At 38.5% G+C, this 60,948-nt stretch overlaps 2 protein-coding genes across 6 annotated transcripts; both read right to left on the bottom strand.

Annotated features, from left to right (window-relative positions):
- Positions 1 to 3,031: 3,031 nt before the first annotated feature.
- LOC149834714 (uncharacterized) lies at positions 3,032 to 6,157 on the bottom strand. Of its 2 annotated transcripts, XR_016432561.1 has the most exons (2): positions 4,882 to 6,157; positions 3,032 to 3,253 (listed from the first exon to the last, which is right to left on the bottom strand). XR_016432561.1 is itself a non-coding variant. In XM_090010270.1 (1 exon), exon 1 carries the CDS (start codon positions 6,124 to 6,126, stop codon positions 4,966 to 4,968), a length of 1,161 nt encoding a protein of 386 aa, XP_089866396.1. In that variant the 5' UTR covers positions 6,127 to 6,157; the 3' UTR covers positions 4,747 to 4,965. The 2 variants fall into 2 exon arrangements, 1 of the variants encoding a protein (XP_089866396.1); XM_090010270.1 differs by lacking the exon at positions 3,032 to 3,253 and having other exon boundaries at positions 4,747 to 6,157.
- A 16,839-nt stretch (positions 6,158 to 22,996) lies between these two features.
- LOC149834713 (multiple organellar RNA editing factor 9, chloroplastic-like) lies at positions 22,997 to 29,924 on the bottom strand. Of its 4 annotated transcripts, XR_016432560.1 has the most exons (6): positions 29,487 to 29,924; positions 27,990 to 28,087; positions 27,844 to 27,909; positions 27,572 to 27,751; positions 26,096 to 26,166; positions 25,284 to 25,974 (listed from the first exon to the last, which is right to left on the bottom strand). XR_016432560.1 is itself a non-coding variant. In XM_090010269.1 (5 exons), the coding sequence occupies exons 1-4, from the start codon at positions 29,879 to 29,881 to the stop codon at positions 27,573 to 27,575; spliced, it is 738 nt and encodes a 245-aa protein (XP_089866395.1). In that variant the 5' UTR covers positions 29,882 to 29,924; the 3' UTR covers positions 22,997 to 23,176; position 27,572. The 4 variants fall into 4 exon arrangements, 3 of the variants coding, with proteins under 3 accessions (XP_089866395.1, XP_089866392.1, XP_089866393.1); XM_090010269.1 differs by lacking the exons at positions 25,284 to 25,974; positions 26,096 to 26,166 and adding an exon at positions 22,997 to 23,176; XM_090010266.1 differs by lacking the exon at positions 26,096 to 26,166 and having other exon boundaries at positions 25,286 to 25,974.
- Positions 29,925 to 60,948: the final 31,024 nt, after the last annotated feature.

Below are 60,948 nucleotides of genomic sequence, written 5' to 3'. Positions count from 1 at the left end.
GCCAGGTTAAATATCAATGGTATTAGAGGAGACCGGTTCAAGCTGGGGCGGGGTTTGCGGCAAGGGTGCCCCCTATCGCCTTTGTTGTTCAATGCAGTTGATGAGGGTCTTGTGGTCTTGCTTAAGCGGGCTGTTGTCTCGTGTTTCATTGATCCTTTGCAGGTTTTGACTTTCTAGGTCATATTCTTACTTATGCTGGTGATATGATCTTTTTTTATATATGCAAATGTTCAACAAATGCTTAGGTTCAAGCTTATCATTCAGTTCTTTCTCTCCCTATCTGGGCTTTCTCTAAATAAGACCAAATGCTCTATTACCATGTTCAATGTTAATGCAATATGCTTGCAGTTGGAAAGAGAATTTTTAATTGCACTATTTCTGACTTGCCTATTATGTACCTCAGCTTGCCATTACAAGTGAAACACCTATCTTCTGCTGCTTGGGCTCCGACGCTTCAAAAAGTGAAACGCAAATTACTTTCGTGGCAGTCGTCTTATCTCTCCATCGCTGGTCGTCTAACCTTAGTCAGACATGTTCTTTCAACTATTCCAAAATTTTTCATGTCTATGTTTGTGATGCTTGTGGGAGTAGAGAAGCAGCTGACGCGCTTGCTGACAGGTTTTCTATGGTCTGGGTGTCAACTCAAGGGTAAGTGTCACTTGATTGGTTGGCGTTCAGTGGTGTTACCTCGACGTATGACTGGTTTAGGCATTTCTATGCCCATACTGCGAAGCATTGTTCTTGTCGTCAAGCAATGTTGGTTGGCCCACCAACCGGATAACCCTTAAGCTAGTTTGCTTCTTGCTAAATATGGGGCTCCAGCTCTTATCCCGGTTCGTCTGGGAACGCGGGGTTTGGCGCTCTCGCACTTGCGTAAATCGTGGTTGAGGGCTTTAGCCTGCTTTAGAGACCATTTTGAGGACTCCGAAAATTTTGGTCAGTGGTTGCAGTGGGCGTTGGCGCCAAACGGAGAGTTTCTCACAAAAAAAAAGTCTATAGATCGTTGCTCTCGCCCGAGGCTGATTGGTTGCCCGAGGATGTGCTTTGGGCGAAGGGTCCTTCTCCCCATTCTCGAGTCCTGACTTGGTTAATTCTGCACGATAGGATCTAGACCCACAATAATTTAAAGAAGTGGGGCATTCAGCTCCCGAGTTGGTACGTGCTTTGTCAAGCTGCAGAAGAATCTACGTTTCACTTGTTCTGGTCTTGCCCAATATTTGTGGAACTCTTTAGCAGGACCTGGAGGCATCCAGAAGTGTTTGTTAAGGAGGAGTCCTTTGCGCTAGATCTGATCTTGGGTCCGGTTTGTATTAGGCGCAACAAGAGGTGGAGGTTCATCTGGCGGACGTGGTTGTTTACTTCTTGGTGGTTTGTTTGGATGGCGCGAAATGATGCTCATTTTTGTCAAATTTCAGTTAACATTAATAACCTGGTGCATAAAATCTTGATAGATGTTTATGCGATCTTGCGTATGCATCTTACTGATCTTCCGCTCCCTCCTGCTAATGCTACCTCTCTTTTGCCGCAATCTGGGCAAGCGGCTCCGGCGTGAGCCCGTTTATTTGTCTGATGTTCTTTTCTCTTGTGCTTTATTTGTTTTGATTTTTGCTCTTGTTCAGTTCATGGGTTCAACATTTTGTTGATCTTCATGAGTGGTAATGTTGAATTACTTTTGGCTCTCTCTCTCTCCCCCCTCCACCATGGAATACATTCTTGGAGAGCGGGTCCAATCAGATTTTAATGTAGACGAAGAAAGCATTATGAAACCCAACCCATTAGTTATATATCCAAATCAAGGGTCCTCGAGCCCGTGACTCACCCCATAAGAGGTGGAAGTTTAACCAGGTAACACAATTATAACGTACATACAAATATTGACACTAGATTTTTTTAATGAAAAATAAATCGTTTAGGGTTTAGGGACTTAAGACATTAGACTTTTGGGTAGTGGAACACTTTTTTTTCTGCAAGAAGGGAGAATCAACTGATTGGGCATCCGACCCATCAAGGTGAACCCAAAGCCTCACGAATAACACAATCATATTTGGGTTTGGGTATGTCAGGTCCACAAAATGAAAGCCCAAATTCGACCCATATAATCTAAAGGGCATTTGAATTTTTTTTAACATAAAAATACATAAGAAAACACTCAGATCAGATCAGTCGAGTCGGCTATCCAGAAAAAATCATCATAGGTCAAACCTGATCCACATGTTACTCCGGTCAGGTTCAGATTGGCCCACATTTTAATTCTCTTACCCGGATCTCTGGGATCTCTGGATACGGGTCGGGTCAAGTGTCTGACACGAACCCCACCCATTGACAAACCTATCGTTCCGAGGGCTCATTGGAACTGCACAAGGCTGCAAATAGTATGAAGCAATATCTAACAAGAAAATAGAGGATGGTAATCACACAAATGCATAACTCAAATGTTGCTGAATATCACAGATTTCTTGGTCCCCTTACGTTTGGAATATACCTGAGATCAACACAAACGCTTGAAGTTGCAGGCAGTAGGACCACGTAACTTTTCATTAGGGGCTGTTTGTTTCACTGGAAAACTTGGGAAAACAGCCTATTTTCCTATGAAAATGTCCCGATTCCCATGATCAGCGAAACAAATGCCCATTGTGATGATTCACAGGAATCAGCATCTTTCCTTCGAAATTGCTGTCACACCTCTCTCACTCACCCCTGGAAGGGAGTGTTTTTCTATGGCCCAGCCTTCATAGGAAACTGACCATCCTCTATCCCAAATTGAGCCAGTCAGATTAAGTTGTACTAGTCCATCCATTGTATCAGCGCCTTCATCAAGTTTCAGTCAAGACCCTAACTTGACATAGGGCACCTAAACTGAAGTTAATTGACTCAAGCACCGCAGAACAGGTTAGCATAGATCAGCTTCCAACTGGGGATTCAACTGCACAAAGAAATCCTGTACAAGTCCTTTGCAGGTGTTTACAATTGATCAGAACTGCAAAACTGGCCTGACAATTTATGCAAGTGCTTCAAAGATGCTTTAGAAGATGAATACACAGGTATTAAGAAAAATGTACAAAAAAATTATTCATTACCACAAAAATAAATGCAAGCGAGATGGTTCTGACATAAGGAACCACTTTCTGTGTTCCTTACTGGACGGTTAGAAATAGAACTGTGGCTATACTGCATGATTTGCTGTCTCCCTTGCGGATCACAGAACAATCTCACAAGAAACTTTTCTTGGAGGAAATGATTCTGGTTTCTCAACCTTAAAAACAAAAATGCATTATCACATACATTTATTGTAACAGTAACAGAGTTCTAATCCAAACGCATATTAACAAAAGAACAAGTAAAAAATGGTTGAACTTAAAGAATGTACACAATGATTGTATAGTTTTTCATTGCTACCCTCTGAAGCAGAGAATAAGTTCAAACAAGGACCGTATTATCAGCACAGTGGCGATGACAACATTTGTAAGTTTTCTATATTTTCTCCGTAAGAGTATTTTGAACCACTTCCACTTATTCTCATGAACAAGGGAAGAAATATTAAAATAAAAAATATAAGTGAAAAAATAATGAAGAAACAAGCACAGAGGACTTGTGTTAGAAAAAGCAAAAAATTCAGACATGAATATATCAAAACAGCAAGATGGTCAAAACATTCTCTACTGTCACCTAAACAAAAGAAATTTATTGTGAATGGTTGTGTATTTAAAAAGTCTACAACTAGAAACAAGCTTAACATAAAGTAGAATCTAACATGGGATCTTTGTCAATGTGATAAGTCTTGAGTAAATACATTCATGAGATATGCGTTGACATATTAGAGAGAGAGAGAGAGTAACAGATTTCGCTAAGTTGAACTTCACAGGATTTTTTTTCAAGCACTATAATTCTTTCTGCCTCTTCATGAATCCAAACAAAAAACACCGAGAAGCACTCTATGCAGATAGGGCTGCATACTAACTGTAGAGATTTCATTCACTAACAAGCACAATATTGAGTAGTGGAAAAAACTATACCTTGATATATGAACCATGACAACAGCTGATCAGCAAAATAATTACGCATAAAAAAACCAGAATACTGAATGGATCCATTAAATCTATCAATTTAAGACAGAATAAGCAGCACTTTCAGAAGCAAAAATTGATGACAATCAAAATTAACCAAAACTATGTTGCTGACAGTAAAATTATGGCAGATCAAATTACAGCTTTTACAACTTTGATTCCCTACTGTGAACTAAACGGAAGAAATTTATTGTGAATGCAAATGATTGGGAATTTTTCATGAGTCTACAACTTGAAACAAACCTAACATAAAGAAGAAGCTAGCATGGGATCATGAATTTGTTAATGTGATATATACAGATATGCCTTGAGTAAGCACATGCGATATATGCTGACATTCCTTGAGTAAGCACATGCAATATATACCGATATGCCTTGACTAAGCACATTCATGAGATATGCCTTCACATACTAGCAAGAGAGAAAGGTTCACATATTTGGTTAAGTTGAACTTCAAAGGATTTTTTTTTTCAATCGCTATAATTCTCTCTGATACATAACATATCCAAATAGAAAATACTGAGGACTTTATGCAGAGGCGCTGTATACTAAATATAGAGATTTTAGTTACTATTCTCTTCTATGAAATTAGTGCCCATAAGGACAAGCACAACAATGAATAGTGAAAAAAAAACTATGCTTGCCATATGAGCCAACTAACAGCTGACCAACACATAAATTAAGCATAAAAAACCCAAAATACTGAATGGATCCATTAAACTGAAGATAATCTATGTGATGATAGTAAAATCCTGTGGCAGATCAAACAACTTTTACAACAAAAAGGAAAGCAGTTGAGGGTGGCCAAAGTTCTTACTTTCAAAAAACAAAAATTTGATTATAAATTGAAGGTAACACAAAGAGGACTAGCTGAACAACTTGGGTTTATAATGCAAGTGAATCAAGCCGGCATCTTCAAGCCTGAATCATAGTAACTCTTGGCTGACCCTAGCTCGACGAGTTTCTTGGCCTTCTTATCTTTCAAAATCCCGACCAGCCCATTAACAACGCCCTGCAAAATCTCCACATTGATGAAACAATTCATGTTCAAAGCCTCCTCACACAATTCACAAGCCATATTCAAATCTCCACCCTTGCAGAGAGCAGGAACAATTGCTTCGTATACCGATCGATTTGCAGCCAAATCACGCTTCTCCATTTCGCAAAGCATCCTCTTAGCATCTTCCATGTTACCCTTCTCACAGTACGCCTCAATCAGAACACTGAAACTAACAGTATCCGGTTTCAACCCCCTAGACTCCAAATCATCGATCACCTTCACAGCCTTCGACATCTTCCCTTCCGCGACCAATCCCCGCATCTTTAAGTTGAAGCTCTTCGTATCCGGCTCTACTCCGCACCTCCCCATCTCTGCCCAGACCTTCTCTGCCTGGGATCTTTGATCCCCACGATAGAATCCGCTAAGAAGAGTATTGAACGTGATCACATCGGGGCTGACACAATTCTTCCTCATCTCTCCGAGTAATGAAAACGCCAAATCGACGCTGCCCACCTCGCAGAAGGCGTGGATGAGTATGTTATACGAGTATTCGTCCAGCTTTACCCCCAATTTCTGCGGCAACTCGCGGAACAACGTCCCCAACTTGTCGAAATCCTTTGAATCGGCGCAGGCAGTGAGGACGGCGTTCATCGACTTCACGGTGCGGGCGCAACCGAGGCCGGGCAATTCGTCGAATACCTTGAGGGCGTGCCCGAACATCCCGGCACGGCCGTAGAGGCCGATCAGGCGGACATAGAACCCCTCGGTGGCGAGGTGGGTGTGCTTCTTCTGCTCCTCGAGGATCTCCTCGATGCCGGAGAAACGCTCCGCGGCGGCAAGGCGGCGGACGGCGTGCTCGTAGACTTTGTGCTTGCAGCGGAACCGGTACTCCCTGGAGCAATCCTTGAACTTCTCCACGAGGCGGTCGTAGTCTCGCTCTCTGAAGATGTCGCCCACGGCGTCCTTCAGGCGGAAGTTGGTGGTGGTGGAGAATGAGCGAGGGAGGAGCCGCGGAGTGGTCCGCACAAGAAGGCGAGAGAACGCCGACGCCGACGACGGCATTGTTGCGTTCGTTTTCTTTTTCTTCTCCTTCTCTTTGGGGTTTAAGGGCAAAGCGAGAGAGAGGTTAGGCCGTTAGGGTCTAATGGAATTTGCGTGGACACGGTAAGTAGGACACGGAATGCACCATTTTTGTGTATTTTTCTATCAAGAATAGTATACAAGGGGACACGAACGAGGGCAAAGTTGCAGTGAGTCCCTGGGTGAGTGCCCTAGATCGCAAAAGACAGGTATTTATTTCACCATCTTATATTAAACTTGACTCTTTGCCCCTAGTTTTTCCTCAGTCATGATTTCTACTGTAACACACCTGAAATTTTTTGTAAGAATTGTAAATTTTTAATTTCTGTATATATATATATATATATGTGTGAGGTGTTTCTGAAATTCTAAGTTTAAAATTATTTTTGGGACTTAGAGTAGGGTTGTAAATAATAGATTTTATATGGGCAAATTGGGTATGAGAAGGGCACATTGATAAAAAAAAAAATTTAAGGGCAATGCCATCTTTTGAATGGGGCAGCTCATCCCCCACGTTTCTTTTCATTTTTAACAAGCGGCTTAAAGTCACTTAATATATATATATTTTTTTATTTAATCCCTAATGACTCCCCCTTTTTATTTTTACGCATTCTCTCTCTTCCTTATTTTTCTTCTTCTCACCTTTCTTCTTCTTTCTTTACCGTGTTTCTCTTTTGCGGCAACTCAACCCTCAAGGCAGCAGCCTAAACCACCACAGTGAGAGGCCATTTTGACACTCTTTCACCCCTTTTTCACGATTGAAACCAATAAAGGGTCGAGATTTCGGGTAGTGGCCATTGTAGGAGGCATTGGATTGCAGATTTCATGGATTTCATCAAGGCTTAAGAATACTCATCAACTCTTTGGACGAAAATTTAAGGTAAGTCATTTTTCCTCCATTCCTTTTAGGTAGGTTAGGTTGTTCTTGGTGTTTTGTTTTAGATTAAGCATGTTGCTAAAAGAGAAATTTTCTTGAAACTGGTTATGGCTCTTAGGGATTTGCATTTCTTTAATTTTTATGGGTAATTATTGGTATTGTTCTTGTAAATGGAATGCTGGTGCTTCGTTTATGAGTAGGGAATCTGTCATGCTCCATTGAAATTAATTTCTTTTCATAAAACCCAACAGCTGACTTTAATTTTGATTTACAGCAGTTTGAATTATTTCTCATAAACCCAGTAGTTGATGATGATTTTGAATTCAACAGCTTGAACTATTTGCAGTTGGATTTTTTTTATTTACTTTATAAATCCTAGCATGTTAACGTTAATGTTGTTAAATTTATAGCATCTTGATTCTTAAGCAGTTGGAATTTCTTTTCATAAAACCCAACATCTTAATGCTAATGCTTTTTATATTTTACAACAGCTTCATTTTTCTTTTTTCATACAGTTTGGATTGCCTGTCATTGGTGAAAGCATAAAAAATACTAAACTGATGAATACTGACATCACTTAGGTTTATTTATATCTGAAATAAACTAAACAAAAACTAAAATTTTCTCAGTATCTGCTAAGGGGCGTAGCACTGGAGATCTAGTCTGGTCCGTAGGTGAGTGAAGCCGGAGTGTAGGTGGGCTCTTTATCTTTTGGTTTGCTCAATGAGTTTTTCATGTTATCACTCGAGGTGTTACCTGACCGCCTTCTCTAGCGTGCACCTTTAAGTTCTGAAACTTGAGGCATCCAACAATCCTGGGTTTTGAACCTACAATGTCCCATCACAAGGAGATGTGCACTGACACGAAAGATTTCGTTAAAATGGTGTGCACTAACTGCTCCAACCAAACAAGCGAAATCATACCAAAACAGTCTAAGAGCGTACACCAAACTTTGGCCTTGCGTTAAGGGATAATCAAATTCTATGGCAAAAAGTCGGTTTCAGTCAGATATGGAAAGAAAATCCAATCCATTGGCATCCTTAAATGTATACATGGCTTCCATAAATTTTTTTGTATTTTTTTCAATTTATTGGTTCCAATTAGTTACTTGGGTAGACCCTTGAGGTTTGCTTAGAATACAGAGCTGAAAATGGTTTGTGAAATTTTATACCAAAACCAGGAACACTAGAGTTGGCAATGTAAAAAACATAAAAATGGCTTATTTTATAGACAATTAAGCCTATTTGTAGAAAAATTATTTTTTAGAAACCTGCATATTTTCTAACAAAAATGACTTGCAATATCACAATACTCCAAATTACTCTCGCACTTGATCCACGTATACTATTCCGGAAGGAAAGCCTGAAGAAAAATTATGCATCCCGTGCCCTTTCAGGCATGTCTATGTCACAGGATTGTTTTTTTTTAAAGGCAAGCTGGGGTTAGTCAGACCCCCACCGGATTCATTCATATAAATAACTGTTACAGAGTTCCATACATTTCCTTTCTCAGGGAACCAGTCTGGATGATCATCCTTCCACGATTTCTGGATTTCCCCCATCTCTAATATAGCTAATAATCTAACTGTATAATTTGAGTTGAAATTCGATTTCTGTATATCCATTTTATCAAAACTATACAAAAAATGCTTCACTTCCTGAGGTATAGTATGTCCTGAATCTCTTCCTTCCATTTTTTTTTTATTCTGGCCACCTGATTCTATCTTCACCTTGTAAGACAGAGAAGATTTGCCATCAGGCCCACCGGTGACCCGCCCCCTAACATTCCGCGACATTAGTTTCATTGGTGGTATGCAAGACGTGCTTGCACAATTGTTACAATCAAAAGGAAACCTTAGCCACAGTGTGCCATGTCCAGCCTATAATAGATCGTATCCGATTGAATTAGCTTAGAGGATTTGTGGCATGCTCGTTTGGTTGGCGCATAGGGTGTAGTTAGCTGAAAATGTATTAGTGCAACAACTTGGTTTACATACACTTTTGTTTTGACTTTGTTGTATCCTTTACATTGGCACAGATTAATTATTATTTATGTGCAAAGCACAGCCAAATAGAGAACCCATATCCTCAATAACCATAAGGGCACATATTAATGCAGTTCTAAACATTAATCAAAGATCCAAAAAACTAAGAAAAAAGCTGAAAAAATAATCACAAAATATGCAACACGTGCATCATGAACAAAATCTTAGAAAACAGATGTCTACGTACCATCACCATCAAACCCCGCAAGCAAGGTTGAGGGAAACAAAGCAATACAATCATGGTCGCCATGACCTCCTATGTATAAAATAGTTGTCCACACACACACAAATACTGTCCCTAAAGCCCAAAATACATGATTGGGTTTAAAATAGAATTATAGAACCATGAATGTTCATGGGACTAGTCATGCTCTTGGATCTCTTGTTTGCCCTCACATCAACATCTATTTCTATATCTTGAATTGATTCAACACCATCATAATCATCAAAGCTTGAGAGTTTAGCATGTGAAACAGTCTTGAGTTTGATGTCTAAGGCAGTTACTGACGTCAACTCTTAATTGGAGAGAGAGAGAGGGGGGGGGGGTGTTAAAAGACCACACATAAAACACAGGATTTAACATTACAGCCCCAAAGGCAGAAAAAATCCTAGACGCATGAACAGCAACATATCTGAATCGATTAACATAAAAAATCAAAACAGAGGAAGAAAAAACCATGTCAATCACATCCTAAATGCACATCACCCCTGTGGTCAGAGGCTATAATAAAATCTCAAAAGGGAATATAAATTATCAAATTCATGTCATTTACCTTATACCTGCTCTCCTTGAGGCGCACTGCATACCCATGCATCGGAATGCAGGATCCTTCCTTCTTTAAGTAATCCTTGAATCCCTCCTTTGCAGTCTTCCATTTTTCATCGCTAGAGGCAAACTAAGGAAATTTAAAGTAGTTTCTTGAAGTTCAATGGAGAACATGGCCTCGCAATATTGTGTTGGTTGGATGAAGGTGGCTTTACAATTAAATGCGAGGGTGAAGGTGACAAAATTTACATCGTAAGTAGGCTAATAGCAGAAAAGATAACAGCAGATATGGCATAGCAGCAGCCTATGAGTTTGCTGCAAGAACATAGTGCACTGAAGAAAGGAAACCTAAGATACTGGGCATTGAAAATTGAGAACCACATATACATCTGTTCAAACTGTTGTTAAAGGTGACACGAAAATCACTGTGGGTAAAGTTGACGCCATTGTTAAGTGAAGCCAAAAAAGAACAAGAGGATGAAGTGGTCGCCTCAGTACCCTTCCTCGCCTCTTTCTTTCTTTACCTGAAACGAGAAGTTGCAGTGTGAGGATGGTTCTGTATTAGTTTGATCAAAATGACCTTTTTAATTTTCTGTTATCCATTGGAATGGCCAATAACTCCGCCTGTGTAGTTATACACTGCCGGTCCCAAGCCCGGATAAAGGAGGAGGGTTGCGGTAGGCCTGTGACAGCCAGCATAAAAACTTTGTCATATCCTATGAAAATGAACCAATATGAGAATTTCGTTGGGGCGTTCCCTACTGAGCGACGCGCTGTACTCTCTAGGCCCGGAGGCAGTGATAAATGTGCAAGGGTTGCTAGGTCGTCGCCCAGAAGCGACGCGTCACACCGGCGCCCGGGTGTGGTGTCAAATAGGCAAGGGTTCCCTCACTTTGTTGGACGGGTGGGGGTAAAGAAGTTAGTCCAAGACCATAAAATTAGGTTAGCCACTTGGAACATAGGGTCTTTAACTGGTAAGTTGGTAGAGTTAGTAGATGTTATGTGTAGGAGAAAGATTGATATTTTATGTCTTCAAGAGACCAAATGGGTAGGTGAGAAAGCTAAAGTGATAGAACCTTGGGGATATAAGATTTGGTATATAGGAATAAATAGGAATAGGAATGGAGTAGGGATTGTTATGAGTCGTCAGTTTATAGATAATGTAGTTGAGGTCCGTAGGAAGGGTGATAGAATTTTACTTATTAAATTAGTATTAGGTACGGATATTATTAATATTATTAGTGTTTATGCACCTCAAGTAGGTTTAGATGATTCCATTAAGTATCAATTTTGGGAAGATTTAGATGGAGTAGTACAAGAGACATCTTATGAAGAAAAGCTTTTCATCGGCGGTGACCTTAATGGACATGTAGGCATTAGTAGGGATGGATTTGAGAATATCCATGGAGGCTATGGTATAGGAGAAAGAAATAAAAGTGGAGAAAGGATTTTAGATTTTTGTTTGTCCTATGATATGATCTTAGCAAACACTTGGTTTAGGAAGAGGGAGTCTCACCTAGTAACATTTAAAAGTGGGGTTAATACGAGTCAGATAGATTTTTTCCTACTTAGAAAGAGAGATAGGGGTTGTTGCATCGATTGTAAGGTTATACCAGGAGAAAGTGTAGCTACACAACATAGAGTCTTAATTTTAGATCTTAGAATTAGACAATGCCGCAAAAGGGATAGACATAGGATAGATCCTAGAATTAAGTGGTGGGCACTGAAAGGAGCTAAACAAGGAATGTTTGTAGAGCAGGTAGTTAAGGAAGTTGATTGGTGTCTCGAGGAGGATTCAGAATCAATGTGGAATAAGATAGCGGGTGGTATGAGAAAAGTAGCTAAGGAGGTATTGGGTGAGTCTAAAGGCGGTGCACCACTAGGTAAGGATACATCATGGTGGAACGAGGATGTCAAATTAGCTATTAAGGTTAAAAGAGAGTGTTATAGAAATCTAAGTAAGAGTCGTGATAATGAGAATTTGGAGAAGTATATGATAGCAAAGAAGGAAGCTAAAAAAGTTGTTCGAAACGCGAGGGCTAAGGTATATAAGGAGGTTTATGACAAGTTGGATACCAAAGAAGGCGAGAAGGATATTTATAGGCTTGCAAAGATGAGAGATAGGAAATCGAAGGATTTGGGTATGGTTAGATGTATCAAAGATGAAATGCAAAGGGTTTTAGTCAAAGATGAGGAGATTAAGGAGAGATGGAAAGATTATTTTGATAAGCTATTTAATGATAGTCATGCTCAAGATCTTGGAGACTTCTCCATTCCTTTTCATGAGATAAATCGTGACTTCATGCGCAAGATTCAAAAGAAAGAAATTGCAGAGGCTTTGAAGAAAATGAAATCAAGAAGGGCAGTTGGCCCAGATGGTATACCTATCGAGGCTTGGAAATGCTTGGGAGAGAAAGGTTTAGAATGGTTGACAAATCTTTTTAACTTGATTTGGCGAACAAATAAGATGCCTAATGAGTGGAGGAAGAGTACTTTGGTGTCTTTATATAAGAATAAGGGTGATATAAAAGATTGCACAAACTATCATGGTATAAAACTCATGAGTCATACTATGAAACTTTGGGAGAGGGTGATTGAGTCTAGGTTGAGGAAGGTTGTCATGATATCGGAGAATCAATTTGGTTTTATGCCTGGAAGATCAACTATGGAAGCTATACATCTTCTTAGACAACTTATTGAAAGATATAGAGAGAGAAACAAAGATTTGCATATGGTTTTTATTGATTTAGAGAAGGCATACGATAGAGTACCTAGGGACGTTCTCTGGTGGACAATGATGAAGAAAGGTGTTTCTCTCAAGTACATTAGTATAATTAAAGATATGTATGAAGGAGTAGTAACCAATGTCCGCACTTGTGGAGGGGTGACAACCAATTTTCCGATAACGGTTGGGTTACATCAAGGATCTGCTTTAAGCCCTTTCCTATTTGCGATAGTGATGGATGAGCTTACGAGATCAATTCAAGAAAATGTACCGTGGTGTATGTTGTTTGCTGATGATATTGTTTTGATTGATGAGTCTAGAGCTGGGGTTAATGTTAAGTTAGAATTATGGAGACAGACATTGGAAGCTAGAGGTTTTAAGTTGAGTAAGAGTAAGACTGAATATATGGAATGTCGGTTTAGTAAGCAACGAAGTAGTGATGGGAGTGTAGTGAAGCTTGGTGAGCAAGATATACCGGTGAATGATTATTTCAAATATTTGGGATCCACCATTCAAAAGTATGGAGAAATTGATGGAGATGTAAATCATAGGATAAAGGTTGGGTGAATGAAATGGAAAAGTGCTACTGGAGTGCTGTGCGATCGTAGAATGCCATTGCGGTTGAAGGGAAAGTTTTATAGGACGACTATTAGACCCGCTTTACTATATGGTACGGAATGTTGGGCTGCCAAGAGACATCATATTCAAAAAATGAGTGTAGCTGAGATGCGGATGCTTAGATGGATGTGTGGAAATACAATAAAAGATAAGATTCGGAACGAAGAGATACGTAAGAAGGTAGGTGTTGCACCCATTAAAAATAAGATGCGAGAGAATCGTTTACGGTGGTTTGGACATATTCGGCGAAGGCCTAATGATGCTCCAGTTAGAAGGTTGGAGAAATGGGAAAATATATTAGTTAAAAGAGGTCGGGGTAGGCCTAGGAAGACTTGGATGGAGATGATAGGAAAAGATATGAATGCTTTGAACCTCACCGAGGACATGGCGTTGGATAGAAATGATTGGAGGAAAAGGATTCATGTGGAAGACCCAAAATGAATTTCTTTTTTGGTTCATATCGCTGACCCCAATTGTTTTGGGATGAAGGCGTAGTTGTTGTTGTTGTTGTTGTATTGGAATGGCCAATACATGAGCCCAAGGAAAGAAACCCAAGTTTCAGAAAAGAAGTTGATGTGGATAGTGGAGGGCAGACGTGTATTTCCAAACAATTACCAAGTAATTAATTTGTTTGGTGTTATATAATTATATTAGGTGTTTTAAAAAAATAAAAAAATCGATGAATACGGCAACCTTTATTTAGTCCCTCTAGTTCTCTGAATTTATGCACCATTCAGTTATGGTTGCATGAATTTTTTAGTATGTAACCAACTTGGAGGGTCGTAAAACGGTTTGGAGAGAGAGAGGGCTCAAGGAAGAACAGAACTTTTGAAAAATCAAAAAACAAAAGGGAGAATTTTAACCACCATGAGAGAGAAAGGAGTGTGAACAAGGAAGAGTGGAGAAGAGGTTAAGCAACAGTGTTTTTTTTTCTTGTTACATTTTTCTTCTTTAAAAGATGAAAGAAAAAGGCTTCACAATGTGCAACTACAAAATAGGGACGCAGGCTTGATTGCTTTTTAAAAAAACAAAAACAAAAAAAAGTTGAATTATGATTGGCTCCATCACATTACAAAAGCAAAGCACCATCACATTACTAGTCACAATCTTTGCCGATTATGAGCTTTTATTTAGTGCTGCTGAAGAAGATTCCATTCGGCAACTTAAGATTATTTTAGAAGAGTTTGAACTCTTTGCCGGCATTCAAATTAACGTGTCCTAGTGCCCATTCATCTTGATAAGCTTAAGCTATGCATTTGAGATCCATTTTGGGGTGGTCCCAAGGTGAACTTCCTTTTAAATATTTGGGTCTTCCCCTCTTTTCCTGCAAGCCTAAGAAAGTATATGGTGTGATTAGTTCCTAACCAAAGTTCACAAGCGGTAGGATGGATGGCAAACCCGACTCATTTCACATGCTGGCCAAATTTATGGTATCCAATCGGGTTCTCTCAAGCAAGCATCCCGCTGCATTGGTTACTTTCTTTCAGGCAGTCTTGAGAGACAATGGGAGACATGGTTCACTGTTCGGGCTGAGTACACAGGGGCGTGTTTGCACTTTTATGAGGGAGGGTTGTACTAAATTTTATTCATCACGGGCCGAAAGCGGTGCATGCGTGTGTGGTGCGGTGGGGCCTATAGTGATGCACACATTGCTAAGTGAAAAGTTTATGCCAGTTGTGGCACGAGACAACACTACATTACTGGTTAGCAGCTCAGCAAGTAAGCCTAAGTGTGCACAACAAATCTCAAGTACATCTGCTCAGCTCCATGCCACGGGGGTCTCTCCAGCCACTCACGGCCATCTGCCATGCTTCGGGGGTGCTACTTCACACATGGCTCGCCTCAACTTTAAGCCCGCAAACGGAAGCCTTCCATGCGGAATTCATGTGCCATGATCGAGTATTTTCCTACATAATTATACGTGAAAAACATGTCCGTGAAGTTAGAATACAAAAATGTCCGCAGAGATTCTTGAGTATTTTTATTCGGAGGTGCCATGCCAGTGCCTACGCGAGTCTGTCTGAACTTCAGGGCTGCACATCTCTTCGCATGTTGAAAATCTCTGAGGCAAGATCGAAATCTCACTGACACATTCATATGTGAAGGAGACTCCGGTGTGGTCGTTTCGATGAAATACGAAGTCTATGTTCGAGAACTCTATTGAAAACAAAAGCGATGCATTTTTAAGGGATATTAAGGTTCCTCCTGTTGGCGGAGGGTTAGCGCCAGTGTTGTGAGAGGCGTACGCCTCAATACCTGAAGCGTACGCCTCATAGGCGAAGCGCACACTCAAGGTATTGAGGCGTTGCATTGAGGCGTTTCAGGCTTGAAACACACGCTTCAGTCATGTGAAGCGCAGGCCTCAAGTCGAAATGCGCTTTGCTTCTAAAGTGTACGCATCTGTGTAGTCCCTACAAACCGCCCCTTTCCTGCCAAAATCCGCCGTCGGGGACAGTGACGAGCAGGTTGGCGCCATTGTCAATGGGCTCGGACCACTTGCGGGAGAGCCGAGGTCAAGTTCGTAGAAGGTGAGATGCTTCTGAGCATTGATGCAGCATGGCCGGAGGGGTCCTGGTTGGCTTCGAAGTAGTCGAGCTTGATGGCGACAAAGATGGAGTTGTTGCAGTCGACGACAACGATGGAGTAGACGAGGGTGTGGGACTTGTGAGCCTCGAGAGGGGTGGAGATGGGGAGGCGGGCAGCAGTGTCGCGGTTGAGGGCGTAGACGAGCTTCTGCTTCTCGCAGGCGTCGATCATGACGGCGCGGCCCTTGGGGTCGACGATGAGGAACATACTCGGGACGATTCGGCGGCAACCGAACTTGCCGAAGGTCTCCTGATGGACCTTGTCGAGGGCGTTGCGCTCCTTGTTGTACTCGAGGATGCTGTTGCAGCCGGAGTCCTTCTGAGAGCCGGTGAGGCAGAACTGGGCGAGGGAGGGGACGGTGCAGAAGACCGAGAGAGAGAGAGAGAGAGAGAGAGAGAGAGAGAGAGAGAGAGAGAGAGAGAGAGAGAGAGAGAGAGAGTTGTGTGCGGCCTGGAGTCTTCCTTCTCAGGATTGGTACTGTATCTCTGATTCTATAATTTTTTTTATGCCTGGGGTGGTGGCTTTGAAATGGATTTTGACAGGACCAGATCCCTCAGATTTGACATTGAGCTGACGCCTTGACCGTAAGGAAATTGTTCATCTGAAATGAGGTCACTAGACCGGCTACCAGCTTGTATTTTATTCTTTAAGTGATGACAATACATTAACGGAAATTAAAATAGTCTGAAGTAGGCTTTTTTTAGCTACAATTAGGAGATATCATGCATAACAAGTAAATTTTGGTATCCTTTAATTACCTTGGTGATCTATGGTTCAGTGATGTTTCACATGGATTCATTAGGTAGATCAAGATCAAGGTTTTTCCTGGAGCATCTTTTCCAAATTTGAGGGATGATAAGAGGAAATATGTCCATTTGATGGAAGTCCACTGGCATTTGTCTTTTTAGATAGTCCTGGCTTTGAGTCTTAAAGTAAAGCTCGACCTGTGATATAATATTCTATGTTTGATTACCAGCTAGGTTTTGAGATCCATTTTTTCATATCTGCACATTTAGATTTTGTTAGCAATATAATATTGTCAAATATATATATGAACCCGGGGATCATGAAGCTTACTGTCCAACGCCTTGAGGCTTACGCCTCGCTTCATAACATGCTTAACGCCTCGCTTCGCCTCAGCGCATTTAACAACCTTGGTTAGCGCCCATAACACCTATAGGGGACCTTCCTCTTGACTTACAATGGTGTATCACAATGCGGTCTGGAATAGGCAACTCCTATATCTCGTGAGTAGCACATCGGATTACATGGGGGTGCTCACGAGTATAAAAATTCTTCATGGGTATTAGCAACCATGCGCAAGGTCAGCTCTTGTCGTCCACCTTGCCACCCAACCTTGTACCCTTGCAAAGGGTTCAACGAGTACATGTCGAGCAACAATGATTTCTCTTGGCTATGAAGCTTCATTACGTTAAACTAGCATCTAACTTAGGTTGAGGGTATAAAGGTTTTTTTCATCATAATGGGGGTTACTCGTGAGGCGCACGCTATGCTCCACAAGGCTCGCAAGTCCCAAAATACAATATGCCCCCCGCTCAGTGCGATTCAAGAACTTGATGTTCACTCCAATGTTTGTGATGCTTATTCAGATGTATAGCTAGATCTATTGACCTTTGATTGCTCGTGCGCTCATCACAGGAAGGGGACTCACCCATCTCTCATTGGCTTGAACACTCGTATGCCAAAGACTTTGGCATCGCCCAACTCTATCAACCCGTTCAACTCGATCGCTTTAGATATTTTGTTGCGCTAAGTGTATATGGGATATGCACTGCCTTGAATATGCTTTTGCTAGGCTTACGTAGCTCCTTGCTTAAGGCAAGCTACATGTCACATGGCCTAGACAACCTGTTAATCTCCCTCTTTGTACGAGTTAGGAAGATGCAGAGAAAAAGGTTGTGACAATTGGTATCAGAGCATACTGCTCTGGTATAAAAACTCATCAAACTGGTCTCAGAGTTGTCCCTAGCTGTTATCGGAGTCTGTTTGTCAGTTTTGGTCATCGTTAGAGTTGCTCAAACAGATATCAAAACAAAACTGCCTTGGTTCATATATTCTCTGCTAGCTATTTGGTCTCTTCTAGTATCATTTGTGCGAATGCTTCAAGTTCTCTATATTGTCCCTTACTAGTTAGTTCGTGGTAGACTAATTGGGATACAACCTACCGCAAGTGTAAGTTGTGGTGAAGTTTACACTCAAATGTTTATCATCTTCGTTGAGGGTACTTGCAACACTGTTGGAAGCAGATCGAGTTCCTAGATCCATAAGTGACTCCTACACTTCTTCCACTCTCTATTACCTAGAGTCACATGGAAGTGACCCATGCTTGCTACTTTGCCCCTTCTTCTAATGACGGATGCTGCTACATAGTTGAGCAAGACGGTTACAGGATGCTTCGTAAGGCTTCGTAGTGTTGTTCGTTTCTACAGTTGCTCACTTTCGCACGGGATATTGCTTATCAATTAGGCACCTTTCTGTGGTGACCTTCCCTCTTCAAGCGCATTAAGGTGATATGTTATGCTTTAGTTCGATCTCTTTGGAGTAAGTCTTGTAGGTGAAGATTGCTCACTTTCGGTGCTCGTGCGACGATATGGTAAGAGAGCCGCATAGCGCAATCTGCTGATTCTATACACCTTCTCAGTTGGAAAGACTCGTCAGAATATCTTTCTTCCCCCACTCTACTTGATCAACTCACTCAGCACCTTGACTTGGTGCTGCTCACGCTTATTTACCATTGGGTTCTGCAGGCTTCACATTATCAACATCATCTGACTGGTTCATCTTCACTCGGTCGATTTCTTTGTCTACCTTGTGTCAGGTCACAAATGACATCATCAGGATTGCTAGCTTATGGCGCTTCGTCCTTGTAGCAGGACTTGATGTCATACCTCGACGGTCATCTCGGGGATATTCACTACTAGGATGATGCGAGGACCCTCACACTCTATCATTCCTCTTGTGCTCACAGAGCAAACACTCTAAACACTTTGCGCTACACCCTTCGGAGGCTAAACCTCTACTCTTTGGCTCATATGAGCAAATTGTGAAGATACTCCATGCTCAACCTCTTAGTTGTGCTTCGTTGGGAGAAGTCGACACAACCCCTCCTCGAAGGACCAACTCATCTCTATTGAAAACTGCTCCGCTCTCTTGGCCCTCTTCACTATATCGCAGGGGTCATGTTTGCTCATGGTCACGTTGCTCTGCTCAACAGACCACTCATGGGTACCAAACACTCTCTCTACTAGGAGGACCAGACCACCTCCAATATCAGAATTTCATAGCGGCTTGTCCACGTCACACATCTTTGTGGGTAACAATTCCCACACTATATAGTGATTTTGCCTTATCAGGAACTTCATGATAGTTTCAATCTCCTCTCAATTTATGAAGTATCAACGAAGACGTCAATTTGTTCTAGTGGGAGAGAATATGCCATGTCGCTGCATTTGCTTGGGTCACGTCTGCTCGTGGTGCCAAACACTCGCTCTACTCAGAAGGACTGGACCACCTCCAACTTCAGTGGTCTCACCTTGGCCACATCAAAACTCCCTAACAACTTCTCTACGTCGCGTATCTTCGTGGGTGGTGATTCCCATATCGGCACTTCATTAGTGGCTTCCAAACACTACACTCTTAGAAATAGACACTAAGCTATATCTCAGAACTCGACTGCTCTACTGCCTTGCAAACAGACTCTCGAAGGATGCTTTCTCTATACCATCTACAACGGTTCAGCTTTAGTCGCCTCCCAATTGGAGAAGTATCGATGATGATGTCGATTTGTTCTAGTAGAAGAGAATATGCCAAACTTTATTCATCACCGGCTGAAAGTTGTGCACGTATGTGTGGTGCGATAGGGCCTATGATGACACACGTGTTGCTAAGTGAAAAGTTCACATCTTGGATATGGCATGCAGCGGTGGCACGAGACAACACTACATTGTTCGTTAGCAACTCAACAAGCAAGACTAATGATGCATGACAAATCTCAAGTGCATATGCTCAATTTCATGCTCTGTAATACGGGGGTCTCTCCGACCACCCGCGGTCGTGTGCCATGCTTCGGGGGTGTTACGCCACCTGCGACTCGTCTCAACTCCAAGCCCACAAATGAAAGCATGCCATGTGGAGTTTATGTGTCACGATCGAGTATTCTCCTACACAGTCATATGTAAGGAACACATCTGTGTAGTTAGAACACAGAAAAGAGTTACTTCATCCAGAGGTACCATGCTAGTGCCCAGGCAGGCCCACCCAAATTTCAGGGTTGTGCATGTCCTTGCATGTTGAGAATCTCTAATCCATGATCAAAATCTCGTCGACACATTCATATGTGAGGAAGACCCCAGTGCGGTCATTTCGGTGAAATATGAAGTCTACGTTCGAAAACTCCATTGAGAACAAAAGTTGTAAGTTTCTAAGGGATATTAGGGTATGTTTGATAGCTCGTACCATGTGTTGCACGAGACGAAAATGAGGTTGAGAACAATATTTTTAACAAACATTGGACGCGGTGGACAGTGTTTTGCGCATCCGCCACGTTCATTAATGCATGTTATTTTCAATCCACCTCCCCCCCTGTTACAAAAAGAACATGAATGGAGGGAACAAAGTTTAAAAAAAAAAAATTTACCTTGATCGACCGATGAACGATAGGGTCAGACAAAGTTGCTCTGGCAGGCGGAGTGGCCAGTGCCGTCGGAGGTGCTGGCGGCACCACCTACATGAAGTCTCATCTCTATAGTGTGACTCGGTCGACATACCGACCACAATCCAATCAATGTCGCTCGAAGTGGCAGTGTTGTTGCCTCTGCTTCATCTGGACCTGCATCGTCGTGCTCTTCCTCCTCCCGGCCCTCACTGTCGTCGGCGCGTTCTGATCCAACCCTCAATACTTGGGAATTGGAAATTCTAATGGGAAAGAATTTGGGTGCCCCTTGCATAGCACTAGAAAAAGAGGGAGGAGGAGGATGGGGAAGGAAGGCATGGGGATATCTAAGGTGAGTGAGGGAGGGCTCCCCTTTGGTGCAGTGTATCACCAACTTTGTGTCAAATGGATTTGATGGACAACACCCTGTTGGCCACGGGGGCTTCCCCTGCCATGGTCCACACCCTCAAGGAGGTCTTCGACTTCACTCCTCATGTGGGCACCCTCTCCATCAACATCGACACCCTCACCCTGCCCTGGTTGGCCTCCATTAGAGTTGTCGTCGAGCTCGCCAACCGGCTAAGCAAGCCTTGGGTGTTCGACCCGGTCATCGTTTCCACCTTCGAGTTTCGCCTCTGATCTTGCCTCAAGTTGTTGGCCCTCTTCCTGGCGGTCGTTTGCGACAATGCTTCTGAGATCCTTGCCATGTTGAATGCTTCTACAAGATCCAACAAGGTGAATAACTTGTTCATTTTGTGCTAATTATTCCCATATGAATTTGGGATTTTTATTTGATTCTCGAAACGTTGAGAAACTTTTAGGGGGTCTTTGGATGCATTTACCCACACGGCACAACCATCCAAGTGAGTGGCAAGGAGCCCCTCCTTCTCCAATCGAACTTCTCTGTATCGGCCCTCCAGATCTCCACCCTCAATGTCACTGGCGGTTGTCTGCACATTGTCATCAAATAATAGACATTTAGACTATAGCATCTGAGTACGGTCCAAACAAACATTGGACTTAGAACAATTGTTACAGAATGAACATTACCAATGTTCTGTTCCGTTTTTTTTTGTTCATTTTGTCCAATCCTGGACAAACCATCAAACATATCCTTAGGGTTCTTCCTATTGGTGGGGGTCAACGCCCATAACACTGATTTAGAGAACATTTTTTTTTATTTGCATTGGTGCATCACTATGCGATTTGGAGTGGCTCACCCATATATCTCGTGAGTAGCACATTGGAGTGCACGATGGTGTTCACGAGTATGCAAATTCTTCATGGGCATTAACAAGCATGTGTGGGGTCCACTCTTGTCGCACGCCTTGTTGCCCAACCTCGCACCCTTGCGAGAGGTTCGACGAGTGCATGTTGAGCGACAATGATCCTTGGCTAGGGAACTTCACTACGTCAAACTAGCAATTGGCTTAGGTTGGAGGTGAAAAAATCATCTTCATCACCCCAGGATTACCCATGGGGTGTGCGCTGCGCTCTACGGGTCCTGCAAGTCCCAAAATACAATATGCCCCTCGTTTGGTGCGACTCGAGAACTTGATGCTCACTCAAATGTTTGTGATGCTTATTCAGACTTGTAGTTGACTCTATTGACCCTCGATTGCCAGTGCGCTCATCACAGAAAGGTGATGCATCCATCCTTTGTTGGCTTCAACGCTCGTACAACAAAAACTTTGGCATTGTCCTACTCTTTTGACCCATTCGACTCGATCGCTTTAGATATTTTGTTGTGCTAAACATGCATGAGATATGTGTTGCCTCGAATCCACTTTCGCTAGGCTTATGTAACTCCTCACCTAAAGCAAGCTGTGTGTCGCATGACCCAAATAACCCATCAATCTTTTTCTCCGCACAAGTTAGAAAGATGCAAAGTAAAAAGCTGTGACATAAGGGCAGTACATGAGCCAGGATCATACTTTGAGTGTGCCTGTGCACCTAGCTGCCCTCCATCTTAGGCTGACAGTCTGTCAGTTGTGAGGCCCAAAAGCAGATGGAGGGCAGTCAGGTGCAAAGGCACACTCAAAGTATGCTATGTGATGGCAAGTGATTCTGTTACAGGTGGGGCTCCCCAGGGTGACAGTCAGCAATGGGTGGTCGAACACGCCCCTAGTACGCAGCACTAGAAGGCCGATGTCATCTCGTCTGGTATCAATGTCGGTTTCAAATCCGCGTTCCCGATTTAAATATATGTAATTTGCTGAACTGTGTCTCTAATGATTTTGACAAAGTCCCGTGGAAGGACAAGCATATTGATGATAGCCACCAGTAACCGATGACTTTCTCTTGTAAATAGTGTTGTTGAAATGTGTTGTCGAGGGTTCCCAATGCAGTGTTTTGACAACACCGCTGCTCTTAAACAGTGGAGAGCAGTGGAGAAACCACACACTCTCCATTTAAAGCTCCCAAACGGAACCTTTTTTCTTTAAAGAAACATAAAGAAATATTATTAATGAGTTAAAGAACATGACGAGGGATCATCCAAATACATGAGCAAAATGTGTAAAAACGCAGGCCATTTGGATCGAGCCACGACAAGAACATTTTGAACTCCCAAACAAAGCCTTATGAATTGAGTTAGATAACATTTTTTATGATAAACAAACTTGACTTAGTCTTTAGCATAGCCAGTAATTTAATTCTAAAAGTATTGCTAAGATATATTTTACATACATACAAGTAGTGATTTGATGCAATGATTTATACCACCAAGCTAGCTGGATGGTTGGCTGCAAAAAAACAGGAAAACGTGAAGCATTTTAATAATGTTATAAAAATACATTAAACCTTTCTGCATTTTTATATCATTTCTCGGATTAAGACTGATATAAATTTGCTTTAATCTTATTTAACTTTCATGAAAAACTAGGAAAACAACTCCATGCGTGCGTGTGTGTTGCCTGTGTAGGAAATGCTAAAAACCTTAAACTCCACATACATCAGGTTGTTAGGTTATAAGCACATAAGAAATTGAGTGTAACACATTGTCCTGAAACAAGGGTCTTCTCTAAAACTACCCTACTATATGAAGAAAATGTAGTTCTTTTATTTTAGACTTAATTGGTCTTTTAGTATGAAATAAATGACACTAAATACATCCACAGAATTCGCTATTATCGACTACACTGTTTCCTGATGGTAATGTATTTATTTGGCCAACCTCCTATCATCCCTCTCATCTAGCCCAAAAGGTAAAGCAAGTGACATTTGTTTTAGTCACAAGCAGGGTTAAACAATCACATCCTTCAGGCTGCGATTGTTGTTCATAAGTAGGGATGCACAAAGAACCGAGCAGGCTCGGGCTCAGTTAGGTTAAGCTTGGCTCATGCAGTGATCGGCCTACCGAGCTCACTCGATAGGCCTGATAAGGCTCGATTTTACGAGCATTTTGGATTCTCCCTGCCCCGGCCTGCTTCTTCTAGAGCCCCGACCTGCCCCAACCCTTCTCTCTCTCTCTCTCTTCCACTCACGAGCCTCACCACCTTCTCGAGCCCCACCCTAGGATGAGATGTGACTCTCTCTCTCTCTCTCTCTCTCTCTCTCTCTTCCACTCACGAGCCTCACCACCTTCTCGAGCCCCACCCTAGGATGAGATGTGACTCGTTCCATCTCTCGCTCTCTCTTCCCCTTTCTCACCTAGGGCCTGGCAGGAGGATGAGGAAGATGAAGAACAAGGAGGAGGGGTAGAAGGCAGAAGAAGAAGAAAAGCAGCAATGCTCCGTCGATGGTGGCCGGTGGGTATGCTCTCTCTCTCTCTCTCTCTCTCTCTCCTTTCCCCTCATCGGGGAGGAGGATTTGGAAGATGAAGAACAAGAGAGGGGGGGGGGGGGGAAGGAAGAAGAAGAAAGGTGATAACACCACGGTTGTGGACCGATGGGTATGCCCTCTTTCTCTATGTGTGTGCCACAGACTGAGCCCGGGCCAGCTCGATCCATTGTGCTTAGCGTGAAACTGAGAGACGGGCTTCACATGTACAAACTCAACTCAACATGGTTCAAGCTCGAGACGAGCCTGTACATCTTTTTTTTTGGGCGAGCTGAGCTTGTACATGCCAAGCCCGGCTCGAGCCCGATTGTTTACATCCTGCTAAACACTAACTGGGATGAGCTTGAGCCGAGCCTGTATATGCACTTGCTTGAGCAAGAGCTTGCACATGTCAAGCTAGGCTAGTGTGCATCCCTACTCTCATGGTCAATCAAGGTCAATCTTGTGACCAACCTTGACAGTAGATAATCACAATCACAACTTGTACTTTCTCATTTTTTACAATCACAGTATGTAAGAAAATCCAAGAATCACATGGCATTGCAAATATGGGTGTAACTGGGTCAAGTTTGGCTCGAGTCTTATCAGACCCACTTTAGATTCAGATTTAAAAGTTAGACCCAAACCCAACATAATCTAATTTGAGTTTGGGTTCTAGTATAGCTAAAATTTGTGGACCCATATGAGTTAACAGGTTGGGTATGCACCCAGTAGGTTGTCTCTATTAGACCTTTTTTATATTTGGGTCTAAGTGTGGCAAAAAAAAGTAGACCCATATGAATATGATTGGTATTCTAGACCTAATTACCCATCAATAAAAGAATATGTAAATTAACATTACTCACTCTGAGGTGAGTGAAGTGGTAGTGTAGCTGCCCATGGCTCCGGGAAAAGGAGACTGCACTGGGCAAGCTATCCGAATAAGCTTCAAAATTATAGGGCGAAGAAAGACGTTCGATCGAAAGCGGACATGATGCTCACCAGCTAGATCCGACTGTCTCTACCTTTGTCACTGTGCCTGCCAAGCTCCAAAGTACTCACTATGAAGTAGAAAGTCAAGGGTCACACCAAAGCAATTTGCCTCATCTAAGGCACGATATTATCACAAAAAAGAGCAACTCAAGTGAGAAGTTTATTAACTCCCTGAGGGCAAGGAGTAAGCCAACGATTGTAAGTACAACAGGTAGAGCCAATGCCACTAGGTCTCTGATCCTGAGTAGGGATGGCAGTGGACCGGGGTGCGGGCTGGGGCAGGCACGAGAGAGAAGGTTTCCACTCCCGCACCGTCTCAAAATTTTGCCCTCCACTACACGGATTTTGATTTTATCCTTCATCCCCGACCCATTCTCCATTTTCATGTCATTCATCTCGAGTCCAAACGGGGTGAGGCATGGCGGGGCCTTATTTCTCCAATCCTTTCGATGCCAACAGAGGAAAGAAGGGAAATGAGAGCTTGCGCAGCTCGTTAGATGAAGGAGAGATAAGAGATTCAGAATATATATATATATATATAGGATTTTATAATATGTATGAAGGCAAAATAGTAATTTCTTTAACAAAGATCGGGGAAAGGGTAAATCAGGGGCAAGAGTAAGTCCATCCCCATCGTTATCCCCACACGAGTTTTGATTTTAACCTTCATGCCCGGTCCATTCCTGGTTTCATGTCTTCCATTGCCGGTCCAAACTGGATGAGGCAGGGCGGGGACCTGTTTCCCCCCGATCCACTGTCATCTATCATCCCTAATCTGGAGGTGGTTTCTCTGTGTAAATAAAAAAAAGATTATTAACTATTCTAAATAACCCCAAAATTTAAATGTACAAAGAATATTTCCATAACAACCAGTCATTTGAAGTTGAAATAAAAAGAAATTAATGATATACCATATTCAAATTGTATCAAATTCAATGAGCTCTCTTTAGAATTCAGCTTCACTTTAACCCGACAATTTCCGCTGGGGAAAGGCAATAGGAAGTACATACAAAAAATGAATTAAAGTTTCAATTACTAAAAGGAAATGTATAATAATTTAAAGTTTATCAGCAACTTTAAATACTTAATTGATTATATAACATAATATTAACCAATTATTCTAGTTGCTTCCTCATACTACCAATTATAAAACGGGTTTGGGTATATAATTGCTTTAGGTACGAAGCAGGTTCAGGTCAGTTCAAGAATAAAACAGGTCCGGGAACATAGTTGGGTCAGGTTCGGTTTTATAATATGGGAAAGCATTTGGTTCGGGTATAAAAAGTGGGTCAGATCCAAACAGGTTCAGGTCTTCATTTGCAATACAAGACTTTATGGGTCTATATTTGGACCCAACCCAAACCATGGGTCTACTAAAATCGGATTGGTTCGGGTATACCAACCCAGTTACACCCCTAATTGCAAACATGATTACTTGAAAAACAAAGCTCAAAGATGCCTTTGAATCTACTAAACTACAAAAAGAGGAAAGCTAACAAGAAAATTCACAAAATTTCCATTATCTTATGAAATAAAACAAAACGGATCTATAATTTATAGTATCAAATTCCTCATTAGAATAAAAACTTAGCTAGAAATGAACATTTAAATGCAGTACTTTCTCATGAAGAAACCTGCTAAAGCTAATATCTCAAAAAGAAAAGATTTCAATTAACAAAAACAATTAAAACCGAAAAACCCTTATGAAACTAGACAACTTCAACGACAAAATTTGACCCCCCAAAAGTATGGAATTTAGATTTTCTAAACATCCTAAAATTTCCTCCGAACCCTTCACAGCAGCCTTATAATGCTATAAGTAAGCCTTCCAGCAAATCTTGAACAGTTCCGATTCATTATCACCATTGAAACTTATGTCCATTTTAAAATATTAGTCCAGACTTTCTTATCTCATGCGGAGCTCAGAGCTCTCTCTCTCTCTCTCATGAAAGTTTTTAACCTTCCATAGCTTACATATCGCTCTTTTAGCAGATGAGGAAATCAACACCATATACTTAACATCTTCGATTCAAACCTTACATAGCTTACTCACAGCAGCTGGTCCAACAGACACCATGTACCAAAACAATAACAACATTTAAATGGTGTCCATTAACCTCTATTCCACCTCTAACAAGAAGGCATGACAGTCCCTATAATTAACTAAAACTCTATATCCAAGAAATTGTAAGATCCGACAATACCATCATCCTCCAGAAAAATTTGGTGTGGCATTGCCATTATAATTCAGGACAAGACATACCTGCCAGATACCAAAGCATAAGCATATCACCAGATGGTAGAACGACATAACTGACCAAGCTATAAGAAAGCTAAAATTACAACCACCTAAAACATAAACAATAACAATTAAAAGCTTGCATTACCTTATTCGGATGATGATTCTGTTTCAGGAACAGTCTGCATGGATTTTCTCTGTTCAGGAGGGGGAGAACTGTCCCTTCGCCTCACATATCTCCTGCTCTCAAATTTTGAGCTACTACGCTGCTTAGGTTGGTAAGTAGGGTACTTACAAGGAATGATTTCCCCATTAATGTATTTATCACCTAAAAAGAAAAGACAATATCAAAAGATGACACTTTTCCAACTTATCACACGATGAGATATTCAAATTGCAGTCCATGCAGCAATATATTACCTCCATAGTCCTTGTTCTTCACATCAATATATGAATCTGGCAACACCCAGAGAACTCCAGGCAAACCTACATAAAGAAAACAATTGTTTTATATGCACAATATACAATAAGAATATGAACGAACAGATCCACCTCCAAATGCTCACCTTTAAATTTCTCTGATGTTTCTTCAGAAACAGTGCATTGAAACCCAGTATATGTAGTGGTACTGAAGGCATACATGTTCTTTTTCGCCTCCTCCATGCTGCAATCAAGCACAAGTCGTTAAGGAGCAAAGAGGAATTCCATGATATAAGCAATTAAACATGTAAGAAACCTTTCTGTAATGGCTAAATTTCCAATGAACAGAGCAGATAAATGCTACCGTGGCACAATCAACATTAAACTCAATATAGAAAAGTTTTTCTGACATTGGGCCACAGTCCAAAATACAACAGATAAAACTAGTTTAATATGAATTGAAGTCCAAGCAACAAACTTTAATTTGTGAATGCAAAGTTCATACATACCAATCATCAAGTAATGATTGTTGAAAATGCCCCTGAATAAAAAAACTAATAATTTGAAAAGGCTCCCAAATACTTTATCTAAAATTCTGCATGTATACCACAATCTTAGAAATGTAGGGAGGACCTTAAACGGCTCTAGTAGACATCAACAAGTTCACCAACCTTTTTTCCCGTTCCTTTTTTTTGGGGGATAATCGGAGAAAGACTGCCTCACTCACAAGTTCATATAAATATAAATCATATAAGAACTCTCGAAAGTGTTTTTATCAGTTAATATCAGATATGTCACTATATTTTCAAAAAAGGGAATATTTTGAAAACATCATGCCTTTTTCAGTATAATTTTGACTTCTAGAAATATCACTATAGAAACACACTATTTTCAAAATAAGTCATGTTTCTGAATATGATATAAAAAACGCTTCATGAAGAATCTAAGAAATTATGTAGTTCATTTGAGCTAACACTGGTATACTTTATCCTACAATTTTAAGGGTAATAATCCCTAAAAAGTGACTGTGGGAAATCAAGCAAAACATCATATTTGTGACGGACTTCAACATGAATGTAGCAAATCTCTACACCATTTGCTGGTTTTTGAATCCCATAACACCAGACTCTATTCCTCGTATTTTTCTAGTCACCACATACCCTCCATTAGGCATCCAAAACATCCATTATGAGCTCTAGAAACTTTAACCAAACTGAACTCTTCCAATAAACAAAACAAACAAATGAACCCCATAAGTGCATAATTGTTTGTACAATTTTTTATTAATTAAAATCCCCAACACCCAGGAAGAAAAATCCGAGTTTCCAGCATTTTTACACAAAAAAAATTATCCAAAACGTCCCCCATTGTTCACGCAAGAAATTACTAATAAAATTCAAACTCCAAACATTTCAAATTAACACCTAAGAAATAGTCCAAAGCGTTTTCCATAAATCATGCAAGAAATTATCAATCTCTTCCCGGGTGTTTGGATGCACCCAAGTACACTAAATGTTGGGATAAGTTGGGATATTCCCATGTGCTTTGCCACACAATATCTCCATTTATCCCACCTTTTTGATAAGTGGGTGTATAAAAAAAAACCCTTTATGTCCGAGTATGAGAGAGAGAGAGGTAAATACCTCCCGAGGACGGTAGCCAGGGTTTCGAGATAGGTCTGTATCATCTGCTCCCTCGTGGGAGCTGGGTCCTTAGGGAACTCCATGACGATGAGCCAGTGGTTGTAATCGCACCCAGGCAGCAGAATTGTCTCCCTCGGCTCGTTGCTGCCGCCGCTCCTCCTCGACGAGTAATCTCTGCCATCGACGGCCGCGCGGAAGCCGCTCCGAAGCGCCGGAAGCCGCAAAGAAGCAGCATGGGCAAGGCGAACGGAAGGGTTGAAGCTTCTGAGAGTAAAAGGAGAGGCGAGAGGAAGGCAAGAGGCAGAGATAGGGACAGAGGAAGGCCTACGGCTCGGGATAAAAAGGGACGAGGGAACTAGGGTTTCGGAAAGAGGGATAAAGCGTAGCGATGCCATTGTTGCAGAGAGAGAGAGAGAGAGAGAGAGAGAGAGAGAGAAGATAAGGGGGCTAGGGAGAAGGTATTTATCGAAGGGAGAATGCCACCAAACAAGATATTTACCGGGTTGATTGAGGGGGTTTAGGGTTTTTGGAAAAGGCTACGTGGAAAGTTGGTGAATTTAAAAATTAAGGGAACGTTTGTTTCATGGCTTTCGAAGCTCTCTTTCAAAAGAAACAATGGATCACATACAATAGGTGAAACAAACTTGTGTATGAGATATATATGTGACCCACATAAATAAATGCACAAAAGCAGTGTCAAAATGGGTTCATAACAATGTTGTCAGTATCGGCATCGGCACTGCATCGTTTGGCCAAAGGTTCAGGTGAATCTGCCGACACCGATACTCAAGTGAATCGGCCAAAAAATAATTTTAAAAAATATTAAGTGTCAATCAGAATGTGACATGTGTTAAATATATTTAAAAAAATAGGTATTTTTATATTTAATAAAAAAATCTATTCAAGGGTGAAGCATATCGGATTGGATAGGTATCAACCGATACAGCCCGATACACACCGATACTGACAACATTGGTTGATACCTCTCTTGAAAAAGCAGTTCCCTCAAAAGAGAGCTTTCAACAGAAAGCACTTGTAACAAACACCCCCATTAAGTTTCAGCTATTTTCTGCTCCAATTCTATTCTTTAGGGAAATTTACAATTGGCAGATTGGTATGTAGGGGTGCAAACGGGTCTGATTCGGGCTGAATGCTCTGAAATTGAAATCCGAATCCTAAATGCAAATAATATATCTGAATCCCAAAAAGTTAGATTTAATCTGGATTTAAAATACATGTGGTCATATTGGATCTAGAAAAAGTAAAAGAAAATAAGCTATTTACATGTAAAAAATGCATTGATTGGGATTTTGATTTTGATTTTGATAAACCCTATATCCTACTTAAAATGCTGATCTGAATCCTACCTGAATATGAAAATGATCCCATTGAACAGATCTGAATCCACATTCAGTTTTTACTCAAAGGATCCATATTCTAAAAACATGTTATACTCAGATCAAATATCCAACCTTATCTGATCCGTTTGTAATCCTAATGGCATGGTTTTACTTTTTTTTATCGACAGAGAAAGGTGGGGTTAGGCGGACTCTACCAGTTTTTATTGGAAAAAAACAAGAAGATTTACATCTTAACAATAGGGGAATCCGGTATGGATTCAGAAGGGTCGGCAAGAGGGCATATGGGTGGAAGAGAGCTTACTTCATTCATGGTGCGAGGGGCATGTCGATGTTTCTGAAGTCGAACAGACCGACTGTTCACACCCGTGTTGCCCAGCTCCCGCAAGGGGGGTCCTGAGAGGTTGAAGGCGTCAGACTTGGGCCCCTAGTTCAGCAAGGATGAAGAGAGATCCTCAGTCGTAGGAGAGAGATTCTGATTTGATGATGTTTTCTCTGCCTTAAAGAGAAAGTCATTCAGGTCCAGGGATGTGGAAACCACGTCCGAAGCAGGTTATATGCCCCCCCCAAGGCGTAGGTGCATGTTCGGGGTCTGAATGAGCGCCATATATATAAGCACGTGGGACTCATATTCCCGTGTGTGTCGCCATCACTTAGCATTGGAGTCCAGTGTGGTTGCAAAGACTTAAGTACTCTTTCCCGCCATTCTAGCCATGAAATGATGGTACAAAAAAAGGACAAAAATGTTCTCTATCTAGAAAAGTGAAACGACGGTTTAAAAAAAAGGATAAAAATATCCTCCATCCAGAAAAAGGAGGATGATGTTAACTCTTCAAAATTCAAACGTTCTGTCTTTGCCCTAAGCAGTAAATGTTTGCACCATCTGTTGTAACAGAAGCTCCCTCTGACGACACACCATCTGCTGTAACAGGAGCTCCCTCTAACGACGCATCATTTGTCATCATTTGTTATCGTCGAAGCATCCTTTGTCATCGTCTGATGCCGTTGGAGCACCCTTTGTCGTCGTCTGCTATTGTCAGAGCAACCTTTGCCGTCGTCTGTTGCCGCCGGAGCAACCTTTGTCGTCGTCTGCTACTGTCGGAGCATCATTTGTCATCGTCTATGCAGTGGGAGCATTGTTGCCACCATCGATTGCATCTACCTTCTGGGTGTTTCTCCTCCACTGTCGGATTACCAAAACTCATATCGTTTTGGTGGGTTTTGTCTAAGGTTTCGTTATGTAAATAAATCAATTTATAAACCTAAATACTAAATCTTATATCTGGTTGTACTATTCATACTAAATAACACCTATTTTCATATTGAAACAAATCAATTTATACCTATCCACCTTTTGGGTGTCGAAAAACAGTTAGTACGATTTGTTCTTATGAAGGCCAAACATTACAACGATATGTACTTATGAAGGCTAAATTTCTAAAATGATTTGTACGTTGGAATGCAACAATGATTTATACATTTAATGCATTAGTGATTTGTACGTTCGATGCAACAACGATTTATATGTTTGAAGCAGTAGCGATGTGTATTTATGATTTATGAAGTTTTCACAATTTGTACTTAAGTTTGCTAAACCGTACAACAATGTTTACTTATGAAGCCCAAACATTACAACGATATGCACTTATGAGGGTGTGATTTCTACAAAAGGAAAATCAACGTGATAGTTTATTTTGAAAAAGATTGAACCAAAATATTGAATTTTTTGGTGATCATGATGAAGATTTTGCAGAAATTTTCAAGATTTTATGATTTTGAAAAACCCTCATAAGTAATATCATTTCTCTCATGAATGATGTCGAGATTGTCCCTGATTTTGAAAAAGAATAGGAATTTGATGCGGCTTACTAGAAGCCAATGAAGAAAATACCAATTTTTAAAAATAAATGCCCCATTGTGGCAAAGGAGAGAAGTATTTGATATCAAAAGATACGAAGACAATTGACATTTTACTTATAGGAAATATTGATAACAACGACTGAAATATTTACAAGTTTGTTGATCAAAGGTCACAAAAGACTAGAACTCATGAGTTGTCCCTATAAGGTGACTGAAAAGAGAGAAAGCACAAAAATATTGGCATGGTTCGGGGAAGCTAGGCCAGGACGGGTAGCTACTCTTCTTCTTGATCTTCCACCAGCAGCTTTTTATCAATGCAGTCTTGAACGATGTTTTTTAAAACAAAGCAGTGCTCGGTGTCATGACCCATCGCTCGATGGAATTTGCAGAACTGATCCTTGAACCTTCCCATAGTCACAGGAGGATCTGCTACCTTGGGAAGTTTAACCCTCTCCTTTGTTGTCATATACTCAAGAACTTCCTCAAGTGATTGCTCTAAAGGGGTAAACGCACGGTCATATCCCCAACCGTCGTGCTTTGGTTTCCCTTGGCGCTTTGATTCTAACTGGATGCTCGAGGGAGGGATGTTATTCTTTCTGTTGATCCCATTATCTTGACTAGAGCAATCATCTCTGCCCAATATGCTGGTGTGGTTCTTTCTGCCACCCCTTTTGTTTTTGTCGCCTTTGTTGTTGGAGGAACTGGTGGAAAAGGCAAAGTTGGTTCTCTTTTTCATATCCTGATTGCTTTATGTCAAGGTGATGCCATGGTAGGTTCTGTTCTCTAATCCCATTTCGAGTCATTCAACTCACTCTATTAACTTGATGAATGATTTAGAGGGAGAAGTGGAGATCAGACCCTTCAGAGGTTGAGAGAAATTGTTCAAAATTATTGAGAGTGCATGCCCCTCTGATATCATATCCTTCATCATGTTATAGGTAGACCTCCACCTATGAATGAAATCTTTTGCCTTCTTATTGTCATTTTGCTTCAGATTGAAAAGATGGTTGAGGGTAGGCGGAGCCTCAATATTGAAAATGAACCTTTCAATGAACAAGTTGATGACTTTGTCAAAGTCTCGCAGTTCAATCGGGTTGATATGGTCGACATACCATCTTGCTGCAACTCCCTCCAGACTGCGTGGAAAGCATAGGAATAAAGCCCTGTTGTTCTTTCTGAATCAGTTGCACTCGGCGAAAAATGTAGCCAGATGAGTCTTGGGGTTGCCGGTCCCATCAAACTTTAGGAATTTACGAGGAAGATCCTCCCAGTTGTCATCTCCTTCTAAGCCATCATAGAAGTCTGCACCAGTGTAGATCTTTTTGCCTTTGTCCTGGGCTTGTAAATCTTTGATTGCACGGGCTACTTCTCTCAGCTGTTCATGCATCGGATCGTCTGCTGGGGTCTGAAACTTGGCTTTGTTTTTCGACTCGTGCCTCTCATTGACTTTCTTGGGCTGATACAAGGGGTTGTGAAAATATGTTGGTTGTTCTCCCTTTGAGTCCTCTCCTGCTGACTCTTAAGTGTTGTCATACTAAACTTGTTTTTTGCTGACTTTTCCCTTGGTTTTGCTTTTAGAGGGTATTTTCTCAGGGTTTTCCTCAGCTTGTTCAGACATCATTTTGGCCATCACCTTCTGAAACAACTTGTATGTAGCTGAATCAATATTGCTTTATGCTTCTTGGCCCTGCTTCTTGGATGACCTGATGGAGTTCATATCCTCTCCTTCACTGTCGCTTTGCTGTGGGACTGTTTCATTTCCAGTCCTTGTCCGAACCATGATGAAATATCAATGTTCGCTCTGGAGGATAAAATGGGATATTTAGAAAAACTTTTGGAGGAAATTTTGATAAAAAAAGAATCAAATTGATAGAAGGTATCCCATTGCCAGGGATTGAGTCGTTACAGAAAAAATGGGACAATCGCATAGTTTCTTCGTGAAAAAGAATAAACAATTTAGAATATGAACAAATGCTATTTTGAAAAGGATATCCCTCGACAAAAGAGACTTTATTGTAAAAAGGAATTCTTGGGATAGAATCATAAGGTACATTGGAAAGATAGGAGGAAAAAATTTTTTGAAAATGGATGACAAGAATTTTAAAATTTTGAAAAATTGCAGGCATGATCAAAAGAATTTGAAGAAATTAGAAGAAAAAAAATTTGCACCTGGGTTTTTAAAGACAAAGGGGAAATAATATATACCCAGGGTTTTGGAAAATACAAGGAAAATATAAAATATCACACAATCACAGATGTACAAACAAGGATGTACAAACAACACTCCCTTGAGGCTGACTCTAAATGCAATATTTTGAAATGGCTGATAGGACCTTAATCCTAACTCTAAGATTTAAATAATCTGATTTCGATCAAGGTATGACGATATACTCAAGCCGAAGCTCGAAGTACGTGGCATAAATACATTTCTCTGGTTCTAATTTAATGGCTTCCCAACATCCTTGAGCACCTACCGATATACCTCTGACTATGGCCCTCAGGTACGTGGTAGGGGGACGCGAACCCAAATAAGTGGTACAGTTGTGAGGCTCTCTTCCGAACTATGGTTCAGTGAGACAGCCCGGCAACGTGAAGATCGGGACAATATAGGTAGGGATGTTTTCAAAATATGCTCAACATGCAAAAATCAGAAAGCTCTAATGCAAGTCCTAAAGAGATAGATTTAAATGAAAAGATGCATACACTTGCATACATTGTTTATACTCAATCCCTAGAATTGATGAGATTTGTATTTCAGACCTAAATCTAATGTGAACATGGAATAATCTCTTCAATATGGTCCTACCAAACCATACTTAGATCCTATATGTAATGATGTCAGCTTAGGACAGAGTCTAGGCTCCTAAGTTTTGCATGGAAATGAAGCTGACATTTGAAGGAATAAAGACTTAGATAATATTAAAACAAATCAAAAGGGCATAATTTGACCAGACGGAGACGAGTCCCATCTCGGTCGCCAAAACTGTGATCATCGCAAAAAATTTCCTCTTGTGGTGTTTCTCTCTCTTCCTTCTCTTTTTCCTTTCTAGCCTCTATTTTCTCTTTTTTGAAGGGAGAAAATAAAAGACAGAACAGAAGAGAAAAGAGAAAAGAAAAGAAGAGAGAAGATGAACTCTTTTGCGGGGTCTCACTTGACCTTGATTTGAAAATATTTAGAAAATTAGTCACCTCCGTTTTGAAAATATTTTGCGGGAAAATGGAGAGACGGGATTCGCTCGTCGGCACGAGGTTCGACCGTTCCTGGCGCCTTTACCAGGGGTAATCAAACCAAGGATCGAATTTATGCCTTTTGCTTTGCCTAAATATTATCTAAGAATTTATCTTAAGTCTAAATGCACAAAGAATCATGCTTGTGCAATGCAAGGATGTATGCTCTCTTGAAAAATGATTTAGAAAATTTCCAAGTTTTTTCTAAGATGAATTTGAATATATAATGAAGAAATGGTTGAATCTAACTTAGAACTTGAGATAGATTAGGAAGGATATTTTGAAATTCTAAGTCTTTGAAATGATCAGAGTTGGGAAAATAAATCTTTGAATTTGGAAAGAATGATTGAAAGATGAGTGAAAAGGAAATGAAGCTTCAAATTCAGAAATTTTAAACTTGGATTTAGGAGAGGAAATGAATTCAATTTCACTTTAAATATTCATTTCCTCTCCTAAATCCAAGTTTAAAATCCAAAGTCAGAATTTTAAACTTGGATTTAGGAGAGGAAATGAATATTTAAAGTGAAATTGAATTCAAGATTTAAGGTCGGAAGTCAGGATGAAATTTGGACTTGAGTAATCCAAATGGAATTTAAAAATAGAAATAGATTTAAGAGGTCCAGATGGGAGTGGAATTGGATTTTGAAATCTGAAGATCAGGATAGAATTTGAATCGACAGTCTGAATCCTAAAATGGAATTTGAATATGAAATCTGAGATCCAAGATGGAATTGGACCCGAAATTTGGAATGGAATTTGGATCTGAAATCTGAGATCCAAGATGGAATTTAATTCTGGATCCTAAAGGGAATTTGGATCTGAAGTCTGAGATCCAAGATGAAATTGGATTCTGGATCCTAGAATGGATTTGAATATGAAATCTGAGATCCAAGATGAAATTGAATTCTGGATCTAATTTAGATCTAAAGTCTGAGATCCAAGATGGAATTTGATTCTGGATCCTGAATGGATTTTTGGATCTGAGGCCTGAGATTCAAGATGAGGTTGAATTCTGGATCTAGGATACTAAATGGGGATTGGATCTGAAGTCTGAGATCCAAAAGTGGAGATTGTACTTGGAAATCTGGATCCAAGTTGGGATCAAGATCTAACTTAGGATTTAGATTCCGAAAGTCAAAATGGGACTTTTGAAGATGGATCTGGGTTTTGAAAACACAAATTGAATTTAAAATTTAAGAAGGATCAAGTTTTGAGATTCAAAATCAATCTCAAACTTCGATTTTGAATTTGAAGATGAGAAAAATAAACTTGATTTTGAATCAGAAGATGAATCAGAGATCTCAAAGTTAAATTGAATTTGGAAATGGAATTTTGAATATAAAATTGAATTTGAAATTTCAAAGTCAAATTGGATTTTGAAATTGGAATTTAAATCTTTGAAATAAGATAGAAGAATGAATAAAAATAGAGATTGAAGAAAGATATTTGAGATCACTTGGATTTTGGAAAAGAATTTTGAAAATATGATGTTGTTCTATCTTAAATGATGAATGAATTTAAAGAATCTTGAAATTGGATTTAAAAAATCTTATTTTATTCTTTAAATGAATTAAAATAAGATTGAAGATATAATACATCCTTGACTATGGTCATTGAATGTATTATATAATAATCATATTTAAATTCAAGTGAAGAATAAAACATATTTTGGTGCTTTTATAGAGTTTAAAATGAAATTAACTCTCAATATATCCTGACTATGGCCATTGATATATGTATTGAATTAATTTTAAACTAAACTCTGATAAAAGAGGAAAATATTTAGGAAAATATGATGAATTTTGAAAAGGGTCTAGTGTGGATCTAGTGTTATTTCATAAAAGATGAAAACCATAAGTTTTGCTCAGATCCTGACTATGGCCATTGATGCAAATCATCAACTTAGGATTAGTCACCTCCTATTAGAATGGTGCATGTGTCATTCATGTTTCCATTTGTGAGTCTTCAGAAACAAAGGAAAATAATGAAACAAATGTTATTTATATGCTCATCTATTCTAATCTAAGACTTGTAATGTACAATTTTCATTAAGCATCTAACTTATTACAACACTTGGATCAAAAATTCTTAATTCAAGCTTTTCTCATGTTCCTGCAAGAAAGAATTAGCATAAAAGGGGAATTAAAAAAATACACAAGATGCTTTATCCATTGTGAATGTGAAAGGCATATGACACACCTGCATTGGTTAGGAAATGTATATATATATATATATATATATATATATATATATATATATATATATATATATATATATATATATATATATATATAGACAATGCCATACTTGAATGAATATCTACATGCGATGAGTGAAGACAAAGACCAGGATGATTTAAGGTGAACCATCGTGTGATATAATGGCCATAGTAGTTCGTGATGAACTACTATATATAAAAACAAAAAATGTAACTATAGTGATTCTTGATGAGCTACTATAGCAGATACCGATCATAATGGTTTCTTGTGAACCATTAAAAGAATGATAGTTATGACGATTCTGAATGAATTATCATAACCAAGAAAAAGCCACAGTGGTTCCTTGAGAACCACTGTAAAAGAATGACCATTATGATAGTTCTAGAAGAACTATCATGACTTGAGAAAAAGTCACAGTGATTCCTTGGGAACCACTGTAAAAGAATGGCAGTCATGACAGTTCTAGATGAATTATCATAACTAAGAAGAGCCACAATGGTTCTTTGGGAACCACTGTAAAAGAATGGCAGTCATGATACTTCTATATGAACTATCACAACTAAGAAAAGCCACAGTGGTTCTTTGGGAACCACTGTAAAAGAAAGAAAGAAAAGAACCGATAAAGAAAAAGAAAAAAAAAGAAGGGGAAAAATGTGATGAAGATGTTAATACAAGTGTAAAGTGGGTGTAGCAAAAATAAAATGCAACACACACAGTGCATACCCTGGAAATGTAATGAGCAATGAAGTGGAAGTGCAAGATAAAAGCTGATCCTGCTGTAAACATGACAGTATGCAGGGATATAGCCGTGGGAATTTGTATACAGTGTACAGAGAGTAATTGATGAGGAATATTGAATGTAAAATACATAAGACAATAGATGGATCCATATTAACTATTATGCATGTTAACATTCTAATGCCTTGGCATGCATGCTAAAGATTCAAACTAATAGGTGGAGATTAATACAACACACACATGAACTTTAAACTAAGGACGACATATGCAAATGGCACATACCTTCCTGCGATTGCCTGTCCAGCAGCTTGCACCCCTGCGACCTGATTATCAATCTGCCACCGTCCTTTATTCCCAGCACACAACTCTTTAATAATGCAATAGAGTCAGGCAATGGCAGATAAAATTCAGAGAATTTTCTTTTTTATTTGAGATTCATAACGGGCCTTGAACATGGTGGGGGAAACCTTCATACAAATGAGGAACAAAATATAAGTTGTGCCACTCTGTATTTTCATTTGGAAAACCCGGGTTAATGCTGCTCTTGGATGAACCATCAGGATTTGGTTCAATGCAAAGCTGATCGTGCTGAGGCACAAAACCTTTATACCAGATGTGTGGGAACTGTGACCTAGACTTCACGACAAAACCCAAAAGAAAAAGAAACTAGTTCTCTATTTTGGAGAAATAGACCAGAATCGGGTCTGTTTTTTAGCAGACATCCATTTTTGTTCTTTCTTTTCCCTCCTAACACAATGATTATATCACGACAAGCATTGAAATTTGGATAACATTATGTTGAAACAACAACAGGCCAAGCAGAGAAGGCTTTATTCAAGGTGGATTCATGCGACCCTTACTGTAATGGTTATCCTTCAGAAAAACCAGAACCCAAGTCAAGAAAAAAAAATGAAACAAACTGGCATTACTAGGAGAATGAAACCAAAAAATCCAACATAACCTGAAATTAGAGCATCCGATAATTAGCTTACTGCCTAACTCATATGAACATTGAATAATTTCTAACCTTCAGCCATACAATTGCGCATGCAAATTAACGCAATGCACAACTAATACCCGAACTAACCTGTGCAATACTATTAATGTATGTGAACATAGGAATGTGATCAACATAAGACAGAAACTGTATTAATGCTAGAATCCCAACACTGATTTAATTACAAAGATTCTTGAGAGCATAGACATACCTTGTCTTGGCACTGATTTTAGGAACCCAGAGCCCCCATTATGCAGATAGTTTTCTGCATCTACGACCTTCTAGACTTTTGTACAGGCCAAGAATTATGATGCTTGGAAGGGAGGAAGTACAGTGAAATACATTAGATCAATCGATAAAATGATGCAGAATAATGATGAAAAAGAAAAGGAAGAAGAAAAAAAAACTATTCAGATGAAAGGAAAGGGTGCGTAACAGAGAATCAGTAACGCAAGTGGCATCCAACTGATATTTCCAAGACAACATCTGAAGCAAACGATAATATGGAAGTCCTCCATTGGATTAAGCAGGTTGCTTACAGCAGGTCATGCGTGGCTATATCAAGCCTTTAGACCACCAATCTGACGAGTTCATTGTTTGGCACGATCCACTGTGGATGATTCTACAAAACTTGCTTGGAGAGGTGGATCAACATTGAGAAACTAAACATTGACTCAGGCAAGCAATGCTATTTGCCATATTACTGACAATCGAGACCATGAAATCACGCCTAAAAAATGTAGCTGAACCAGATTTTTCTACATATAAAAAAAAACGAACTGCTAAAAGGAACTGTAATCACAATGTTATTGATGATGGGATTTATCGTTCTTGAGTAAATGGGTTGCCGAGTGGATCAGCAAAACCCCAAATCGTCATTTACAGAGATGCGATTTTGAAGAATGCCTATCGCTCAGAGCGATTTCAATCATTTCAAATCGCAAATTGCCAAGACCCACAATAGAATAATGCAAAATTTTACAAATAGGAAATGACGACAGGGGGGTTAAAAAGATAAACTAAAAAAAAGAAAAAGTGATCTATGAAGCAATCTAAACAGGAATTTACTTCTATATAGATTAAGGAAATCCTGATAAAATAAATTATGAAATTGAAAACGAAATATTGGGATGAGGAGATCCCGTTGATTTTGCACGAGATGGGTTGGAATTGCTATAAGCAATCCAACACCACCTATTGTGCGTTAATGGAATCGAAGGCAGAAAAGACTGAAGGGGTGAGGAAGTATTTTACTTGCCTATAACTCTGCGGAGATTCAGATTTCCTTCGCTCGATCAGAGAGGAAGAGAGAAGATCAGGAGAGATTCTGGGTGGAGAAGAAGGAAGAAAGAGGAAATGGGGAGGTGAAACGCAATCCGGATGAAGAAGGAAGAAGGTGCGGAGGTGATAACGGACGGGGAAGAGGGAGGAGCTGCAGTTGCTTATGAGGAATGAGAGGAAAGGTCGAGAAAGAGGGGTTCGGTTGGCAATGAAGGGCTTAGGGAGGAGGAGATGGAGGTTGTTGGTGAAGGAAGGTGATCTGAGGGTTGAAGAAGGAAGGATTGTGAAGAAGGTTCGCACATGGGGGAGTTCGGTGGAAGCTTTGTGAAGGAGAGGGGGCGATGGAAAGACTCTGCAACCCTAACTCGACCTTTTAAAACATTGAGGGTAAAATTTTCCAAAAAGAGGCCTCTTAAAGAGTTTTTTCTAGAAACGGGTTTTTAACAAACCATTTTTTGTAATTTCCTTCATTATTTTGATTTTTTTGTTCTTTTCTCGGTATTTTCTACATTTTTTTGCATTTTTGGAATAAAACTCTAAAAACTAAAGAATTTTAAGTTAATTTTGCAAAATTTCCAGAAATATTTATAAAAGAAGGATTTTTTGAAAGTTTGAGTTTATCTTTTGGAATTTTCTTTAGAAAACGGGTTTTGGATCCAGTTTTTGAGAAAATATTCAAGTGTTGAACCTTGAATCACGAAAAATAATGCAATGGATCCAAACGGATACCGGACATACTTGTCTGAGCTTTTCAAAAGGTTATTTTGGTATTTTGAGAATTTAATTTAAAATTGGATGACAAAGCTCATATTTGGATTTTAACATTGGATCCGGATCCAAAATCGAGTCAGATATGTAAAATGAATTTAATTTCAGTAAAATTTGAGAAAATAAAATGGAATTTAGATTTAAAACTGACTCAATTACCTAGAGAATGGGGGCAAAGGGCAAAAAGGGAGTATTTACAATATTTTGAAAAAATTGGGGTGTTCACAAGCCCCTGCCTGATAGAGAGGAAAGAGGCAGGAAGCAGGAGGGATTGACCCTGCTTGACCAAAGAGAAAGGCGGTAGGGGCATCGCCCCTGCCGGTGTGCTGAAAAACAATAGGCGGCAGGGGCGACGCCCCTACCGAAACAAGATGAAGAAGAGAAAAGGCGAGAAGGAGATGTTAAAGAAGAAGAAGACTGAGGGAGGGAGTTACCTGAGGGCGTGAGGGGGGCGGTCGCCGGTAGCCGGAGAGAGGGATGTGGCGGTAGCTGGAGGACGTGAGGAGGGCGGTCGCCGGTAGCCGGAGAGAGGGATAGGGCGGTAGCCGAAGGGCGTGAGGGCGGTGGTCGTCGGTAGCCGGAGAGAGGGACGGGGTGGTAGCCAGAGGGCGTGAGGGGGGCGGTCACTGGTAGCCGGAGAGAGGGACGGGGCGGTAGCCGGAGAGCGAGAGTAAAAAAAAATTTGATTTCATGCCCTAAGGGGATTTACAACGCCAATTAGCGACAGACTTTTGCGATGAAATATTTTTGTCACAGACTCTGTCGCTAACTAGCGACGGCGTTATTCCGTCGCTATATCCGTCGCTAAGTGTGTCGGGTTTTGCAACATAAAATTTCAGTCGCTAATCCGTCGCTACTTAGCAAGGGAGTTGACGATGGATGTTTGTCCGTCACTAATTTCGTAAATATTTACAAACTTAGCGACAAATGTTTTTCTCTCGCTAATCCGTCGCAACTTTGTGACAGAAAATTTTTGTTGCAAAAGTTCGTCGTTATTTGGCATTTTTCTTGTAGTGCAAAAGAGATAAAGAAAAAACAAATCGACATGATGTTTATTGGTAAAGTATAAATATAGGTAACTTGATAAATACAAATCGACTTACAACCATAATTCTTTAAGTTTTATACTATAACAATATTTGTCCTATCGTGATTTGCTTTTACGAGGTTTGTCAATGTTAACGATATGTCCTATCATGATTTACACAATGACTGATTCATAAAAGGTAAAAAAGAAAAACAATAAACAAATCGACACAATATTTAGACTTAGTAAACTACAAATCGAGGTAACTTTAACTATACAAATTGAGGTAACTTCATAAATACAAATTAACATCGTTTACAAAGACATATCATTGTTGTGGTAACTTCATAACTACAAATCGACGTGATTTACAACCACATTCATTTAAAAAAAATATAAGTATTTAGTTACAATATATCATGACCAATGTTTTGGCTTAGACACATTACATGACCATCATCATCAAAGAAAACAAACATCATCATCATCGTCCAAATAGTGATATGCTTCGAATGTAATTCAGGTGCGTATGAAATCTAGCTTGCTAGTGCAGAAAGCTTCGAAGCAGAGCTGACATAGCTGCAGAATGTATGAGATTTCATCATCATCGATATGTTTCTACAGGCAGAGAAGATGGAACCACACGACTGTAGCATATTTGTCATTATTATATTCTGCATAATTTTTGATATACTTCACGACAAATATGCCATGGTCGTGGTCTTCTCGTTTATTTTAGATTGAGCACATATAAGGCTTCACATGACCAACAGGCAACCAAGCCCTTCATTCATGTCTGTGGGCATGGATTTAGGGGTGACGTCTGTGTCATGAATATATCGATGTATACACAGAAGATAACCACCATAATCATCATCGAAGATTATCCAGATCTTTCTTAATGATTTGAAATAACTAGGTTATCAACATCAAACCCCATCTATCAAGCACAGGTATAAGGAACACAGAAGAACAAAGAAGAAGAAAAAATACAAGGAAAAAGAAGAATGAGAAGAAGAAGAAGATGTTACGCCAATGAAGCCGTACATGATACTTCAAGTACAAGGTTTTGATGATGAACAAGTAAATCAACTGCATTTCAGCTAAGGCAATGAAAAAAGATGACAAACATTGAAGAATTCAACGAAGAATCTTTGAAGACTAGTGTGCAAATGTTAAATTCATTTAAAGTCTTAGATTCTTGTAAGAGCCTTACTTAGAGTGCATATTTCGGTTGCAATTTACCTAAAATGTCTTTAGAAAAACTTTTCTAAAAGAACCCTTCATGAAAATCTTTTTAAAAAACTTTTTTCTTAAATTTTCGTGTTTATTAGTCAACCAATAGACTCACCAGTCGACTAACCCTTTCGCATCATATTTTCTAAAAAGTCATTTTTATCAAAATTAGTCGACCGAAGGTTTTATTAGTCGACCGGACAGAATGTCTGTTTTCTGGAAAAAATAGCAACAGTCGACTAATGCTTTTATCAGTCGACTGAACAGAACATGTATTTTCAGAAAAATTTTAGAAGCAGTCGATCAGACAAAACTTGTGTTTTTCAGAAAATTTCAGCAGCAGTCGACTGAAAGGTTTTTCAGTCTACTGATGATATTATCAGTCGACTAACTTTTCTCTAGTCGACTAAGTTTCAAAAGTTCAGATTTTCAAACGGCTCGATAAACAGATCAGTCAACCGACGATAATTGTCAGTCTACTAATAACTAATTATTAGTCGACTAACTACTGTTCCAGTCGACTATTTTTGTCATTTTTTCTGAAACTTTAAAAAGGCGTGTCTTTTCATTTTTTAAACATTTTGATCGTTCAAAATAAACTGTTTTGACACCCTTCCATACCCTCAACGTATGGAAACTTTCAACTGTAAATATGAGTGTATTTTACACTCAAAAGCACTGCAATTCAATTAATTTGAATCAATTACTCTTTGCTTTTCACTCATATTCATTTTTTCACTCATGTGATATTTTTCACTTCAGTTTTTCACTCAAATTTCTTTGAGAGATAGTGAATTCGTGAGTAGAGTATTTCAACAACCTCAAAAGTCAATTGCATCTTATTTGCATTCATAAGAAGGGCTCATAGGTTGTTTGTAAGTTGTTACTTATTTCTTTTTTCTGTAAAAAGGACTCCTTGGTTTAAAGGAGTTGTTTGCTTTCAGTAGGTGTGTTACTGAAAGTGAGACCGAATTTGGTCTGTATGATCTTGTAGTTACACAAGGTTGATAATGAAAATCTCAAGCGGGTTTTGCTTGGGGACTAGATGTAGGTCGGGAAAGACCGAACCAGGATAAATTACTGTGTTCTTTGTGTGTTTGCTTTTCAAATTGCAAAATCCGTCAATATTCCGCAGGCAATTTTTAAAAGCACTATTCACCCCCCCTCTAGTGATCGTTGCCTCGATCCTACTGCACTTTCATTTGGTATCAGAGCGGGTTTGCTATTATTTTGATTTGACCATCATCTAGCATGGCAACTACAATATCTTCGCACAAAGAAGGATGCTCCTCTGTTCGTCCTCCTCTCTTTGATGGAACAAACTATAGATACTGGAAAGTGAGAATGACAATATTCTTACAATCCATAGATCTCAAAATTTGGAGAGTCATTTCAGAAAAGTACCAAATGCCATCAACTGATTTCAGTCAATAGACCGATGAAGAAAAGAAGACTGCTTCACTTAATGCCAAGGCGATGAATGCATTGTATTGTGCCGTTGACAAGGTAGAGTTCAATCGCATCTCTTAATGCTCTACAGCAAATGAAATCTGGCATACTTTTCTCGTGACTCACGAAGGTACGCCAAAGGTAAAGGAATCTAAAATCGCTTATTTAGTTCATAAATTTGAATTGTTTAAAATGAAGCAAAATGAGTCTATATCGAGCATGGTAACAAGAATGATCGATATTACTAACACTCTGAAATCCCTTGAAAAAGAATATTCACAAGTGGATTTAATCAGAAAGATCCTAAGGTGTTTAACTCCTGAATGGGAGAGAAAAACCACAGCTATTGATGAAGCAAATGATTTAAACACTCTCACTCTTGAAGATTTGGTTGATAACTTAATGGCATATGAAGTTCAACTTCAAGACAGACAAGAAGAAGAACCCAAGAAAAAATCTCTTGCTTTTAAGGCTACTTCTGACTCTGAAAATTCAGAAGAAGATGAAGATGAAGATGAAGATGAAGATATTGCCCTCATCACAAGGCAACTCAAAAGATTCATAAAAAAGGAAGATTTCAAAGAAAGGTAAAGAAAGCGGATTCTTCCAATTCAAATGAAGTCAAGTGCTTTAACTGCAAAAAGGCAGGACATATCAAAAAAGATTGTCCTCTTCTCAAAATCAAGCCCAAGGACCAATTCAAGAAGAAAAAGGCATTTCAAGCATGTTGGGATGATAGTGACTCCTCTTCCGATGAAGAATCAAATGAAGAAGTCGCCAACATGTGCTTTGTAGCACAAGAAGATTCGGTAAGTCAATTTGACTATGATGATTTATTAGAAGCATTCAATGATTTATATGCTAAATTTAAGAGTCTAAGTTTTAAAAACAAAGAGTTAAAAACTGAAAAATTCAACTCTTGACTCTCAAAACAAAGTGTTACTTCAAAAGATAGAAGATCTCAAGAAGAAAAACTCTTGCCAAGATTTTGAGATAAAAGAAATTGAAATTAGAACCAATCTCTTACAAAAAGAAATAACTAGTCTAAAATAAAAATCAAATGATCTTCTTTCTATAGTGACCAAATTCATAAATGGTCAAGAGAATCTAGAAAGACTTCTTGGTTCTCAAAGATGTTCGGTTAATAAAACTGGATTGGGATATAGCTTCTTTGATACTCAAAATAGACCAAACTATGTGGTGAAGAATCAAAGACAATATTCTCAACCATTTGTTCATAGAACTAAATTTTTCAGTTCTAATAGAAATGCATCTAATCATGAAACTTATAATGCTTATAAGCCTAGACATGATTATTCTAGAAATGCTAAATCTTTTTATAAAAAGAATATTTATTATCAAAGGAAACCAAAATCCAAATGGATATGGGTTCCTAAGACTAACTCTCATGGACCCAAAAATAGAAAGGGGTCAAATGCTTTGTCTTCTAATTTTGTTGTAGGTACACAAAATAAGGAGCAAATGGATATTGGACAGCGGTTGTTCCAAACATATGACTGGAAGGCCGGAGTTATTTTCCACCCTCTAAAGTAAGGATGGAGGAACTGTCACCTTTGGTGACAATAACAAGGGAAAAGTAATAGGTATTGGTAATATTGGTAATCCAAAATTTCCCTTGATAGAAAATGTTTTTTTAGTAGATGGTTTAATGCATAATTTATTATCCATTAGTCAATTATGTGATAAAGGTTTTCTTGTTTCTTTTGAACATGATTTATGCTTAATTTATTATTTTCAATCTAAAAAGATTATTTTTAAATGTATAAGAAGGAACAATGTGTATGAACTTTATCTAGATGAGTTACCCACTTTTAATGAAAAATGACTTATTGTTTCAAATGAAATTCAATGGTTATGGCACAAGAGACTTGGACATGTTAACTTTAAAATTATTTTCAAGTTATCCAAGAATGATCTTATAAGAGGCCTACCTAGAATACCATATAAGAAAGATCACTTATGTGATGCTTGCCAAAGGGGTAAACAAATCAAGAGTTCTTTTAAAGCAAAAGATATAGTTTCAACAAAATGTCCTCTTGAACTTTTACATTTAAATCTATTTGGACCATCTAGAATTCAAAGTTTGAATGGTAGAAAGTATGCTTTTGTTATAGTAGATGATTATTCTTGATTTACATGGGTGATTTTTCTAAAAAGCAAAAATGATGTTTTTTCTGAATTTTCCAAACTTTGTAGAAGAATTACAAATAAAAAATCTACATCTATTATTAAAATTCGTAGTGATCATGGTGGTGAATTTGAAAATGAATCTTTTCTAAAGTATTGTGATTTACATGATATATCTCATAACTTTGCTTTTCCTAGAGCGGCTCCACAAAATGGAGTTGTTGAAAGAAAGAATAGAACTTTGCAAGAATGTGCTAGAACCATGCTTCAAGATAAAAATTTACCAAAATACTTTTGAGCTGAAGCAATAAATACATGTTATGTTTTAAACCGTGTTCTTATTCGACCAATCTTACATAAAACATGTTTTGAATTGTATTATAATTGTATACCAAAGATCTCATATTTCAAAATTTTTGGTAGTAAATGTTTCTTGTTAAATACCAAAGATAATCTTGAAAAGTTTGATTCAAAATCATATGAATCCATATTTCTTGGATATTTGTCTAGGAGTAAAGCTTATCGTGTTTTTAATAAAAGAACATCTTGCATTGAAGAATCTTTACATGTTGCATTTGATGAGAATTGTGAGCAGGTTATACCTCTAATCGAAGGAGAAGAAGTAATACTTCAAGAAGAACCTTTGATAGAGAGTACTTCTCAAGATAATGTTCCTCTTCAACTGGTTTGGAAAGAAGTTCCCAATCATCCACATGAATAAGTTATTGGAGAAATAAAGAGTGGTGTCCAAACTAGAAAGCAATTAGAAAAATATATTGCAAATATTGCTTTTATATCTAAAATAGAAGCATAGAATATCAATGAGGCTTGTGATGATGAATTTTGGCTTTTGGCCATGTCTGAAGAACTTAACCAATTTACTAGGAATGATGTTTTGGGATCTAGTTGATAGACCAAAGGATCATCCAATAATTGAAACAAGATGGGTCTTCCGTAATAAGTTCGATGAAAATGGCAAAGTCATTCGAAACAAAGCAAGGCTAGTAGCACTAGGCTATAATCAAGAAGAAATCCTGAGTACAACTACTTCTCTAGATAAAGATGAAAATGGTAAAAATGTAGATACTAAGCTCTACAGAGGTATGATCAGATCTCTATTATACTTAACTGCTAGTCGACTTGATATAATGTTTAGTGTTTGTATGTGTGCAAGATTTCAAGCTAATCCAAAGGAATCTCATTTAACTGCAGTAAAACAAATTCTTCGTTATTTGAAAGATACTTCAGATTTCAGTTTGTTTTACCCAAAATCATCTTCCTTTGATTTAGTTTCATACAGTGATGCATATTTTGCAGGAAGTAAATCTGATCGCAAGAGTACTAGCGAAACTTATCATTTCTTAGGAAATTCCTTAGTCTCTTGGTTTAGTAAAAAACAAAATTCAGTGTCACTCTCAACAACTGAAGCAGAATATATAGCGGCTAGTTTAACGTGTTCACAAGTATTATGGATGAAACAGACCTTAAAAGATTTTGGTTTGAATTACTCCACAACAGCCATTTATTGTGATAACACTGGTGCTATAAATCTTTCGAAAAATCCTATTCAGCACTCAAGAACTAAGCATATAGAAGTTAGACATCATTTCTTAAGAGATCATGTGTTAAAAGGAGACATTTCATTAAATTTTATTTCCACTAATGAACAACATGCCGATATATTCACTAAACCACTTAAAAATGAAGATTTTATGAGAATTAGGAGAGAACTAGGTATTTGCTCATTTTTGGATTTATAAAATGTTGATTTTTTTAACAAAATCTCAAAATCGCACCATATTAGTCGACCGATAAATTTCTAGTCGATTGATGCTTTAAAATTTTTTTAGAATGAGTCGCACCTTATTAGTTGAGCGATAAAATTTTAGTCGACTAATTTTTTTTTTTAATTTTCAACTGAAGGGACCTAATACCCCTTGGATTTTTCACCCTATTTTTTTTAAGGGCATCATTTTATTTTTTTGCACCTTTTTATTTTTCTAAAAAACGAAACCCTCTCTCTCTTTCAAAAAACCCTCGGAGTGTCGTTCGAACCTCCTCGTCGAAATCTTCTGGCCATGACAGGGAGTTGCCGGAATCCTCTTTCCGTGACCGGTGCATCTTCAGTTCTCACCGGAATCCTCTTGTCGTGATCAGTGCATCTTCAGTTCTTGGAATCCCCTTGTGGCAGCCTTCTCACTCGCCGTTAGCCACCGTATCTTCCTCTATTTCTGTTGCACGATGCACGACAACTTCTTCCTCCCGTCGAACACCATTTGGAAGCCGACATCAACTGTTCTTCTCAACGAGTGTGTTGATTAATCATTCTCTGCAACTGAATTTTTTTTGGGTGAATTTGTTTCAACCATGCCTCGTCAAAAGACTGCATCTGCAAAAGGTTCTCCTCCTCCTACACCTTTAGCAAAATACGGATTTTCTCTCAGATTACTCAGAAATCCTCTTTTGTATGATACTTTTGGATCGGTTTCTGCACTTCCTATTTTACCAGGCCAAAATGTCCTCTTTCACATGTTTTCTTGTTACAAAATCAGAGAATTATTTTCAGAAATTTCACATCTTTTTTATGTCTGTGCAGACACCCTTCATTATCCTTTTCTGATCCACTTATTTTATACAAATTTACAAATTGATCATGAAACTAGAGTTCTTTCCTCTCTTGTTCGTGATGTTGAAATTGAGTTTGATTCAAAACTACTTGGACAAATCCTAGAAATTTCACCTTCAGACACTCTTTTCAATACTATTGAACTTAATGATGAAATATTTTTTGAACAAATTCTTCTTCCTGGTGCACCTCATTGCCCTCCTTTAAAAAATACTAACCTTCAAACTCGTGCACGCATTGCTGGACGAATCCTTGCCCTCAATGTTCTACCTAAAACTGGTTCTTTTGATTATTATTCCACAGATCTTTCTACGGCTCTTTATGTCTTATTTGGAAATATTTCTGTAAATTGGGCCAATGTGTATTTTACTAATTTATGGAAACAAAAACCATTTTTTCCTTATGGATGTCTTCTAACTCGTATTTCCCTTAACAAATGAAAAATATATTGAGCAAAAGGAGTTCTTTGATCAAACTATTTTTAAATGAATGAAAATCAAATATCTGCCTCCTTTAAATGTTGATCAAACTGAACCATATGATCCTACTGAACCATCAATTTCTGAACCCTCACCATCTTCTGCGACACCTTCATCTCAAGCAAAAAGAAAGAATTTTTCTACAAGTCAAGACCATGATGAAGTTTTGCAGCGACTGAAAGCTTTGGAGCTGCATCAACACACTTTTCGTGAAGATGTGACTCAACAACTTTCTTCGATTCAGATAGATATTACTACAATCAATGACTTGCTTAACTCACTTTTCTGATCTTTGGTTTCTGTCTTTACTGAACTTTGATACTTTAAGGGTAGTAATATTTTGAACCTGAATTTACATTTTGCTTATACTATTTCTGCCCTTACTCTTTTTATTATGACAAAGGGGGAGAAAAAGATAGAACTTGGTGTCTCTTGGTAGACACATGATGGAACTTGCAGGAGAAAAAGATAGACCTTGCATGAGAAATGAGAAATTAAGAGAAAAAAGTTAGAAATTGAATATTACATTATGACATGGAAATTACATCATGAGAAAGCATTGAAAATTGCATTCTTGAAAAAGTTTAAAAAAAAATGCATGAAGTAATGATGGAAATGCAAACCAATCAATATGTGATATATGTGCTTTAAATGTACTAACTTTTAATGTTTTGCAGCATATTGATAGGGGGAGTAAAATCTTCATCTATGCATCTAAATGCTTCATCTTTGATTAAGTTTGCCATCATAAAAAAAAGGGAGATTGTTACGCCAATGAAGCCGTACATGATACTTCAAGTACAAGGTTTTGATGATGAACAAGTAAATCAATTGCATTTCAGCTAAAGCAATGAAGAAAGATGACAAGCATTGAAGAATTCAATGAAAAATCTTTGAAGACTAGTGTGCAAATGTTAAATTCATTTAAAGTCTTAGATTCTTGTAAGAGCCTTACTTAGAGTGCATATTCCAGTTGCATTTTACCTAAAATGTCTTTAGAAAAACTTTTCTAAAAGAACCCTTCATGAAAATCTTTTTAGAAAACTCTTTTCTTAAATTTTCGTGTTTATTAGTCGACCAATAGACTCACCAGTCGACTAACTCTTTCGCACCATATTTTCTAAAAAGTCATTTTTATCAAAATTAGTCGACCGAAGATTTTATTAGTCGACTTGACAGAATGTCTTTTTTCTGTAAAATTTAGCCGCAGCCGACTAATGCTTTTATCAGTCGACTGAACAGAGCATGTATTTTCAGAAAAATTTTAGCAGCAGTCGACCAAACAAAACTTGTGTTTTTTAGAAAATTTCAGCAGCAGTCGACTGAAAGGTTTTTCAGTCTACTGATGATATTATCAGTCGACTAACTTTCTCTAGTCGACTAAGTTTCAAAAGTTCAGATTTTCAAACGGCTCAATAAACAGATCAATCGACCGACGATATCTGTCAGTCTACTAATAACTAATTATTAGTCGACTAACTACTGTTCCAGTCGACTAATTTTGTTGTTTTTCCTAAAACTTTAAAAAGGCGTGTCTTTTCATTTTTCAAACATTTTGATCGTTCAAAATAGACTGTTTTGACACCCTTTCATACCCTCAACGTATGAAAACTTTCAACTATAAATATGAGTGCATTTTACACTCAAAAGCACTATAATTCAATTAATTTGAATCAATTACTCTTTGCTTTTCACTCATATTCATTTTCTCACTCACGTGATATTTTTCACTTCAGTTTTTCACTCAAATTCCTTTGAGAGATAGTGAATTCGTGAGTAGAGTATTTCAACAACCTCAAAAGTCAATTGCATCTTATTTGCATTCATAAGAAGGGCTCATAGGTTGTTTGTAAGTTGTTACTTTTTTTTTTCTGTAAAAAAAAAGACTCCTTGGTTTAAAGGAGTTGTTTGCTTTCAGTAGGTGTGTTACTGAAAGTGGGACCGAATTTGGTCTGTATGATCTTGTAGTTACACAAGGTTGATAGTGGAAATCTCAAGCGGGTTTTGTTTGGGGACTGGATGTAGGTCGGGAAAGACCGAACCAGGATAAATTATTGTGTTCTTTGTGTGTTTGCTTTTCAAATTGCAAAATCCGTCAATATTCCGCAGACAATTTTTAAAAGCACTATTCACCCCCCTCTAGTGCTCGTTGCCTCAATCCTACTACACTTTCAGAAGATGAAGATGAAGGCAAATGAGAAAAAAGAAGAAGAAGAAGTTGCGCTGTCGTACAAAAGAGGATGAGAGGTTAAATAGATTAGGATTTTAGACATGTACAATGTAAAACCCATGAATTTTAAAGAATTTTCAATGAAATAAAAATGTGTGTTTACGTGAGATAATATGGTTTATGAGATATTCAATGTGATTTTGAGGCTTGCGGGCCAGTCGAGCGAACCCAAAAATGAATACTGGAAAGGGTACTTGGATCCGGACTTTGACGAGATCCGATGAACCGACCCGGTTCACGAGTCCAAGTAAGGAAGCCCGATGGTTTCGGGATGATAGCGTGAGATCCAAAGCACATTTAAAGTAACAGAGTGAAAGTTTAAAACCAACGGGTGAAAAATCTACTTGAAAATGGAAGAAATCCATCAACAAAGAAAAACGCCCTAATATGACATAAAAAGAATATTTTTGCAAAAGTAAACACCAAGTGATGGTGTGGTGTTGTGGTAAGACACACGGTGTGTGATACGACAACCCAAGTTCAAAACCCCCTATGAACAAATTATTTTTTTTCACAAGAAAGTGATGATTTCTACCTTGGTGAAAAGGGTAAGAACGTGGGCTCAAATTAAACCCTACCTTTTTGGTCTCTCTCCACCAAAAACGTGAGCAACTCCTCTCACCTTACCAAAGATAGAGGAGAATCCCATGCATCAAGGGATGAGGGGTACCACAATAAGGAATAAAGAGAGTGAAGTTCAAAAAAATGACACATGGAGTAAAGGGCAAAATCGGAAGAGATGCTATCCCAACAAAAAACGTAAAATTTGGGTGAAGATTAAATGCTTTAAAAATTTGGTAACTTCCCCCTAAATAGAGGAGTTAAATGAGAGATTTTTGGTAAGGAGTTACATTAGACATATATCTCTCTCTCCGTCTCTCTCTCACGGTGGTGGTCGACCTCCATTGTTGGACTGTGTGGACCTCCCTTACTGAACGCGTGAACATCCATTATCGACGTGGGGTGCCGCTCTAACGAAGAGAAGGGGTTGCAGCCTTGCCGTCGTGAGACTCCAAAGAGGTAAGGAGCATTGCTATTTGTATGTAAGTGGTTGATGCCTTGTTGCACATCTATTTTGCAATATCATGGAGTTTACGTGACAAGCACCACCTATATGTAGGTATGTTTAGGGCCTTGAGACCCAGGTGGCATGAGTTGAAACACCTACTCGCCAATAGGTCAATATGTAGTGGTTCAGCCAATGGTTCTCACCCTTGGCCAACGTTGGGGCACTGTGGTGTTCTTTGTAAGGGCATTTTGTTCCTATGTGTGTGCCTGGTAATAGGTAGTACTTATATCAAAACCTACAGTTCGAATCTATGTAGGAAGATGCATATATTTTTAGTGTGGGTGTTAGCCATGACAGATTCAAGATCGAAACAAAAAAATAAAGTAGGCAAATGGCGTGGAACCTTACGTATCTTGGATTATTATTCATGAAATTATTGTTTGGTTGTATTTTCTTGTTCAATACACCTTTCCTACTTTGTAGATTGAATGGTTTTAATCAAGTCTGAAGTTATGTATACGTGATTGCTATTTCACATCATGGTAAAATAAAGATATATCATTCCTATTGGGTAATTCGATTGGATTTGATGTTTTTGAGTGTGCAATGCACTCATATTTATAGTTGAAAGATTCCATACATTGAGGATGAAAGGGGTGGCAAAACAGTCCATGTAGAATGATCAAAATGTTTGAAAAATAAAAAGATACGCCTTTTTAAAAAGTTACAGAAAAACGGCAAAATTAGTCGACTGAGACAATAGTTAGTCGACTGATAATATGTTCAGTCGACTGATAAACCCTTCAGTCGACTGCTGCAAAAATTTCCAGACAACAGGCATTCTGTTCAGTCGACTGATAAAACCTTCAGTCGACTGATGCTAACTTTTTTCCAGAAAATAGACATTCTGATCAGTCGACTGATAAAACCTTCAGTCGACTGATGCTAAATTTTTTTCAGAAAACAGGCATTCTGATCAGTCGACTGATAAAACCTTCAGTCGACTGATGCTAAATTTTTTCTAGAAAATAGACATTCTGATCAGTCGAATGATAAAACCTTCAGTCGACTGATGCTAAAATTTTTCCAGAAAACAGGCATTCTGATCAGTCGACTGATGCTAAAATTTTTCCAGAAAACAGATATTCTGATCAGTCGACTGATAAAACCTTCAGTCGACTAATGCTAAAATTTTCAGAAAATTGATATTCTGTTCAGTCGACTGATAAACCCTTCAGTCGACTGCTGCTAAATTTTTCCAGAAAATGGGCATTCTGTCCGGTCGACTGATAAAACTTTCGGTCGACTAATTTTATGATCAGTCGACTGATAAACCCTTCAGTCGACTGCTGCTAAACTTTTCCAGAAAACAGACATTTTGTCCGGTCGACTGATAAATTCTTCGGTCGACTAATTTTACAAAAAAAAAAAAATAACATTTTTCTTAGAAGATTTGAAGCCAAAAAGGTTGGTCAACCGGTGAGCCTATTGGTCGACTAATAAACATGAAAAATTGAGTAAAGAGTTCTTCTAAAATGATTTTCATGAAGGGTTCTTTTAGAAAAGTTTTCTAAAGACTTTTTTGGTGAAATGCAACTGAAATATCTATGAAAAAAAATAGTTTTGATGGTAAACTAAATATGTGATTCACATATGGACTTGAGGATTATGTCCAATACATAGAACACACATGATAAAGTTGGATAATGCCATGTTGCGGCATATCCAGTGGGGGTACGAAACGTACACTCGAGCTCATAAACAAATCTTAAAACGCCGAATGTATAAGTACTCGACACAAAGTTGAACCAGAATTTTGAGAAATTTTGGTGGCCGCCTATTGGGCTTCTAGTGGGTAATGAGCATACACTGAGATCACCCCGAATGTGGGTTTGGATTTCGGAAAACCCCTATGGTGCAACGACTCGCACTAAGAATTTAACAAAATACAAAATATGCATTACATAACCTAAATATGGGATTCTAAGTATACCTGAAAGATGGTATATGTTACTGGTTTCCTAGGGTTCTGGGTACATCTGAAAGACGGTGTATGTTACTAGATCCAAATAAAACAAGAATGAAAATTATGCACATATATAATACTTATGGGATTCTAGGTATACCTGAAAGACGATATATGTTACTGGTTTCCCGGGATACTGGGTATACCTAAAAACGGTATATGTTACTGGTTTCCCAGGGTTCTGGGTACATCTGAAAGACGATGTATGTTACCGGACCCCTTGTAGTGCGATAGCTCGCACTTGGTTATAAAGAAAATGTAAATGAAATATAAAACCTTCGAGACTCTGGGTATACTTGAAAGACGGTATATGTTACCGGATTCTTCGAGACTCTGGGTATACCTGAAAGACGGTATATGTTACCAGATTCTTCGAGCTCTGGGTACACCTGAAAGATGGTGTATGTTACTGGACCCATGGTCTACCTTGGAGAGGGTAGGTGGTACGTACTTCGTGGACGTTCGTGTTTTCGTGAGAGCTAGGCGTCTCACCGTATGGTCTTGGTCCGCTACGAGGTCTATGCCTGTGAGTACCCACAGGGTAAGAGTAAGTTAAGCATTAGATAATTTAAGTTGACTGAAAACTTATCTCTGAAGAATTATATACTGTTGATTTGGCTTTAGTGAAACTTGTGGAATCTACAACTTGTACTAATGTAGATAAATATACCTTTAGTTCAGTCATCTTTTGCACTATATCATGAATTATAAATCATGATTATCTTCTTAAACTTATCTCTGAAGAATTATATACTGTTGATTTGGCTTTAGTGAAACTTGTGGAATCTACAACTTGTACTAATGTAGATAAATATACCTTTAGTTCAGTCATCTTTTGCACTATATCATGAATTATAAATCATGATTATCTTCTTAGAATGATATAAACTTCCATGCTAGTTATATCTGCAGTTGTTGTACATATTTGTACACAGGACACTGAGCACCACATATAAATACATTGCTTCTTACGTAGACAGGGGAGTCTGTCCCTTCTGCTTTAAATGTTTTTCAGGCAACACATAAATGGAGCATCGTGGCGTCACATTTGGAAGTAGTCAAGAGATCTCAGTTTTTCAGTGTTTTCTGTTTGAACTCTGATTAGTAGATTTACATTTATGTTATGGGATGTAATTAATTACATTAATGTTTCAATTAATGAATGGTATGGTTAGTACTTCTCTGTTTTACCCTGTAATGCACCCGACTTGTGTATTTCGCACTTTCGCTATTTCAAAAAAAAAAAGTTTACTCCAAAATTTTCACTATAAAAAGTTGGGGCGTTACATACAATGGGTCAGGTCGGGTCGGGTCAGGTAGGGTTTTATATAGAATATGGTTTTACACATATCTATATTAGGGTTTTACATAGATTAGGATTTTACGCACGTGTACACAAATCGACACGATGTTTAGACTTAGTAAAGTACAAATTGAGGTAACTTCATAAATACAAATTGATTTACAACTTGATATAATTTAAGTAACAGTTGCAGATCGCTATCACTGTTTCATTCACAATATTTTAGTAACAGTTGCAAACCGATATGAGTAAATCACGATATTACATATCGATATCATTCACAAAGACAAACAAAGATATATTGTTATTGCAATAACTTCATAAATACAAATCGACATAATTTACAACCACATTCATTTATAAACAATCTGAGTATTTAGTTATAATACATCATGACCAACGGTTTGGCCATGAAACAATTTATAGCAATATATCTTTGACATAGACGTCATTGTATAAATTGCTATAAGGCACTATGGTATAATGATTCAAATATAGTATATGTACAATGATTTGTATATGTGAAGGCTAGATGAGACAATATTTTTTACTTTTAATATAGTTTATTCATAGAATAACTTTTTACACCATGATTCAACTACAGTATTTGTATAACGATTTGTATATGTGAAGGTTAGATGAGACAATGAATTTTACTTTTAATACAGTTTATTCATAGAACAACTTTTTATGCAACGATTCAAATACAATATATGTATAATGATTTGTATATGTGAAGGCTAGATGAGATAATGATTTTTACTTTTAATACAGTATTTATAGAATTATGTAGCTGAAGAATTCACACACGATTCATGTGTTCAATTGCTCACTTTTGAATTGAACTAAGCCTGTCATGAAATAGAATAATATAAGACACTATATTTCGTTTAACAAGAAATGCGAACATCCTCCCAGCATTGATTACATACCAAAAGACTTATAAAACCGATGTCATCGTTTCACTCAAACTGATAAGGAGGATTGAAGGTTCCAATGTAGTAGTGCACGTCTGTAAGGGTATTGCTGCATGTTGAAAATTGCACAAGTTAGATATTGATAAGCTGCAAGTAATGCAATTTACATGGGAAGAAATATAATGTATTACATACATGTTCATGCAAAGAGCTTGGTTGTTTTTGCTTAGGGGTTGGTTGTTTCTTATACCTTTTCTTTTCAACCAATTCTAGTGCATCATTTGTCCTTCGACAACTGCGATCAGAGACAGGTTTCTTTTTTATACCCTTCGCTAGGTGAATTTGTCTATCATAATCTACAACGTTCTCTCCTGACTTGTTGAAGATGATGCTTACTCTTTGGCGCAACTTCTCATGCGGGTTAGGAGAAGCATGATTATCACCTTCGTTGTTCGCTCCCATTTTTTAAACTGGTCTTCATGAGCTGCAACAAACTTATGGTGAATTAACTGCACGTTTTTAAGTAATTCTCTTGACATGTTTCTCATACATACATAGGTTTTTTCACTTTTGATGTCAAATCTGAAACATGCATTAGTGACCTACATAGTTGTTGGTAACAGAAGGCTATGTGACACTTCTCATCAACACCAGATGCACTGACATTATCTGTATCCAGCAGTTCAATCTTTACTTATCTCATCCATCTTTGCATTAAATATGACTCACTTATTTCTTGTATCTTTTCTTGATTAAGTGACTTTAATGCATGATGACATAAAATACCTTTGAATTTATATATTTTGCACATACATTCAATTGTTTTGTTGTCAACATTGTACGTAACATGTGCTTTATGCCTTTTTTAATGCTCTTTGCCCTCTTATACAGTATGGTATTAAGCATATTCTTGGTTTGTATATATTCTTCTATATTGCAATTCATAACCTATATAACCTCTTTTTTAATTTATTCAAATACAGTTAGTGTATACAGATTTGTAGGTCACATCAATATTTTCATGCCCAAAGTTACAGGGCATGTGTTGAAGCATTTCACATATTGTTCAAGCTCATTCTGTCTAAGACTGAGTACAAATAATTCATATTGTTTCATGAAGTGAAACATTGTTAAACATAAATACAAGGTTTTTTTTAGTGTGGCATGCATAGATTCAACTCTTTGTGTGCTTATCATACCTACACAAAAGTATTGTCTTTCATATGCCAATGCCCACTTCTCTTTGTCTGTGTATAGATTTTGTAACCATACATAGTCGTCAAGCTCGTACATCTAAATCATTTCCTCCAAATCAGACATATATGTGACCTCATATACGCTTTCTAGTACACACCTTGTAAACTTTTTATCAAACTATGTCTTATGATTAAATATGTGTCATATATTGTTTGCTGTATTTTGAAAGATATGCCACAAACATAGGCAATGATGTGCATCTGACCATACATGAGACACTGCAGTCGCAATTGCATGATCACCATCTGTAAGTACAACTTCAGGTTGCTTTTTATTCATTACTTGTGTAAATACTCTGAACAACTACTCAAAGGTTTCCTTGGTCTGGTCATACAAAAAAGTGTTGCCTAATATGCAACTCTGAGTGATGGTTCACTCGGACAAACTGCGTAAATGGCTACTATTTAGTATTAATTTTCATTATCGTATAAAAAATAAGCACACCATTGAAGTATTCATAATCTACTCTTGACTTTGAATCTGCCCAAAACATATTCATAGCATATCCATCTTCATCCAGTTGCATTCCACTAAAGAAACCAGGGTCATTGCTTGATTTCTTTTGTAAGTAATCAACCAAAGAACATATTTCTCTATTCTTCATGTTATTTGTCCTCTACCTTCTTAAGTGATTTATTAGATCCATAGGTGTGGATGACATATTCTTCTGACCACCATCTATGTGCATGCACAAATTGTATGTCTTTCTTGGTGCAATGCTGGCGCTATTAGCTATTTCAGCAATTGCAGCATGCACTTTAGTTACTTTATGATGTGACCTTAACATAGGAGTCATAAATTAAGTTGTTAATTCATGGTTATTATCACTGATTAAAGTATGAACTACATATTCCCAATTTGGAAGTCTTATTAACACCATTTGCGTTGGACAACCACATCTTGAATCTGGCTTGCTCCTTGTTAGATTTTCACTTGACTTCTTCCAACCTTTCTTAGAACAAACATATATCTTTTTCACCACGACACCCTGTGCATTTTTTGACCAAGAATACTTTCTAACACTGAAGCCAAGTTTGAAGGCATAATCATTGTAAAATTTGTATGCAACTTCCTCATTATTAAACTGCATTCCTTCTATGGGAACAGAGTCCAGTGTACTGTCATGATCATCTACTTCATTATCAAATTGCATTTCTTCTGCTAAAACATTCAAGTCAAGAGTGAATCCAATTCTTGCACCCTTCTTATCATGTGCATCATTAGTGCACATGTTCACTTCTTCAGGTGCGTCATTAGTACAGATGTTCACTTCTCCATAACTTATATATGATTGAGATACATCATC

Source organism: Nuphar pumila, chromosome 6 (assembly GCF_984573655.1).
Source record: "Nuphar pumila chromosome 6, dmNupPumi1.hap1.1, whole genome shotgun sequence".
In the NCBI taxonomy this organism is placed as follows: domain Eukaryota; kingdom Viridiplantae; phylum Streptophyta; class Magnoliopsida; order Nymphaeales; family Nymphaeaceae; genus Nuphar; species Nuphar pumila.
Note: the sequence above shows the minus strand (reverse complement) of the source record. Positions and strands in the feature narration are given on the sequence as shown.

Bases quoted from the DNA above. Each gene is read 5' to 3' on its own strand.
- LOC149834713 (XM_090010269.1), bottom strand. From the start codon at position 29,881: ATGGCATCGCTACGCTTTATCCCTCTTTCCGAAACCCTAGTTCCCTCG. The intron at 28,088-29,486 runs GTATTTACCTCT...GCTTGATTGCAG, and splicing joins CTGGCTACCGTCCTCGGGAG to CATGGAGGAGGCGAAAAAGA. The intron at 27,910-27,989 runs GTGAGCATTTGG...TTCTTTATGTAG, and splicing joins AACATCAGAGAAATTTAAAG to GTTTGCCTGGAGTTCTCTGG.
- LOC149834714 (XM_090010270.1), bottom strand. From the start codon at position 6,126: ATGCCGTCGTCGGCGTCGGCGTTCTCTCGCCTTCTTGTGCGGACCACT.